At 37.9% G+C, this 62770-nt stretch overlaps 5 protein-coding genes across 5 annotated transcripts; 3 read left to right on the top strand and 2 right to left on the bottom strand.

The window, feature by feature from the left end:
* Positions 1–3598: 3598 nt before the first annotated feature.
* On the bottom strand, positions 3599–14483 carry LOC139732248 (allantoinase, mitochondrial-like). Its single transcript, XM_071643123.1, has 10 exons — positions 14445–14483; positions 11495–11657; positions 10198–10349; positions 9779–9893; positions 8674–8820; positions 7602–7756; positions 6903–7089; positions 6258–6396; positions 4754–4926; positions 3599–3799 (listed from the first exon to the last, which is right to left on the bottom strand). The coding sequence occupies exons 2-10, from the start codon at positions 11633–11635 to the stop codon at positions 3599–3601; spliced, it is 1410 nt and encodes a 469-aa protein (XP_071499224.1). The 5' UTR covers positions 11636–11657; positions 14445–14483.
* LOC139732247 (uncharacterized) lies at positions 14343–17514 on the top strand. Its single transcript, XM_071643122.1, has 3 exons — positions 14343–14347; positions 16388–16545; positions 17357–17514. Exons 1-3 carry the CDS (start codon positions 14343–14345, stop codon positions 17503–17505), a joined length of 312 nt encoding a protein of 103 aa, XP_071499223.1. The 3' UTR covers positions 17506–17514.
* A 9205-nt stretch (positions 17515–26719) lies between these two features.
* On the top strand, positions 26720–31434 carry LOC139732233 (transcription initiation factor TFIID subunit 10-like). The gene is made up of 4 exons (XM_071643109.1): positions 26720–26843; positions 29910–29974; positions 30775–30886; positions 31234–31434. Exons 1-4 carry the CDS (start codon positions 26730–26732, stop codon positions 31321–31323), a joined length of 381 nt encoding a protein of 126 aa, XP_071499210.1. The 5' UTR covers positions 26720–26729; the 3' UTR covers positions 31324–31434.
* An 8706-nt stretch (positions 31435–40140) lies between these two features.
* On the bottom strand, positions 40141–46216 carry LOC139732270 (gamma-aminobutyric acid receptor-associated protein). The gene is made up of 4 exons (XM_071643143.1): positions 46047–46216; positions 44441–44519; positions 41675–41793; positions 40141–40932 (listed from the first exon to the last, which is right to left on the bottom strand). The coding sequence occupies exons 1-4, from the start codon at positions 46134–46136 to the stop codon at positions 40867–40869; spliced, it is 354 nt and encodes a 117-aa protein (XP_071499244.1). The 5' UTR covers positions 46137–46216; the 3' UTR covers positions 40141–40866.
* A 6689-nt stretch (positions 46217–52905) lies between these two features.
* Positions 52906–60253, top strand: LOC139732245 (coagulation factor XIII B chain-like). Its single transcript, XM_071643121.1, has 8 exons — positions 52906–52975; positions 54073–54252; positions 55252–55428; positions 56904–57071; positions 57855–58034; positions 58878–59081; positions 59574–59738; positions 60237–60253. The coding sequence occupies exons 1-8, from the start codon at positions 52906–52908 to the stop codon at positions 60251–60253; spliced, it is 1161 nt and encodes a 386-aa protein (XP_071499222.1).
* The last annotated feature ends 2517 nt before the right edge of the window (positions 60254–62770 follow it).

The raw sequence follows: 62770 nt of genomic DNA, 5'->3' as shown, positions 1-62770 counted from the left end.
CTGAAAGGTCTTCCAAAACTTCACCACCAATATGCTTGTAAGCCCAAATATACCCTGCACATAAATATGATATGTAATAATCATTATACACATACACCATTACGTATACCCATTACATTCATGGGATGTGTGCATTGTAGTGCATTGTAGTGCACTGAAGTTGACTGAAAGATATATAGGCATTTAAAATCACACAGCTCAAGCAAATCTGACATACACACAAAAATAAGGCACTCACTGCACTCAATAGATGCCAATCATAACAATGTTTTGACAGACCCTTCATTGCCGCAAAATTAGTGGCACATGGGGAACATATACGTAGCATGCATGTCAGTATGGATCAATCATTTTGCCAATGTTTTTTTTCGTGTGTGATTTCTAGTGCTCTGGTCACATTTCCCTCAAGAAATTCTCTAAACTTAACTTTATTATTATCATGCCACAAGGCACACAAGTACTGTGAAATGCTCAAACTTTCAGTTCATATTGTGCCACATAGCACAACACGAGTACCAGAACCTGGATCCCAGCCACATGGGTGGAATCCACCAGCTTGCAATGACACAGATTGGCATCTCAACCCTGTGTCATGCATTATCACTTTCTACCTATTCTAATGAAAAGAGCTGTAAAAAAAAAATCTCAATGTCTACCCCTCATGACTTCTGTAGAACCAGAACTTTTCGTGTGCATGATCCGATCTCTGGAATTCAAAGTGTATTCTTCACACCCAAAAGTTGTATTTTCCTGACAATTTGTATTTTCTATTAAAAAAACAATGTGAACTCATGCACAGATCAATGCTTTTTATACTCATGCAATGCCAAAAAAAGAAACATATATTGTGCATCTAGCAATATATCACCTGGCCATGTGCATGGTTAGACAAATCTGTTCTGAAGTCCATTTGCTAAAGTATCATGATGCTTTTGCAAATCTCTTAAGGAGCCAAGATTCACCAAAATAAAATGCACATGAAAGTTTTTGTCTACACAGTGCCATGAACGACAAGTGCCGATTTGCAAATGTTTCATGCCACAAACAAGCTGTCAGCTCAAATTTGCAAGTTTCATGATACAAATATTTCTGGTCCTTAAAGCATGGCTCGACACTAACTTTTTTGTTCGGTGGCCCGATGGGGCCACCAAAATCCTAAATTTCAAATTTTTGGTGGCCCGAGAGAAAAATTTGGTGGCCCGAAAAAAACACAATAAAAAACATTAAAAGTCCTTTTTTTAATGAGTCAAATATTTAAGTTTTATGATAGTAAGAATTAGAAGTTGGACATATCTACTCAACAAACTTGCAACACTCACTCTCAGGCACGCACTCATTCAGTCCTTTTCATCCATCCTTTAAACAAATTTAACTGCTAATTTCCGGCGCAAAAAGTTACGAATTTATTGACATACTTTTCAAAAAATTTTGGTGGCCCGACTTTCATTTTTGGTGGCCCCGGGCCACCGGGCCACCGTTAGTGTCGAGCCCTGCTTAAAGTATTACTTTGCCAGAGGATACGAAATAGACAATAAGTTTTCTGCAGAGTCAGTGTATTATGACAATGCAATATTCTCATGTGTAGTTCACTTTCCTTGGTTCACTTGCATTGTAATGCATATCAAACAGCTGTAAATACTCAAGAACTTGACGATAGATAATGGCACAAAATTAAATGAATATGAGGTATATCGACACATACATGTATGCAAATTCATATTCACGTCACGTCACAAGTGAACATGTATGTACACAGTAGGTCGGCCTTTGGTAGAAGTGTAACGGAAATATTCCAATTTTGTCTGACAGAACCAGAGGATCTGCACATGATCGTGACTAGGGCTCTGATTTGTGTCTGTGGCAAAATTCTTGTCAAGGTATTGCAATTACGATTCAAGCATGAATACTGACCTTAAAAAGTCTTCATGGAATGGCGTAAATTCCACTATTGATATGTTCGAAATTTGATTGCACATTAAATTCCATAATCAAGAATTCTTTAACTGTATTCTAACTGGCAAAATGTAAATGCTGAAACAACTGAAACAACTTGTCTATTAAATAGCGATCTCTGTCTGACCCCACCCTGGTGCATCTCTTGCATACCAGCATGTTAGTTAGGCATACATTCACACACAAACACGCACACACATGCATGCACAATACAGGACATTCTTGTTGATATTATGTAACCACTTACTGTAAAACCAGAAATTTTTAAGTACATTTCAATTTCACGAATTTTGCAAGAGCCAAATTTTGTGAAATTAAAATAGAAGCAAAAATTCTTGTCTAAATTAAAATGCATTACATGCAAGTAGCAATTCACAAACATTTCATGCTGCGAAAAAAGCTGTCGGATCCAATTCACGAAAATTTCACACTACCAATACTTCTTGCTTTACAGTACGACAAATTTTCAATATGAGGTAGTTTGAAATGATAAATTCACAAAATTTAGAGAGTAATTCACAAAACTTACAAGCTATGCTTCTTTTGTGAATTCCTCTTTTCCATATACTGTCAAAAATAAAATTGTATTTATTCACTTGTTTATCTATCCAAATACAAATTTGTTATTACTGTAATTGTTTACAAATGCAATAGTTAAAGCTTGTGGGGTTCAAAATTTAACATATTCTGTACTCATGTATTTAAAGCATTATGTACAATACAATGTATTACTTTATATGGCAATAAAACTATTTGAGTTAAATTGAATGATCAATAGTGAAAAATTCCTTTATAATCATCCCAGTTACCCTTATGCTCCCATTATATCAAAGGCATCTACGTAAGCCTCATCAATAAATAAAAGACTATAATTCTAGTCCACCACCGCGAAATGAAGAATACAAAATTTCATTATACAATCAACTTTTTGCATGGTTCATTCCTACTTGTTAGGAAGTTGGCATGAATTACAAGGGTTGGGTTATGTGGCTCAACAACCCATACAACATACCACAAACAACTGAAAGCTGGCACTTTACACTAAGCTATGTCATAACTCACTGCCTAGGTGCATATTGTGGGCCCCATGCAATTCATCAGAACAGGTTTTTTTTCCTTCCATGCCCTTCACACTGTACATTTCGCATAGTGTATCATCATATCATAAATGATACAGTGTGTATTTCGATGACTTAGAGAGTATTTATCTTTTATATTATTCATTTTTTATATTAGCAGCTTAGCTATCTTGTTTTAACAGACCTTTTACGCAACTTTATAATGCACATTTAGTTTACTCTGTGTTTTCTATTTCTTGTACTCTCCGAACTGCTAATGTTAATGCCCCTTTTAAGCTTTATTTTGCCTGACAATGCCTGCGACTCTAAGTCAGAAATGTATCATATTCATTAAGTCCTCTTTCGAAATCTTCCATTATGCTCATCAGTGTCACCACCGTCTTCATCATCACCTTCATTATGATAACCACCTTTGTGTATATCATCGTCATGACCATGGCCATCTTGCTTTTCTCTATTAGGCTAAAATTACCATTGTGTCTGCACAGCATCAAAGCTTTGCTGACATGATGATTGCGGTGGGTGTAAATGTAAGTTGAATGGGCTGGACTGTTAATGGGCAGGGCTCAGAGGTGGGAGTCGGCCCTGGGCGGGCCCCTCCTTTGGTCTGCGTCACAGAGGAGCAGCGAACCCTTGGGCTGCTCACTGAAGGACCCTGCCTGATACACAACCTGTCCTCGTACGATGGTCGTGTGGACTGCTCCCTGTAGGGTGAACCCACTGTATGGAGTCACCTTGTGGCGGTGGTGAACATTCTCAGGCTGAATCTACCGAGAGAAAAAAAAAATTAAAAAATGATGCAACCAGATTTAGGAGCAGATGGTAAAAATGCAGCATACCAAACTTATGATATCAGATGGCTAAGATGGCTTAGATGTCTGTGTTTTAAGACTTAAGATTACCATGAATTTTGTAAACACCTCCAGCAAACCCATTGAGGACAGACTGATTTTGCTACAACACGCGTTTCCCATAGACACCTGCCCAAGTATACTCAGGACTCGTCCTACAAGGGTTAAGTACTAGCCTCCCTGAGTATGAAGGATACACAAAAATCTATTTAGCTTTCAAATTTCAACCTCTGAAAAGTCAATATTGAGGATGGCAGAAGCAAAAGCCAGGAAGCTGAAGTATATAAAAGTTTGCAAGTATGTAAGCATGGGGTATCAAAATTACCCAAAAAGATGGTAAGACTGTCCAGATGGAATGAACCTTTGATGGATTTGATAAAATATCAATTTTGGTGAAGGAGAAGTGTACCTGTACACTTCTTGTGAAAGTATATTGTTTCAGTCAGTACATAAATTATTATGAACGCAATTTTAAAGTGAGCAATCTTCAATTACTGCATTGATCGTGGACATTTATCAAGATGTGCTATTTCCAAGAAAATGAACAAAAAGAGTGTACAATTTAGCATTAATTTTAGTAGGTTAGCAAGCATTTAACTCATCAAACATATGATCACTTTTCCATACCATTCTGGACCAGAAATCAGTCTGACAGCAGGTTGCACATACATGTAAATGTTGCCATGCAAGATTAATGATGTGCTAAGAAAAACACCAAGATCATTGTAAAATCTAACAAGATGTTTGACATAGCCAAGAGCAGAGCAACTCAATGGTGTAATCACATGCACAACAATGATAACTCAATCATTTCCCCACACCCTCCCCACCATTTCACAGCAATGAAAGGTGACAATGAGCTAGGCTTACTGTGATCGTAGACTCTGGATCCCAGATAACGATGTCGCCGTCCATGCCAACTTTGAGGGCGCCCTTCTGGTGTGACAATCCAGCCAGCAAGGCAGTACGCTCACACATCAAGCTGACCATGTCTTGTAGCCCCATGCCGTTCTTCTTGGCACCCGTCCAGAAAAGAGAAAGACCTATTCATAACAGATCAAGGCTCGTGTATAAAAATGTTTGTAATGCTCCATGGATTCACTGCAAAACTTGAAAAATGTTTGTATCTTGTTCCAAAAAATGCTTGTTGGACAATGAAGTCACCGAGGGATTTTAAATGCAGGATTTTGCTTTCAAACTTGTAACCTTCTGACACACACACAAAAATGCTATTAAACTCAAACAAGTCAGGTGCATTAACACTACTGCTATGGAGATACAAAACATCAGTTACAAACCCTATGTGAGTTTTGAGAGCCAATTGGCACAAAATACTCCACAGCATTGTACACAATGTCATAAGTCCCTCGCACAGAACGGGTTACGTACAGTCAGGTCATGGAAACAATTCTTCACTAGCGAGATATCTGACAGGCAGGCACCCTCAAACATAATAATGCATAAAGACTCCACATCACCAACCTGCTGGAGGTACAATACAAACAGCTGACATCTCATACCTTTAAGTCCGTAGAAAACAGATGTAGCCAAAAATGATGACACAAGCTGTGTCTGTGCCACACATTTGTGCTAACCCTTACTGCATTCTTTGTACAGATTTGCACATCCTCCTGATTTGCTTCTTTCAACTATCTGCTCCAACATCCAGACATTACAAGCCAGTTCACAGTTAGCACTAGTCTGCAATGACCTCTGCAAACACAGACTTTGCAAGACATGGAATAGTCTTGAAGAAGAGCAGTTGAAAACAGCCATGCAAGAAGTGGTAATTTACATGTCAGTGCTGCATAAATGACTTTTGTTAAAGTTGCTGAAAAGAATGCACATTCACCTGTAAATACCAATCTGTACCTGGTTCATTCATATCATAGTTGTCATGTATGAAGCCCTGTCTAGGTTTTGAATACCGGTACCTCAGTTGCAAATCCATTTCAAGAGTAGGTCTGCAACGACCTTTAACTGCATGTGCTCAGATTGGAACTGTGAACTGGCTTACTGGGTAACTGTCAGTGAGCAAGGATAACACAATCCTATTAATCTGGGATCTCATTAATCCCTATTCTTTCACAAAGGCTTTTCTTATGCACTACTGTACTTGAGTGGCTTTATCTATCTCATCTGATTCCAAGATTTTTATATTTGTTTGTGATCGTTTTTTTTTTTTTTTTTTTTTGTTGTTGTTGTTTTTTGGTGTGTATTTACTCATTACTGGGGGTGGGGTTGATTAATGAAAAGCAACGCAGATAGCTTGACAAGTTACAGCTAGGAGCATGGGTACATAGAGGGAAAAACTGCAGGCAAACATCTACAGCAATGAGTGAAAAGGCGGGGGGCACTGGACACAAAGCCTCACCAAACTGCAAGGACGATATGCCACCCCAGGCCTTCATAAAGTCCCCCTCCTCGAGCACCTTGAGTTCCGGGGTGCATGGCGAGTGGTCCGATACCACCATGTCGATATCTCCGTCTTTCAGCGCCTGCCACAGCACTTCCTGGATGAGGGGGAAAAAAAAATTTGAAAAAGGGAAACAACTTCCATGGCAACTGAATCATGTGCTGTTACAAGTGACGGCCATCTCTTTCCACACAGCTGGAAGTGGAATTGAACAAATGTGTTTGTTGAAGGCTGCAATCATAGTTCATACATGAGCCATGATTATGTAAAACATTCATACGGAACTACAAAAATCTGGTTTTATCTCACAAATAACGTAGCTCTAGCATTGCATAACAATTAACGCCAGGAAATTCATGTGGAATTTCTCACAATAAAATAGATATACTTTAAAACCACACTTTGCTCATGCCATGACCACCTAAAAAACAACAACAAAAAAACAAACAAATCAAGCACAATAGCCAGGGCTTTATTTCTATTTTGGGGTGAATTAGTATCATCTTTGTTTTTGTTGTTGAGGTAGCAACATTGCTATCCCTTTCATTATCATCATTATCATCATCATTATCCCTTTCCCAAATTGTGGGACTTGTCAGTTACCTGGTTGTTCTTCTGCCTAATCGGCGGGCAACATTTGAAGTGGGTTGCTCCCTGGGGTACGTCATCCGAGTTGAGGGAGAGGTAATGGTGACAGGTCTCCACCGTCAGGGGTGCGCCACGGCGACGGGCATCACGGATGATGGGGAGCGCATCAGCGGAAGACAAGTGGACGATGTGGCAGGGTACTCTGGGTGAATTACATGCAGTGCCACATTTGAATTGACGAGTGAATATACAAGATGATTATGGAGCAAGAGGACCTCATGTGATAAAAGATAACATAGATTTGTACATGCATGTACTGGTATGCAGTACACAGTACATGAACAAGGTACGTGATGATACTGTGCTCCATAGTCACGACTTTTACCACACATGAAATTGTCAAGAAGTCCCAATAAGATTTGCTGAATATACGGCTATATATTGTACAGCATGTGGGCATTCCTGTTTTTATGAAAATGTGAAACTTTAAAATCCTGTATAGTCTACAGTGTATGTCTTGACTTTACGAATGCATTTACTTTGTCCTATCAATTAAAGGCCCAAATTTTTACCATGGTGCATCATCGATTGCACTTTGACAGGCAAGCATTCTTTTCATAATGCTTGCCAAACACTGCTTTTCAGTTGCCCTGGGAAAGGGTGCAAGTGGGTTTTACATTGAAGATGAAATCAAATGCCCCTAAGGGTTCTCACCTATACTGAAGGCACATCTTGGCTACAAGTTCAATGGCATTGTTCTCCATCTCTTTCGGTCTTGACGCTAAGAAATCCTGATAATCAGACGAGGCATCCACCTGCTCAGGTCCACCACTCTGAGACTCACTGGGCAACTCCATTTCAGCATGGAACTTGGTTACCACAGAGGAGAAAGTAAATACAAAAACAAAAAACAAAAAACAACTATGAATTGACAGCTTTCTGAGAGTTTCAAATGATCAGGAGCATTACAATGAAATCCTAAAAATTAGTATCTACATGTATACATTATGCAAAATACATTACATTGCAACAAGAATATTGAATCTCCTGCACTTGAGGCTGTTCAGCTGAAAAAGAGAAATTAATGCTCTTGCAGACCAACAATTAACAAAATAAATTCTTTTAACCTACGATATCTGGCAAAACATGGCTTTAGAACAATATTGGAGTGTCGCACAATGCAAAATGCAATACATACACAGCAAAAGAACACTGTTTTAATAATGAAAATCCATTCAGACTATGACAGGTTTGATAATATATGACACAAGAACTGTATCAAAGTCTATAACATACCTCTTCCTCTCTCTCTCTCTCTCTCTCTCTCTCTCTCTATCAATGCCAGTCTTTCAATATTCATTATTGTATTACATTCAATTTAACTCCTGATCTACCTATCTATCCTTCCATTTCTATTTATTATACATCTACACTTCTATCCATTTTATATCTATTTTATTTATCTCTTCATTCATCTTAAATCTGTCTCTCCATCTACAGTTATCTATCCATCCATCCATCTATCCATATATCTACTATATAGATACTTAATATCTATCTACAAGTTTGTACTGTGAAACCAGAAATGTTCACATGCATGAAATCTTTGCGAAATCAAAATGCCATAAAAGTTATCTACACCATTTATGCAATGAACGTCAGTGGCAATTTTAAAAAAAATTTCATGGTGCAAAAAAGGCCGTTGACTCCGATTTGCGAAAATTTCATGCGGACAATATTTCTGGTTATAACACATTTACATGTCACTTTCTCTTGCATAACTCACCAGGAGAACACTGTTTGTGCCTTGCAGCTGCTGCAAGGCCTGGTGAAGATCCTGCTCAGTGACATGGGGGAACTCGTCCACACCGCTGTGAATCAGGAAGCACTTGAATCCGGCGATACCCGCCCGAATCATGGGGCGCAACTCCAACTGTGGGATGGGGGAGGGAAGAGTGGACATGAGGACACTGATGTGATACAGTTGTTAACATTGCACATCAAAAATCTCGACATCACATACTGTATAAGCTGTTATTTTCGCAAGGGTTTAATTTTCATGAATATCATGAATTACAGTTGGGTCTCAAATATAACAACTCGCGAAAATAAGGGTCACCATGCGCTATTAAATGTAAAAGTGCATTTTCAACAGCGTCAGTGTCAATTCGCTAAAACAACATCTCTCGAAAATGTCTGTGATCTCCTCATTCATGAAAATATCTGTACGTGAAAATAACAGCTTGTACACAGTTGCTTGAGAACTGTGTCACAAGCCACATGAGAATATTGCCAGAAAAATATTGACACTAGAGTGTGATTTTCGTTACTTCACAGTAAGTTTGCTATGCCATTTTGCCATGAAAGCTCTAGACTCAGGAAAACTAAAAATATTTGCTTAACTTCCATTAGATGTCTCATTCCGATCCGTCTAAAACAATCAATTTGAACATGGAGTTGAATTTCATTTTTCTTTTCCTCAGGACCATCATCTCAAAACAGCGAAAACAAAAAAAAAACCCACAAAGAAAGCCACATCAATGTTGTGTGCAAAACAGAAAGCCACTAACAAGGGCAGAGCGAAAAGGAAATAGCAGTTATACTGTTAGCATTATCGGCATCACTGGTACAGTGGAACCTCGTTACAAAGAGGTTGGATAAAACAAATTCCTCTCTTGAATAACAAGGTGCTTTTGCAGGTTCCGACTTTTTTCTATTTCTTTGTCTTTGTACCCTGATAAAGTGAGACACCCGATACATCAAGGTGATTGTCAACTTTTTAGGTCCTCATCATAACAAGGTTCCCTTGTAGCAGATGCAGTGACACCAGCAGCAGCAGTCATTTGAAATGGCAGTAATCAATACCATTATAATCATCATATGGTGTTTACCTGATTCTTTGGCACGACTCCACCCCAGAAAGCTACATCCACGTGGCAGGAAGTCTTGGCGTGCGACATCTTCAGATGAAACGCTTCCAGTGTTGTGGTCGGTGGAATGCAGTTCCTGGATGGAAATACACGATATGTTGAATTTTCAATGGATTGCATAGTGTTCTCACATAATATAGATCAGGACTGACATGCACATTCACATGCATATTCTTGCCATAGCACTAAAGCAGACTATTTCCATGTTTCCCCATTACATATTCCTAGACACATGACCTTCAGAGTTCTTCTTAGTTTAATAACAGATTCATTGCCATTAAGTTTCATTGTTGTGTGGGACAGCTAATATTCATTATGCATTTATTGTGTACATTGTCCTTTTGTTCTTTTGATTTGATCATGCCCTAAGTGACACTCACAGAGGCATGTCCACGATGGTTGTCACCCCGCCCGCTGCTGCTGCCCTGGTGGCTGTCTGGTAGCCCTCCCACTGGGTGCGGCCAGGCTCGTTGACATGGACATGGCTGTCCACCACTCCTGGCATGACCAGTTTCTCGCCAGCATCAAGGTCCTTTCAGATTAGCACCATTTTCATGACAGATGAGGAGAACAGATGATGTTAGAAATTAAACTGACCCAAGGAGGCCTATGCAATCTGATCTTTTCCCTTTGCTTTTTTTAAATCAACAAAGCAGCTCTCTAATATAAACTATAATAATAACATTTGATCCTATTAGGACAACTATCCAATGAACAATTACCCTCCGGACAATCAACCCTGGACAACTAACCCCACACCAATGTCCCTCCAGGACCACTGCCCCTCAAGACAACTACCCCAACAACTATCGGGGGGGGGGGGGGGGGGGGGGGGGGGGGGGGGGAGGGGGGGGTCTGGTTCCAGAAGTAAAAATGGGTGTGCATCATAAATTAGCGGGGGAAAAAATTATATAAATACTAGTTTTCTACAATTGAATTTTAACGCTTTTTTACCCTTCTAGTTTCTACTAATATAACATAAGTGAATACCTTAAATACAACTATAGCCTACCCATTTGATTCACCAATATTTTCAATATTGGATAGTTCAACATTTACCTGGTACCTTTATATCTGGTGTAATTCCAGGCACTTGAGTACCGGTAATTATTGCTTTGCAGTTTTAGACACTTACTCCAAAAAAACAATTTAATAACCCACACTTGTGCAACACAAGTACAGAGCAGCAGTCCAAACTCACATTTACATTACACACAGTATTTTGTCAATGGTATTACTCACATGGCATTTCTGTATGAAGATTGGGTTTATCTTGTTCAAAATGTAGAATTACTATGACAGTGACAAGAACCGACTGAGGAAACTCCACTTTCCCTACAAATACATTTGAGTTGAGTGTCTAGGCCATAATAAAACCTCTCTCAAAAGAAAATTGTTTCTTCCTTCCTTTTACTGCTAATAATATGGATTCTTTGTGGGAACAATGTCACTTTCACACTTACCGGTACCAGTACAGGGCCCCGTTGCAAGAAAGTTGCAATCAATTGCAAATAATTGCTAATTTTGAAACAACCATTCTGATTGGCTCAGGGTCTGCCCTATTAAGAAGACATGCATGCAACAATGATTTTGATTGGCCAGTGACAATCAGTTGCAAGTTGCGTTTAAACGCAAAGTTTCTAGCAACGGGGCCCAGTACTGCATTTTCAGACTCACCGTAAGTGGATCCCATGACACTTGGTCTAAATTTTGCCGATGGATAGCCGCTATTACTCCATTCTTGATCTCCACTACTGCTGGACATTCCTTCCCTCCTGGAAGCAGAACCCTACGACTCCTGACACGAATACTGGCCATCGTAGTCTAGCGTGATTGCACACTATAATATTGACATGGAAGAAAGTTAAAGGTAGATATCCGAAATGAACTCCAGAAAGTGCTCGTAATACCTTGATACTACTACATGTAGATACCTCAATGCTACCGTACTAAAGGTTCAGTTGTATTGAATATCAGGTTTGTGTTTGTGTGTGTGTTTTCTTTTCTTTCTTTCATTCTTAATCTGATCAAAATGTGATACCTGTGACATTATGGGATGTTTTAAAATGTAAGTGGTCATGGCTGCCTGATTGGGAAATGTAATGACATTACATACTTGTCTGTTTTGAACTGTGACCTCTTTGCAATTCATAGCAAGATCACATGTGTGTAGTGTTTTAACATGTATTGCTGTTACCTTTTTTCTTTTATTTTTTTTGTGATTGACTGAGCACTTCTTTTTTTTTGTCAAGGCAAAGCAAGAACATACAGAGTGTACAATGAGACAGTCTGAAATGTCATGTCTGTGATATAATGTGTATTCAAGCAAAACTCAAATGTACATTGTAGGTTACAGTGAGTGAAAGCAGCAATCTCTTACTATTTTATTATTGGTAGAACTCATCAGTGAAAGTTATGAGGAAAATTGAACAATTTATATTTAAAAGTACAGGTACTCTAAGAACTTGGTGCTGTCATCACTGGATAAGATTAAGATTTAAGAAGACTATTAAAGTAACAGTTTATGATGTCATGCATGGACAACAACAAAGGAAATATGACAACAATTCCATAAAATGTAATTTTTCATGAAAATTTCACTTTCAGTCAGTACAAGATTGTATTATTACATTTTCCCTGCTTTCTAACAGAGGCAAGTAAAGTGCTCTTTCATTACGCTAGGAAAGTGCAAATATGTGAAGTTCTCTCCGGGTCTCCCACTCCCTTTCTTTCCCTCTATCTTTGCCATGAGGAAAATTGGCCATGAGGGAAATTGGCCAGGAGGAAAATTCCTCATTTATATAATTCATATTTTGTAGTCCTCTGATTTGTTTGTTTGTGTGTGTGTGTGTGTGTGTGTGTGTGTGTGTTGTTGTCGTTTTTTTTAAATTTTGATAGTGTAGGCTAGTAAAATTTCCCCAAGAATAAACCAATATCGGTACTTTAATCATTTGGCAATTGTGCACTTTACGGTCCTATATTTATCGGTGCGACATTCATTCCACAGGGGCCAACAATATATATCTACTACCCTCTATGAAAAGAATATCGATAACGATCATAGGGCCTACTGGTAGTCTCCACAAAGCAGAGAGGCAGCAAAACATCTTTTTAATATTTGGGGGGGGGGACTAGCTGTCATCCAAATAATAAGATCTGGCGCCTGGTGGAGTGTGCAGATTGTCCACGAAAAAAACATGTGAATTTGCAAATGCAGGAAAAGGTGAAAATGAAACATGTTAAAGGGGGAGAAATTCACTCAGTTCACTCCACATGCAGTTGTCGTCACCATGCTGTAAATATATGTAGATCCACAATCCAGATCGATGATTACGGTACCTGCTATGCAACCTTGTAGTTGTAGACCTAACTGCGACCAGCAGCCCCAACGTACAACGTACAGTGTTGGGGCTGCGCCGTTTTGGCATCGATATTTTAATGTTGTACCAAACGGGTGCCGTTCCGGCGCTGTATTTCCTTAATTTTTCAACAAAAACTACTGGGAATACTTACATGGGTCGACTAAACCTAAATGATTCACATCGGCGACTGTTTGATGCATTTCATTGCTTATGATGCAGAAAATGCTGTCTTATAAGGCAAATATCTTCAGCTCACCGATGCTCACTAAAACTCACAATCACTTGCACATGCGCACACAATGCATTCAGTGCAGTGCATTGACAGCTGTATTACTCGCTACATGATGCATATTCACCGTGCGATGATGCATTATTCATATCCTTCTGCGTCCGTAACGTTGACGTCATTGTTTACGCATGCGTAGATGCGTACTGATGGATATACACGTTCAAAATAGCAGCAAAGCTCTCCACTAGGGCAGACCGCCTACTCCTAAAAAATGTGGAAAATTATGCAGTTTCCACATAAATTGGTGAGAAGGACCAAGGCAATGGGGTAGTGTATATTTCATTTTATATTGTCACTGTGTTTATGATGAACATTTAGCCATGGTTTATTTGTGAAGTTGCCGTATATGTGGCAATAGGGAGTTGTTCGTGATTCTCACTTGAACGAAACTGCGGGGTAGCCGCCAGGACCCCGCCGCGGCGGGTCTCCGGGGCTATTGTAGACCTAGTAGTAGACAGAAATAGAACTCCAATACTTTTTGTAGGGTCTACATCCAGCAGCGGTATGTTGCATTACGAGTAATTAATACAGCACTGTACAGGTACTTCTCTTCCAACCTCCCTGCTTACACTGCACAGTGCATAATCACGTGTATAAATCGGTCGAGCACGAGTGATTCTTCGAAACAAACACACTCTCCACTCTACTGCGTGCGCCTATTCACCTTCGGTTTTGTTGACACTGCTGCTGCTCTGCTGCTGCTACAAGCACGAAACGCAATGCTAACACCGCGCCGCCGGGGCGCTGTCGGCCCGCGCGACACGATGAACGTGTGGGATCATTCAGAGAACCTTGAAATAAAAACAATCACGTCGCTATGATGAATGCACACAATGTTCACTGTAGGCCGTTAAAATGACTTCCTAAAGCCACCATGAGGTGATGCGAAAGTACACTAGTACACTTTTCGGCTTTTCATTAATGAGTGAGGCGATGTCCTTGTTCAGCGAATGCTGAAATATAATCGACAACTCACCAGAAATACAAGCGTTCAGGCTGATCTGTGCTTTGAAAGTGCGGGCTGTGGAATGGATGTATTAAATTCATGCTGCATGCGGCGCATGTATGCATACAGCAGCTGCTATTTGTGCTAGCAAAGATCGTAACGTACCGAGAAGTTGAGGCCGATGATTCTCGTTGTGCGAATGTCAACACCAAAGGAAGTTCCGGTATCATGGATTTTCAGCCTTTTGAACATGGAGAGATGTTATTCAGAGATAAGAACTTCAAAGACGCGGAAGTGCAATACTCAGAATTTGTTGATTCTTCGATCCGGTATTTACAGAACGGACAATTGCCAAATGATGAAATGTGCGTAAAACTTTACCTTTTCATCCTATATCAGTCCCAAATACTTATTTTCTTGTTATCCCATCCTTTATTTTAAGGGTGCCTGGCTGGGGTGCGGTGGCGGAATATAATGACCTGCCGCCGTGCTGCTAACTCGGCCCAAGACATTTGTTTAGGTTTCTCTCTGGCAGAAAATTATCTAAAACATAGGATTCAGAATAATTAATATGTAATGTCTTATCTTCATTCTACAATACATGTGTACAGAACGGTATAGATGTATACACTACAGTAAAGGTCAGTAACAGTACGGCGGTAGGCCGCGCGATCCGAGGTTGATTATCATCGCATCGAGCCACATGCCACAATTTCACCCCGCCCTTGATTTGTGTAATATGTTAGGTAATTTATTTGGTTTGTCATGAAACCATATTATCACTGATGCTTACACTTGTCTATGTCTAATGAAAATAATTTGCAAGTAGTTTTCTTGTCAATATAATTTCATGATCCTGAGAAAATAAGTGTTGATATAAAGTTAAATTCATAAACCCATCATTGGCATCATGCATATATGCATCAAGGTTAAAAGCACTTTGTAATTCAAACCCTTTTTCGTTGAAAAACACAGTCATGACTATAAACCCCCGGGCGCTCCTTTATATACACAGTTATACTGCATAGCGTTGGGGCTGGTTGCAGTTAAGTCATGACCAGTTTTGAACAATTCATACCATGTTGGAACTAAGATCTATAAACTTGTACATTGTAGTGCACTTTGGATATTTTTCTATTTTCAGTTCGATAATGACTTTAACATCAGCAAAATAAGCTGTAGCCTGTAGTTTTTGTCTGACTTATCACTTGTACTACTAGCCTGCTTTCCAGAGTTATTATCAGTACATCATGTATTTTTTGCCCAGTCTGGAATACAGTCATAGCTTTTATCCCCCATGTTTTCTCCATAGCATGAGTAAAAAACAAAAAAACAAAAAACAAACAAACAAACATAGATGTTGTTCTTTTCAGGGATGAACTTTAATACTATAGGCCGATGCATTACTTTTGATTTCCCAGGATAGGAAAAAATAGCCATTGTCGAAGGTTTCATATAAAAAATTAATTGTTACAAACGGGAAATAAAGAATATACCGGTAACTTTCTATCTATTCTGTAGATCAAATTACTGGAATATTCTTCATTTTCTATTTACTTGGCTCTTCAAAGGTCTGAGGTATGGGAATGCTTGGTGACACATACAACATTTACTCCTGCAACAATTTAATATTTCTTATTTTCTCCAAGGACTTGGGGTTAGGGTTAGGGTTTTAGGTTTCGTTTGATGTGAGGATTAGGATGTGGGTAAGGGTTATGTTTGTTGGTAAAATTTATGTTTTTGCTTATAGTGCTCATGCATTATATTTCATGGGAGCAATTATCACAGGAGAAAATGCCATGGTACTGAGTGCTCATACCATTCATATCGACATGCAATCACAAGAATGATTCCATGTGCACCAGCTATAACAGATAAAGCAAAATGAGTTCTCTGAGATGTGTGGATTCTTTGTCTCACCAATACGTATCTTCCCTGTCCCGCCCCCCCCCCCCCCCCCACCACCTTTACAGATTCCTGAAGCTTGCCACAGCACTGAATAACCGGGGCCAGATCAAATATCAGAGGGTAGACTTTGACGAAGCTGTAGATGACTACACCCTTGCCTTACACTACAAAGCAGACTTTGCAGTGGCACTATACAACCGTGGACAAATTCACTACAGACTAGGTGAGCAGACAGTTAATGTGGTGTTTTATGGTCACCTTAGTTACTGTTGTATGTGGTAATCTTCGTTTTGTGAGTGTCATGGCCAGTTTCAAAGAGAAAAGAGCTTGTTCTTCCACAGATTTTATACTGACTTGACTGTTAGAGATTTCAGAACAAACAATTTATGATCAATTTATAAAACAAGTAGGCCCTACATGTATTGAATCACCATACATTAAAGCAACAAGGTCACTCAGCTCTAAGGATTCCCCAAAGGAATTGTCTGTTTAAATTCCAAATTTAGAAGAATTGGTGCCACAGTGTGACACACACATATACACACGCACACACACTTGTATGCACGCACTCATTTTTTTGGGATCAAAATATGGAGAACAGAGAGCTGCTATTTCTTGACCATTTCTTGGATATGCTGCACAAATTGGGAATGGGGGAGGGGGGTTGCAGTTCTAAGCTTTTCGGTTGTTAGAGTGGAAAAACTGGAGAAGGTTATGACATATGGCTGCTATTATACAAATGTCTGAGAAATGATGAAGGGAATTTCCTCCCAGCATTGTTGAAATCCAGTTTTATGAATCCTTTTTAGGAGTAAAGAATTCAAAATATTGATTTTCTTTTATGTTATGAATAAAGTTGTTTCTGTGTCTATCCCACCAGCATTTATGATTGTCCATGGAATGATATACAGGTTGTATGCCCTCTGTCATTGGTTTTAAGATGCTGTTTTGCAGATACATTTGTATAGGTATTAAAGAGCCCTGTATGTATATTCTCTGTGTTGTTGTTGTTTTTTTTTTTCTGTTATAAACAGGTCGTTTTCAGCTTGGCATGGCAGACTTCCAGGCAGCTCTGTCCATACAGCCAGACTTCCCTGACTGCCAGCTAGCCCTCCAGAGCACTCTCACAGACCTCACGGCCCAGGCAATAGGGGACAGAAACCCTGAGGCAACTCCTTCATGACACCAACTCACCAGCTGAATTTCCTCTTATGCATGTATTTCACTTGAACATCATAACTAGTACTTGGTCTAACATGCGCTGTACTAGATTATGCACAAGTATCTCAAAAAGTGGACCAAGTCAGAGCTACCAAGTCTCACGCAGAATGCGTGAGACTCAAGCATTTAGGGTCTGTCTCACGATCTCATGCATGGCACCCATTTTTCTCACGCATTGGGCGGAGTCTGCAACTTGAGCCTATGATAGGGAGCTTAGCTCAAAAGATTAAAGTGATAGTTGCATTTGAAGGTATACTTCCCTTACGTCTTTCAAAATAAGTAAAAAATGATCACTTAAGTATGCACCTGATCACACCATTAAGGGCTAAAAATTGAAAAAGCTCCCTACCGTGGGAGGCCACAGGGGGAAAAACCCCTCCTACATCCTCGCTTGCGCGTTCATTCGCGCGCCGAGATGCCGAGCGATGCCGAGTCATGCAAATCTCACTCATAACATTTTTTTTAACTTGGCATCCCTGCCAAGTGGAGTTACATTTCACATTAGTCGACATCCAAGACTCTTTTTATGACGTCTTTACTTGCCTAACCATTGCTAAACCTCACTGTTTGCATCAGGTAAAGTGATTTTCCGCTCCTGAGAACCTGTTGACCTGAAGAAAGACGGTCTGGACAGATTTCTCCCCACTAGCTACAGAAAGTTGCAATTCATGAATGCAAAGTTCTGAAGAGGGAAAATGATCAGCTGAGAGCAAATTCTCCAGGCTGACAGGTACTCATGATCGCTACATCACGAGACTTGATGCGAGTATTTTAGGTCTCGCATCTGCTTTGGTGATTAAGAGTAGCATTAAAAGAGTCCTTTACCTAGAACAATTCTACCTTGGCTAATGGCATCAGTGAAATATAATTGCACAGAGGAGTATTATGCCTGTAGAGAGCAGATAGTCTACAATAGTGTATGACAAAGAAGACAACATTTACACCTGCTGTTACATTACAGCAAAGAAAAGGTATTTACAGCATTGATGGACCCACTTGTGCAAGGATTCTTGGTAAAGTCATGAGATGTCAATGCGACCTTTGATGGGAGGTGATTTGGCTCAGTAGCGCATCTGCCTCCAGATCCAAAGGACCCAGGTCTGATTCCCAAGTTTCACTGTGCAATGTTGTGTGTATTAAGCATTTCATCCCCTCCAGTAAGGGGCAAAGCTGTCCCTTGGATAGGACATTAAATGGAGTTCCCGTGTGTGAGTTAACCATGACTCACGCCCGTAAATGATCCTACTTTATTCATTCATTGCAAAGAGCAGGGGGTGCTAACCCGGTGAAGTGGTCCTCCTACCAACCCACACAAGAAAAAGGCGAATGATGCCAACCTCTCGTGGCTCGCCCCGCCCAGGTGACTAGTAATAGTCAGCAAGCAGTATCAACCAAGTGTATTGCACATATTGTGCCATACAATTATTGTTGAACAATCAAATGCAACCTATCTCATAATGTTATGAATATTCTGTTTCTTGTACAGTGCACTCCCGTAATAATGGAATTTTGTCACAATGAAGTGAAAATTTAGGTCCCAAAATTTGAATTCATATATTGTATTTTTATATGCTCCTGTTTGTTTGTCTGTAGTAAATAAAATTTCGATGTATCAAAAGAAAACTGCCGGTCCCGTGGACTTCGTCATTTGGATAACTGAAGTTGCCTGTAGTGTATTACATCATGTTCTGACGTAAACGCAGTTCTGTGAAAATTTCATAAAACAAATTCATTAATAAAAAGTTACTTCTCCTAACGATTTGGAAATTTTATTGAGCAGTGCTTGATAAACAATGAAATGCTAAGAAAAGTGTAAACTGGAGAATAAAAATATTTTGTTATACTAAAGCTTTACAAAGTGTGCTTTTAAAAAAAAGGATTTCACTGTATTTGATCAAAGTCAACAGATAATTCCAGTGATCATACAGTATCTGTAGAATTTCTGTGGTCATGACATCAAGAGTAAAGAAAATTGAAATTGCTAGTATGCCATATACACTAACACATAAATGTGTGTATATATATATATATATATATATATATATATATACACATATACATGTGTATTATGTTATAAGTTATACATTATGTACATTATGTATAACATATTTATACCTAGTTTATAATACAGTATACTAGACACACCCAAATGTATATATGCATCATCTGTGTCTGTGTATGTATTGTTCATTTTATTCTATAAAATCAAACCTGTTGACAAAAACCCCAAGCGGGAGACAGAAACATGCTTTTTGTGGCAAGAGAGAAATTGAATGTATAGACAGATGGTCACATAAGGTGTGCTTGTATACCATAATGTGACCTAGCTGTCACATTTTTGTCAGTCCACGTAACATACATTCACCACTAAGTCTAGATATGGTAGAACACGGTGTTCTTGAATAGAACATGGATTGATACATTAATAATCTTGTTTAAGCAATATCAGGTCATTCAGTTGAAGAAAAAAAAATCAGTGAACATTTATTACCGATGCATTCTTGGGATATCCAACTCCTCGCTGTGTGTTGATATACTGGATGGACAGTGTTCTCTTTGTTTTGAGTCATGTATATGTACTATGAATGGGAGTAACAAATTATATACGATGTATATACATGTATAGATGTAATTATATTATGTATACATATACATAAACATATACATATATATACATATACACATACGTATTATACATATATACATATCATATACATGTGAGTGTGAGTGCATTTTTATGTGCGCGGGCAAATGACATTATACTTCGTGTATCAACATGTATGTCCAGTAGTAAAGAAGAAAAAAAAATATGTAAGCTGACCTGATATAGAGCAAACAACGAGATACATGTGCAAATAAACTGCAGTTTTAATACTCGGCACGATGAGAAAGAGAACATTTTCGAGTACAGCAGTAGAAGAACTTTGAAGGAATGTACAATAGTTTGCATTGCATGTGTTTTGTACTCGGTCAAATTCATATACGGAATTAATTCCCACTGTTGTTGGAAGTTCATTGGTTCAATTCACGTTTTACAAGTTTGTATTTTGTTTTTTTTAAGACTTTGATAGAATATGGTGAATAGTCCAAGCGATAGAACAACTAACCACTGATCTAGGGAGAAAAACTTCAAATGAATGTTTTCGCTCATTAATACCACAATATATCTATTGGGTGCTGTTCGTTATTCCGAAGGTTCGCTATTCCGAAGGTTCGTTATACCGAAGGTTCGTTAATCTGAAACTCGCAAATTCCATATACCTATGAGGTTCGTTAATCCGAAAATGAAAAAAGGGTTCGTTCATCTCAACATTTGTGGCGTTATTCCTAAGGTTCGTTGATCCGAAATGAAATAGGGTCCGTAACGAACCTTCGGAATAACGAGCTTTGTGTCATTTTCGGATTAACGAACCTTCGGAATTTCGACCCTTATTTCATTTTCGGATTAATGAACCTTCGGAATAACAAACCTTCGGACTAAAGAACTTTCAGATTAACGAACCTTCGGAATAACGAACTGTAACTCAATTTATTATGCCTCAGGCGATTGTATGAGGACCAATGAATCTAGTTTGGAATGATGGCTTCTGATTGCTTGAATCTTCGTGAAAAAAAAAGATAGCTCGCGTAATTCGAAACTATATAGATTTCAATGACCATTGCGAGAGACAGGGCACCGTGTAGAGAGTGATTTAGCAAGCTCCGTTAGCGCGAGGCCCACAAGCTAAGTACATGACAATGTATATTAATGTTTAGATTCTTAGGGTAAAGATTTTACAAACTAATTAGTATACAGATTTGAATTATAAAACATACATTGACTTTTTTATCATCTGAATATAGCGCAAATCGTTTTCCCTTGTAGCATGCAACAATGATATAAGGAGAGGTAACCAAGAAACATAATCATAATTGTTGTGTCAACGAAAAATAAAAATGTGGCCAATTCAAGATATAGTGGGGTATACGAATAATGAAAACGATTTAGAGGGCACGCCTTATCGAAATCTAATAGGCCTACCCCTCATGCAGTGATCATTGTTGTTCAGAATTTTTATGCATGATTTGGTGTTCCATTAAAATTAAGAGCCTTGTTTTTCACGCAACGATGACGGTATATAACGGCGTAACTTTACACTTGAGATATTGCTTATCATGTCACGGGCATGTTTTTAAATCACTGCGTTCCTATATCCACTGTGATTCATTGCGTAATAATACCTATTTATGGATAAGTATGCATCGTAATCAATATAGGATATTCTTAACCATGAATACTTCTAGAGTTATTCATGTTCATAACCAAATCAATTAGGTAAATAGCTAAACATACAGTATACAAATGAGAAATCACCACATACATGTAGTCTGATTTATTCAGGAAATGAACTACCGGTATGTGGATGTCAAATATGTCATCAATAACAGACACTTTCAGACGGTAATGTAAAATTGTGACGGTGATGTGAAAAACAAGAGGATCGAACACGGTCAGATTCTCTTAAATTGGTTATGTCCTTCGAGTTCTTTTTTTGTTTTGTTTTGTTTTGTTTTGTTTTTTTTTTTTTGCTTGTTTTTTAATTTGTGTGTGTATGTGTTTTGGGAATGTTATAGATTGAATGATCATCAAAGAAAACAGAAACAGAACAAACGCGAGGTGAAAGAAATGCAAAATAATGTACGGAAGCTCTTTGGAAAATTTCTTAGTTCGTATTCTTCACTTTCTGATATTTGTGAGTAACTGTCTATTATTATCTATATTATAATAAGAGCATTACAAAATTGACGCAGTTCAATAGTACAATGTTGGAACCACGTTGGAAAATCACTCCCGATAAACGGATTTAATGTGGTCACTATGCCAGGATATTTCGTTTTCCAGCCTAAAACGCAGGATAAAGAGAATGAAAATGAAATTGAATTCAATGAATGAAATTTGCAGAACCTTCCGCAAGAGAAACATTTTTTTTTTCTTTTCTTTTCTTTTGTGCTGGAGAACCACTATGTCCATCCCGCCTTCTGAAAAAAAAAAACACCCTGAAATGATTATAAAATGAAATAGGGAAATCATCTAGACTGAAAGATCTGCCTTTCTGAAAATAAAATTGATAACCTTCCATCACAAAACTTATGAAGGAGATCTATCTATTACTATTTTTGACAATATTATATCATAATGAAAATAGTCAAACCAGTAATCGTAATCTTACTGAAAGTATAGAAAATAAGGCTTGCTGTATGTATACTTTCTCATCTTGTGACTTTGCATGGTGACTGTTGGTCAATTATGGTTCAATAATAGCCATAAAACTTTACTTCCGATGCTCTGATTTCAATCGGCGATGACAAATACGACTGGTGAGATGATTAGGAGTGGGGTCGTGGATGCATTTCGTCTCGATGAATCATTTCCCCCGACGGCTTGAAGCAGGACTTCTTTGGTACTGACACGATGTCGGCTTACGCATGGATGAAGGCGTCATCGTCATCGTACTTCCTCAGCAGAGCCGGGTCGAGTTCCTGGTTGACCTCGTCTGCCGAAGGTTTGGCGGGAACGGAGACACTTCGCTGTCCGCAGCTCAAACACGGGTGCATCTGATCTCTACTCATCTCCTGCCGACGACGGGTCGAAGGCGCCTTCAGTCCGTACAGGGGTCGCCGTGCCCCTCCGGGATGCATCAGGCTGTCGTCGAGCTCCATGCTCCTCAGAAAGTCGACTCCTATCTCGATGTTGTCGACGTCAACAACGTCAGCTTCCCCATAATACACTTCGGCCAGCCTCGCCATGTCTGCCAATGATATGCCGACATCGATTTTTTCCTCATCCCGGGTCATCTGTGAATTTTTCTGCGGCGGGACAACCTTTGGTTGATACACCGGCTCGTGCATGTCGACGTCGTCATCCAAATCAATCTGTTGCACATGTTGTCCACCTAGGACTGTGTAGTAGTCCTCTTCAGCAGGCGTGATTTCGCGAGCGTCGCCCATCATGTTCTGCTGCGACACTTTTCCGGCTACCGCTGCTGGAATTGACGCAGATTCGGCCTGTCGTCGCTCATGAGGGGCTCCGTAAACGTCGGAAACCAGACACAAGACGATCACCGTCGATACAACATAGAACGAATTCATTGTTGCTGCTTTCTGCTCTGTCGACTTCTGCGGAACAGGCCTACAACTTATTTCAGAGGCTCGTTATCGATGATTGCGGAATTGTTTTTATCTACATGCAGTGCCCATCTCGAATCTGTTTGCTTACGTTGCAAACAGTAAGAGGTGGTCAAAGATTAACGCAACCGATAGCGAAGAACAAACATTAATATTAGAATATGATCATAGATAGAAAGGAAAGAACTTTGCACTCGCAAGCTCGCAAGCCTTATTGTTCGAATAAAATATAATTATTCTAACAATAACAAGTTATCACAACTTATCATTATAATTGATATATGATTACCTGTTTCATTGTTTAAGCCTCATAATCACAGCGATAGATTATCGATATGTTTGTTTATTAAAGCAAATGCTTATGCTGACTTATCCAACAGGTTTTGTAGACCTGGACGTTCGCCAAATTCACCTTCACCATCAAATTGCACATTATGCACTCGTGAGTTGATGAACTGACTTGCTGAAAATAATGCAAATTATTATAAAGGCCAAAATGTGACCTGGCCCCTCAAAAAAAAAAAAGAAAATGAAGAAAGAAGATGCCATCATAATATGATAGGTTTGTGCAACGCAACGCAAAACTGATACGTCAGTTTTTCCTTACATTTCATGTTGAAAATGGAAATATTCGAAGACTTGTGTATTAGAGATTGAGGGGTATGTCGTGCAAGACCATAACAACATCAAAGTCCTCAACCTAATTTGCATAATGTAGTCAGTCCGATTATCAGTGTTCCGTGGAAAAAAAAAAGGTGAAGATTTGACTTCCTTATTAACCGCTTCAACTAAGGTCCGTTCTCAGTGACACTGATCGTCTGGTTATCATTATGATAATAATGTATAGCCTAATGAAAGAGCACTTGACTTTCCTCTTTCGAGAAGCAGGGGAATGCCATTACCCCAATTTATGTCAGTAACAATTCGATGAAATGAAACATTAAATTTTTGTGGAATTCTCTGTATATTTTCTTTACATTATTGTCCACATAATAACGAGTGCAGTTGCCGTTTCGATTTAGGCCTATTGGCGTGTAGTTCGTGGATGAACATTTTGCCAATAATATTATCATTACATGAACAAAACAAGACATGAACAGTATACAGTACTGTCAAAAAAATACAACCGGATTTTTGCATTGATAACTTCTTATATGATTAAACTGTCTGCATGCTGTTTCAGGGTCTTGAAATAAAACATTTTAGCGTTGTTTTGCAGAAAACTCCATTTAGTTTTGTTAAGTGTTCACAGTGGTGAAATGTGGATTGTTACAATTAAAGCAGGTCCGTGAGTCTGATTCTTCCCAGTTTAGCACTTCCATGCTCTTGGAACTGCATATTCATGTGTGAACACAATGGACAGAACTTGGAGGGAACCGATTCCTGACATGCTCTACAAAAATCCTGTAATTTCTTTTCGACCGCTGAAGCAAATCGAATGGGGTTTTCTGTAAAACGTGGGTAATAAGTTTCACACCCTGAAAGTATATTTGGATTGATTATCTATTTTTAAACTTATTGGTGCGGAGGGTGCCGTTGTAATTTTTTTCTGGGACATACTGTACTATGAAGTCTTCTTATCCAGTGACGCCGGTGCCGAAACTTAAAAAAAAAAAGGGAAAAAAAGCATTTTTTAATCGATTGTCCAATTTTCCTCAAACTTTCACTGATATTGTGTTCTTCTAATGATTGCTGCTTTCACTCAAGTCACATTATTCAATTTATACTTGTATTTGGGTTCTGGTTTTCCGTAAAAACAGTTACACAATGTTAAAAATGAAATCCACCTCAAACACTAATAAACTTCAAACGAAAGAGAAAGATATTCCTTACAGAATGATGCAAAAATAATGACAAAAATCAGAAAAGAAATAAGAAAGATATACGACATTGATCTCCGCCCTTTTTTAGAACATTATTTGACCAGTCCTTCTGAATATTTTAATGAGCGAGTTGATGGTGTCGGACCCTCACAATATTTGTGTGTGTGTGTGTGTGTGTGTATGTTCTATAAGAAATTCGGCGAAATTATTATTTTTAGCTAATGCAAGTAAAAGCATGTTCCTAGTATACCGAGATATACACTGTATCTGAGTTAACATTTTTTTTTTTTTTTTTTTGGGGGGGGGGGGGTAATTTTTAAGATAGGTTTTATAATCATGCAACTGAAATTTGATATTTTTTTCATTGCTGTAAAAACTATGAAATGAAAAAGACATTTTGAGAGTATGTCATAAGGACTGGTCAAGAAAAAATGTTTTCTGAAAAAAAAAATGTGACATTTCAAAATGTCATATCTTCCTTTTTCTTGTCCGATTTTTGTCATTTTTGTAAGGTTTGGTAGGGAATATTCTTCTTTTCTGTTTAAGTTTATTTCATCTTAATCAGGGTAGATTTCCACCTTCAAAGAGGACTCTTTTGTATTATACTAGTAGTACACCAGTAAAACATTTTGGTACAAAGCAGTCCTCTATGGAGGACGTTAGACTGATATGGGCGCAAGAGGGCATCATTAGCATTTCATGTTTGATGATCGCTCGTATTGAATTCAAGAACGAAGATGAATGTCAAGGAAGGTGAGTGAAAACGAAATATTGATTAGACCCATCCCTTTGACACTAGCATACCAGTAGATCCAGTGCTACATATGTTCAGTTAAGACTGTCGATACACTTTTGGAAATCTAGCTAGAACAATCTACCAATATACTAGTACTTTGCACTGTTACTCCTCTATCTTTGTGTCTACTGTCTAGTGCGTCTATCAGTGGTAACGGTCCCACCCGTCCTGTAATATGTAGGTTCGTGTAATCAATGATCCTCTGTGAAAAATACAGCTGATTTTAGCTAGATACTTCACTTATTTTACTCAAGTTCACCCTTCTTTGCCCATATATATATACACCGTAAATATACGCCATGATTTGTTTCACACTCCATAAGTATTCCTGTTTTGTGAAATACAGAAGCAATGGAAGGTGTGTCGTCTGAAGTGGGCAAGATTGCCAAGAATGCTCAGACGATGAACGGATCCACCGCAGAAGCTGAGAGTGATGCTCTTGCTACTGCTCCAGTCAAGCTGGCTGGAGATGCCCTCGAAGAACTGCTTGGTCAGATGGAGGAATATGCACCCACGGTGAGTTACACTTACAGATGAACATGTGAAAGACAATCTATTTTTCTTGACAACTCTGTCTGTGTCCATAGATCATGAGAAGGTAGCCCCGGAGACTGCGCCGCCAGGCGCGGTCCTGGCGGCTTCCCCGCAGTTTCGCTTATGTGAGCTCCCCTATTGCCACATGCGGCGACTTCACAAATAAACAATAACTAAATTTTGATAATGAACACAGTAACAATCAAAATTGAAGTATAGATTACTTCATTGGCTTGGTTCTTCTCACCAATTCATCTGGAAACTGCAAAATTTTCCACATTTTTTAGGAGTAAGCGACCTGCCCCAGTGAGGAGAGCCTTGCTGCCATTTTGAACGTGTATCCATTTGCACGCATCTACGCATGCGTAAATAATGACGTCATCGGTAGGGAAGCTCAAGGATATGAATAATGCATAATTACTCAGTGCATAATTACAAGGTGAAATGAATATGCATCAAACAGTTCATTTTCAATGTTTGCAATACTGTAGTACAGTACAGGTACTGTATCATTTTGTATACAATTACACGGCTGGCTTAGTTACAACTACTAACAGTCTAGTTCATATAGAATTGTGATTTGAATCACAGCATCATGGATGCCATCTTCAGTGAGATAGAGGAAGAGGTGGGGTTTCAGTTTTTCCTTGTTTTTTTTTTTTTTTCCCCTATCGGCCGCATCGTCGATGTACATAATACTAGTAACATTGTAAATGAATATTCATGACTCAGTGTGCATGATCAAGACATTATTATCATTATTATTATTCTTTTGTAAGCGATTCAAGCAGCATTACTAGAACACATTTCTTCGGCGTATTAAGGGTACGGAAAAAAAATGCCAGCAGCATGTTGTTGTTATTTTATTTTTATTTTTTTGGCGTGTATCATTCATTTATGAATATTTACGTCTGTAGCAAGTGATACGTAGCCTTTTGTCAAGGCCCTCTCGCTGTATGGTGTGGAGAGCCAGCCGAGTGGGGTACCGCTGTGCGCTCGGATGGACTAGCTTCGCTCGTCTGTTCGCTCTTCCGTTACAGCGAGAGGGCCTTGACAAAAGGCTAGCAATACAGTTCAAGTATTCTGTGCGCTTGTCCAAGTGATTGTGAATTCTGTGAACATCGGTGAGCTGCTTATAAGACATCATTTTGTGCATCACAAGCAATGAAATGCATCAAACAGTCGCCGATGATAGTCATTTAGGTTTCATCGACCCATGTAAGTATTCCTAGTAGTTTCTGTTGAAAAATTAAGGAAATATAGCGCCGCAAAGGCACCCGTTTGTTCAACATGAAGATCTTGAATAGGAGCACGGCGCAGCCGCCACACTGCGTGTGGCGGCTGTCGCAGTTAATGAAAAGGTAGCCTGACCAGACGCTGTTACAGTAGTACGCTGTCACTACCTACAGCGACTGGGCTGTGTATAGTTAATGAGAAGGTAGCATACACTACGAGTACGTCACTACAAGTTGTAGATAGTCTAGCAGTAGTGTTAGGGTAATTTGCAAAGCGTTGCTTGCACGGGCCCTCCTCCCATACTTCATGACATTTTTTTTTTTCACACTGGATATGTATTTAATGTTGTTTATTATCAACATAGACTTTTATAAAATCAATGTTCTAACCATGCTAACTGAAGTCGATTTGACGAAGGGAGAAAACTTAATGTAGAACTAAGAATATAGACTGCTTCCTAACAATTTTATAGGCTTATGTACTTGTAACTTGTTTATAGTCTAGAGAGAGCTTGGAGAAGACACAAATAGAGATGAACTGATCAGGATGAGTACGAGTTCTGGTAGTGGTAGGGCTCTGATTTTAATCTGATGCTACTTACACTCAGCAGAACTTCCAATTGAACCTCTTTTTACTAATACATTAAACAATATTTTCATATTCAGATATGAACCAATAAAAATGGAAGGAATAGAGGACTCATTTATTTATTTTATTATTTTTTTTTTTGAGCAATCTTATTCAGTCAACGAATAGGTGAAGGAGGGCATAACATGATTAGTAGGTGGGGATGATCACAAAAAAAAAAAAATAAAAAATTGGGAGATGTCTGGGTTTAACGAAAGGATCAGGTTTGACTCGTGTGAGGCAGAATGAGTGAACACACCTGAATAGAGAAAGGGTGAAAGTGACAAAACTGAACAAGATGGAAGGTATCATGAGCAGTGGTGATGGGGATGGGGGTGAAAACTAAATACCATTTACTGACAATGTATCTTTTTAATTTATGCCAAACTGCAAGGCAACGCTGAAAAGGAAATTAATGCAAATTAATGCAAGGTCTAGATAAATAATTGCAAAACTTAAAAAGGAGAGTAGATTCTTGACAAACAAGATAAACGGCAGAGTGAGTGACAGTAAAGTAAGTCTTACAAACAATATGTTATGGTTGTTATGGTATGGAATAAATGCATACAAGTCTATAAGAATTTGGAGGACTTGATTGAAAAGTGCATACTCAAACTCTACTTCCAGTAGTTGCCTATTTATCTTTTTTTTTTAAGGGGGGGGGATGGAGATACTGATATGTATATTGCAGATGATGAGAATCTCTCAACTGTGTCTAAAGTCTATTAAAAGGATCTGATCATGATATGAGAAAATGACGATAATGCCAAAGAAACCTAAGAAATATAAGAAATATTGTGTTTGTAATGCTGAATGGTATACAGTTGAGTTCCATATTTCTGACAGGTTTGCACAAGCAGTTTAACCTGAATTGGGCTACTCTGCATCAGAGACTGTGCTCAGTCACCCTAGACTTTATGTCAAGTCCATTTTCCACCCATGACTCACAAAGTGCTTCTTGTGTATTGAAGATATTGAATGATAATGTTTGCAATCATCAATAATATGATGTGGGTCGGATCATTCTTCCCTTTGTAACTGGTCATTGGCACTTCAATATTTATCTCATGTAAATACATGATGAAGCTTCTTTTCTAATTGTGGTGTGTATTCTCTTTGTGCAAAATCCTGGTTAAGTATTCCTTTCCTCTCTTTGTTTTGTTTTGGTTTTTTTTCACTCAACAGATACCAGATGCAGTTACTGGCTACTACTTGAACAGGGCAGGGTTTGAGGCTTCTGATCCAAGAGTGTAAGTGTTGAGTGGACAATCTTGTCAATCATTGGCAGTGTCTAGGTACATAAGACTACACAGTCACTGACTGCTGTCAACTAATGAAAATGAATCTTACATGTGAAAGTCAGAATTAACCCCCAAAAAAGTATACCAAATGATTCTACTGTACAAGGTACATGTCATAGCAAGTCAAACATGGATTCTGACCAAAGGATCAGCCACACTTACAGTGGAATGTTAACAAGATTTTTAACATCAAGGATTTTTGCTGGGATATGTCAATTGCAGGCATGAAAACATTTGTGCACGCTTTGCGAAGTATCTATTGATTCTTCTTTTCCTGCCAGATCTGAAGATTAGATTGCACAGCATAAAATCTTTGAGGCTCTTTTCATATAATATCTGGTACTGCCTGTAGGAGCTTATAGGATATGAAGCACAAGTCAAGAGTACAGTGTATAAAAGCCTCCAGATGGTTAATACATGCTGCTAGTGAGTTCCAAAGACTGGAAGTTATGGATGTGTGCTGGGCAAGGGCAGAATGGTTTACTGCATTACCACAGTGTACACCTTGAAGTTAGAGGAAAGATCTATGAATATGTTGATCTAGCAGAGTGGGAGATTATACCCTTAGCACTAATTCTTGTGTTTTCTAGTAGGAATGATCCCACTGTAGTGACATTTGTGAAGCTTTTGGGAGTCAATACTTCTTATCATACCTGTTATGTTTGACCAATTAGTCATATGTCTTTCAAGTAGCTATTTGTTATATTATACTTATTTTGTTTTAATTTGTTTTCTTCCCTTCTCTGCAGTGTGCGTTTGATATCTCTAGCAGCTCAAAAATTCATCTCAGATATTGCCAACGATGCCCTCCAGCACTGCAAGATGAGGGGCTCAGGTCAAAGTTCAAAAAAATCTGTCAAGGTCAGTTGATATTTGCTCTCCTTTTTGTTTTGGTATTAATTCATAGAAACAGTAGCCTAGCAAATAACAAGTTTAGAAATTGAGTGCAGTAAAGGCTCTCAAAATGTACATGGTGTTCAACTTTCAAGTGAAATGATTTTAAAGTGCATTGAAAACTGTCATAGATTATTGACTACATAAAAGTGAGAATAATTATCGGAGTGGAAAGTGGTTCTTGAAGCATCTGTTACAACCGGCAGTATTTTTTTTTTTTCAGATTTTATTTTGTTGATGTACTAGTATTTTTTTGTTTTTTGATTTGATTTTTCTTTGTTCTTTGTTCTTTGTGTTCTTTCCTTCATGCCCAGGACAAACGCTACACACTGACAATGGAGGATCTTAATCCAGCGCTGACAGATCACGGAATAAATGTGAAGAAACCATATTATTTCACATAGCAAGTTAAGCGACCACATATATATGTACCAAACTGTTGACATATGCAGGAACTCCCAAAAAAGGGAGATTTGAGTCACTGCAGTGTGGATTCTTACAAAATGGCAGAATTCTGCACCGGAATGCATGTATCTTTAATAACTGCCTGCACCTGGAATCACAAAGTGAGCTCATTAGCATAGAATGCTTCAATGTAAAAAGAGAATTGGAAGAAAAAAAAAGGAAGAAAAAACATTACAATGTACAGCATGGACCCAAAAGATCATGTTGCTGCAGGCTGTACATCATCCAAAGCGGATGCGGCATTGAGTGTGGACAGAATGACAGAGAGAGCATCTTACGTCTTCTCCTGCGTATCAGTTAGTGCCGCTTGTTGGAACTCATGTACTGCCTTTGCGGAAGGTTTTTAGATTTGTTCATCTTTGTTTTGATCAGCCTACGATAGATATGTGTTCGCCTGCAACTTGTAGGATAGACGGTGTCTCTGTATCAGCACTCTTCACTGTACAGTGCACTCCCGTTATAATGAAATGCTCGGGACCAGCAGTTTTCTTTCATTATAACGAAATTTCGTTATAACCGAACAAAAACAAAACGAAAACAAGGAACCACGTATAGATGTCTATATATCATATTATGTTTGCTGAATTCTCATCATACACTGGAAAGCTATGTGAAATGTGATGGGATAACTGTGACAGTATCACAATAACAAGTTCCCCTCAGAAACTGTGCGTGACACAAGGAGCGTACACCCATGCAGAGACGTTATAAATGCTTGTTCCGCTACGTATTTTCGAAAGCAATTTGCATTTCGTTATAACAGAGCACATTTCTTTTGTTTTTCTTTGTCTGTGGCACTCAGAAAAGACTTAGTTATACAATAACGGAAATTTCGCTATAACCGTGTTCGTTATAAGCGAATTTGTACCATAGACTTTAATGGTGATAATTTTGGGACCAGAAGATTTACTTCGTTATAATGAAATTTCGTTATAACCGTGTTCGTTGTAATGGGAGTGCACTGTATTTATTGTGCAGAGCCTCAGAGATGGACAGATGGAGTGTCACTTGATTATTTCCTGTGACTTCTCCGCCAGTTACCCTGCAGAATGCCGCATGCTGTTATCCTGCATGTCTTGCAAATAGTTCACTTTCAAACGTGGCATTGCGGTGTGGCAGTGGGGATGGTGTGGTCAATGTTTCTATATTTGTACTACCGTAAAAGTGATATTTTTCGCGCTCTGTCGAGTAAGATGAATTTTCCATGTTTTTAATCCTGCGGAATCAAGAGATCACTTGGTGGGACATATGACAAGCAACAATAATTCACACGATGAGAGTTTCCTCTTTTACAGTACATCATACATGTATTACCTAAAGTATTATGTGCAGATATGAAATGATTGTGAAATTGATGCATACCTATTCTGACTTGCACAATTATATTGATTTCTCGTCCTCATGTTTATAACTCATAAGGAAGTGTCAAAATATTGTCTCTTTTTACCCCATCATATTATAACAAATATATTAGTAAGTTTGCACTTTTTGTCCATCATGGTAATTAAAAAAAAAATGGGCGGAATGAGGATTGGATTGACCATAGAAACACAGAGTGGGACTATTGAACACTCAATGCAGTACACCATTATAAAACAGCTCTTGGGCAAAGTTATACTGATGTCACAGAAGATGAATAGTGCCATAGGGTGTGAAAATGATGAATGATAATTATGAAGATAGTTTCTTGAAGTAAAAATGAGGTTTATTTTGAGCAATGTAGTGAAAAAGAAAAAACTTGTTTCATGTTGTTACACCGTGGAGGGGCACGCAGGAGGCCTCATCACTATGATGGTAGGCAGTGCAACCTCTTTTGATCTTCTGAAGAGGGCAATTTCAGAATGTCATCGAAATTGTGTGCAAACACGTATTAAACCTGTGGTAATAACACACTTATTGGACATTTACTCCATGATCTGTGTCTGTTGGTCCACATAGACAATAAGCCAGTTCATAGTTCCAATCTGAGCATGTGCAGATGAAGGTCATTGCAGACCTTCTCTTGAAATGGATTTGAAACTGAGATATTCAAAACCTAGATAGGGCTTCATGACAAATGTGTTGTAAATGAACCAGGTGCAGATTGGTATTACATGTGAATATGCATTCTTTTCAGCAAAATTAACAAAAGCCATTCATGCAGCACTGACATGTAAATAACCACTTCCTGCATGGCTATTTTCGACTGGTCTTCTTGAAGACGATTCATGTTTTGTAAAGTGTGTTGTTGGAGAGGTCATTTTAGACTAGCGCTAACTGTGAACTTGCTTTAATTGCGCTGCCCTCCAGTGTATAGGTTAGAAAGATAAACTGGGTGGATTTGATGCCATGCTGGTGTATGATGTGGTATGCCTTCTGGGGTAATTTTTTGGTGTAGATGAGAGGTGAGAATGGGGCATCAACTAGCCAGTGGGGTACTCAGAATGTAGTGGCATGGGGCACACTGAACAAGCAGTCAACTGCTAGTCATCAGACATCAGGTAGTCATCTGGACCAACTGTGTAGGACATCCCACTGGAGAGAAGAACAAGTGTAAACTCCCTGTGTGCCACATTGTTCTGAGTCTGCAATGCAGATGTTCTTTGGGAAAACATTCTCTTTTTAATCTCTATGTAACTTCTTGTAGATGTTTGTTTGCTGGGCATGCAAAGAGCAATGTTATAGAAAAAATGCCAAGCATTGCTTTAATGTAAATCTTATGACAAATCTGTGATTTTTTTTTTTCTGTCAAATGACCAGTAGCTACATGTACATTATTGTCTTGGCATGACCTGTGCTCACAAAACAGGAAGAGAAACTTAGAAATCACTCAAAAATCCAATAGGGAACACCGCTTGATATTCAATCACCACACAGTGCAAGATATACAAGTATGTTAGATGAATAGGTTTGCGAGTGAAGCTTCATTATACATACTGTGGCATTTGGCAATTTATAGATCAGTTTGGGCGAGTTTGAGCGAAATGTGTGAACTTCGCAACCGAGTTTGGCGTGCAAACATGGCACATAGAAAGATGTAACTGAGTAAAATCAGACAAACACAGAATGGAAGAGATTTCATAAAACTAGAATCTGAGATTAGAACTTTATGGGATTTTAGAGGAAACCTCTTGATGAATTTGAGACTTTTGCATTTTAACGTCTAGAAATTGGGTATAATGGGTAGGCCTACAAAGTTTTAGGATTTATAAAGATTGGAATGAGGAATGAAAATGTTTTCAAAATTCATTATAAATCATAATGAATGGGGATGACAATATCGCAGCTTTACATACACATAAGAATGCCTGTTTTGGTGCTCAAGGAAGCAGAACAACAGAAGAACGTACAATGTATGCATAAATCATTCATAGGTGAACGTGAACTTGTTCGTGCAAGTGGTATTGTAATGAATTACATTGCGACGTTACTGGAATACAGTACGTAAGCCCCCATGTCATCATCCTTGTGCAATGTATCACTAGGTAAAAGGCAAGGGATCGCATAAGTACCATGTGATACAGTATCAGCAATCGTTATATCAGGCCTCGGTATGACAAAATTCCGCTGTACAGAGAGGTCCATGGAAGAGTGAAGTTTTTGCATATTGTAGCAATTTTGTTTTGTTTTGTTCTGTTTAAAGCAGCCACTCAAAAGTGGAGTACGTGTACATGTATTCGAGAAGTTCTACTTGGACCGAGAAAACAGGTTACATCAGTCATTTCTAATATTGTAATCAGATCTCAAGTCCCCACACTGTACTTAATGTCATATATGCATTAACATCAGTGTGATGCATGCTGTTCAGATACTCCTGCAGCTGTTGTTTTAGAGTGGCAGCATTTAATCATCGAATCAGTATAAAAATAACACTCTTGAGAAATGATGTGATTGTGTTTGTAATTGTAGATACATTGTACATGGAACAGAACTCGTATACAAGTAAATATAGATTATATACATTGTATTTATGCAATTGCCACATCTTGTGATATATTCTGCCTGCACAAATTTTGAGGGCCATCAGCCATTCTAAAAGCAAGATCTCCCATAGCCAAAATCAGATTCACACTTATTCTCCTGCAGCCCCTTTCCCTCAGACCAAGATGGTCCCAAACCCAGGTCAGTCGTACAGTGCACTCCTGTTACAATGAACATGGTTGTAACAAAATTTCGGTTACAAAGAAATAAAAAACCAGGCCCAAAATTATTTGCTCTATGTTTTTTTATTGTTTATTTGTTACAATGAACATGGTTATAACAAAATTTTGGTGACAAAGAAATAAAAACCAGGCCCAAAATTATTCGCTCTGTTTTTTATTGTTTATTTGTTACAATGAACATGGTTGTAACAAAATTTTGGTTACAAAGAAATAAGAAACCAGGCCCAAAATTAATCGCTCTATGTTTTTTATTGTTTATTTGTTCGCTTATAACGAAAGTAAACTGCTGGTCCCAAGGACTTCATTATAACGGGAGTCCTGGGGGGTTTTTTACAATGTTTGTCGGTGCCGACAAGTGTCAGCACTGACAATTTCAGCAAAATCCTCGGTTTTGATTGGATGAGATGCTCTGGTTACTGACTGTTACTATGGTGATTGTCAGCAATGACAACTTTTTGCGCTGACAAACGTTGATAAAACACCCCCCAGGAGTCCACTGTATAGGTCTTAATGTTTTAGAATAATAATCATGCATACCTGGTACCTCTGTTTCAATACTGCGTCTCACCAGAATCGAGAGTCTGTGCTGTATTCGTACATTGACACTTAATATTCCTTGGTTCTTGCTTGAAAGTACGTATACAACTTGGTGTGTGCTTCAAAAGATGCTTGAAAATAAAACAAAACAAAAAAAATCAAGACATATATAACAGGAGTCTGTGTTCCCTGGTAATGCTAGGTAGATGTGTGTGTTGCTTGAATCATGTTTTGTTTGTTTGTGTTTTTTTTTGGTTGGATATTCTACATAATGAACTGTCCAAACAAAATACCTGGTACCAGGTAACTCATTTACAAGTGAAGGTACACTGTACTATTTCTATCCTAGAGGATTGCTCAAGTTGCACCATAATGTACTGTAGATGGGTGATAAAGGTAGACTGTGATCAGCGAATATAATCTATGCATGATTGACTTTGAAAACGCATAGGCCCGAATTCACGAAGGTGGTACAAATGAAACCATGGTTTAAACCATGGACAAAAACCATGAAGCGGCAAGTGTCGCATGTAATATTTCGTTGCAAAATCAGTCATTTAGTCGATGAAATGATTATTTTGTAACGAAATGACAACATTTTGTAACTAAATGAACACTTTCATCCACGAAATGATAATTTCGTTAATGGTCGGTCATTTTGTCGACGAAATGACTGATTTCGTAACGAAATATGCCATGCGACACTTGGCGCTCCATGGTTTTTGTCCATGGTTTAAACCATGGTTTTATTTGCACCACCTTCGTGAATTCGGGCCATAAGGTCTACTACAGGTGTGTATCTCACACATGACTTGCATAGGCTGTGTTTGATCCATGCAATACATGTCTAACTCTTGTAGGTTTAATAATCTGATTGCGCCATTGCCATTGTATCCAGATAGGTTGCCACTGGAAATAAACAAGTTTGCTGCATTGTATGTCCTGTGCATGCGAGGCCTTCCTTCAATGGCAATTTGTGTTGAAATTTGCTGCTATTCATTTATTCATTCATTCGTTTTATTTCATTCTTCAGATAAAAATTGGAAAATAACAATCATTCATGTATACACAATATGTACAGGTATAAACTGTGAAAAAGTATTTCAGCAAACAAATACAATGAACAGAGTGCATTATAATATTTAAGAAAAATGAAATAGGATGTACCTTGTATCAGTAATTAAAAATTCTATGAGGGTTGACAGGTAGATACACCCATTATGTAGGACATGGAAATAAATCTACGTTTTGTTACAGCACAAAATTACTCACAGCACAAAATTACTCAATGTGTGTTTGTGTGTGAGCGTGTGTATGAGTGTATGTAGGATGTAGGATAAGACAAAAGATAAAATTTATACCCCAGTTTTAAATGTGTTCAGTTGAATATTGCGTAAAGATGGAGGCAGAGAATTCCACACATTTGGCCTAATATACCGAATTGATTTATACAGGGAATGAGAAGTTGCTCTAGATCTGTGAAAGAGTTGTCTATTTCTAGTTTAATAATTGTGTACATCCACATTCAAAGAAAACAATTGATGACTTCCTATGACTTTTTTTTAAATGCTTGCCAGAGAGAGAGAGTACTATACTGCACTACATTTCAAAATTCTAGTGATGTTTATTAACCTTTGTTCTCAAGCATTTGTGCTTGGTTTTTGTTTGTGTGTGTGTGTGTGTGTCTGTATGTGTTGGTGTTGTTGTTGTTGTTATCGTCATCGTCGTTGTCGTCATCGTTGTTGTAGCTTTGTAAGCAAATGGGAGAAGGATGGGGTGGAAGGGGAATGTGAGATTTGCATGTGTAGTATGGGTTTGCTTCCTCTATCTCATTTCTGTACAAGAGTAGTGCAAAGCAAATTAATCTTGTATTAAAAGATAACATTGTAACAGAAAGTCCCCATGTATCACACACACTCACTGAAATTCACCAGTACAGTACATAATTTGTAACCCTGCATCAAAAATATCCCAACGCACCATAGAGTACACTTGATAAACATGTTCCAAAGAACATTCAATTGCAGTATTCCAGTCAGTCACACACAGCAAACAAAAGGTCATGGCTCTTCAATTCACACACACACATTCACAGAGAAGATATTGGTGTCAATTACAGTCAACCTTGATCAAGTCGAATCTACTTGGACTGACGAAATAGCTTTGACTTTAGAGGAAATTTGACTAATATGAAGAGGGATTTAAATCAGTACCAGTTGTACATGTACAATATAAAAAGAAGAGGACTTGAAAAGACCCTTAACGGGGGCGATTATTTGACTTAATACGCGAGGTCGACTTAAGCAAGGTTGACTGTACAAGTGACTCATTTTAATACAAGTACATGTGTACTTATGTATACATTTACAACCCCTTTTTTGTACATGCATTTGTTATTGTACACACACACATACACACACACACACACACACACACACACACAATCTGTGGGGTTCTCAGCATACTGTTGACAAAGAGCTGACTCATCCTCCATTCCAAAATATCTCTTGCAAAATACTGGTACCTCTAATGACTTAAACACAAAAGAAATCATCAAAACGATACATCACGGATGGTATTGAATATTATATTTGTTTTGTTTTCGGGTTTTTTCACACAGCCTTTGACAATGATCAGAGACAATAAATCAACAACTTCAAACCTTCCAATACACTGCTGCAAACTACCAAATGGATGCAAATACCACTTTGTATGTGACGGAGTACAGCCTTGGCCTCTACAGCATACACCTACGCTTCTTCTGAATGAAGATGTTTTTGACCTGTATAGTCCACGAAGACGACATGTACGTGTACAATGCAAGTGTCTAGATACCTAATTTGCATTGTTTTTTACGACATGTACCCCAAGTGCTAGCTTTTCAAGATACGTGTACTTACCTTTGGCTTTTGCAGCGGCATGTTCAAGCATAATGGCTTATATAGACACATGATTGAGGCACAATGCCACATTTGAGAATTCTATCAGCTCTTGCAAATGCAGAATGAAAATCCCACAGCCCTCTACTTATATACAAAGTTTATGAACAGTATGCAAAATAAAATAAATAAAATAAGGATAACAATAACGGCAATAAACTTAAATAAAAAGAATTAATAAACAAATGAAACAAATAAAATCAAAATCTGTCAAGTTTTTGGCTGTATCATACACAATCCAATCACCCTCCTTATAGTAAAATTTCTTTAAATAAAGAAGATTCTACTCAGGACTAATAAAAAAGACCCAAAGACTTTCATAATCATATTGCAAACCTTGTGGGCAATGAAATACTGCTATGCAAGATTGGAAGGGGGGGGGGGGGGGGGGGAGGGATTCCAAAACCACACAACAAATAGCAAAAACACCCACAATGCAACATCAGGCTAAAGCTGTCTTCTTTTTTTTTCATATAGATGCTGAAGTAGCAATACATTGTGCAGGTATCACACCATTGTGTTCAGCTTGACCATGCATACATAATATTACATATCATTAACAGACGTATTTACTATTATAAGTTTACCAAAACAAAAAAAGTCAAGTATTAAAAATACACACAGAAACAATACAAGCTCTAAAGCTGAACCAGAACCAACATGGTAAAAATTCACTCTATGTTTCTATTCTATTAAAAAAATAATAATAATAATAAAAAAGGTGCACTTTTTGAAATCATTGTTTTGTTCAATATAAATGCAAGGACTAAAACAAGTACAGTGTATACTGTTTGCTGCTTTTGAAACAGAGGGGTCTTTGAAAAAAAAAAAAAAAAAGTTCAAAAGCCATGGTCACGTTTGATTCCCTGTAACACCAAGCTGATATGAGGGAAAGTCATGTTTCTAATGTACTTTATCCCAGGGTTAACTGTCAGTTCACTTGAATCAGTGGGGATGAGTAAATGATTCTCAACACTATAAAAAGCAGAACATGTAAAACACACACACCATAAAGTGCTTTAGGTGAAATGACTGCAGGTTTTATATGTATGTGACGCACAGAAGTGTCTTTCGTAAGTTTCATTATACACTTCTTGAAACTGTGCAATGTGTTAACTGCCAACTCCCCCCACCCCCCCCCCCCCCACAAGACCTTTCTATACATGGTATAAAAGGCAAGATCTCTGAACTTCCTCACAAGTTTTTAATTCACTTTCATTTCACAGTGACAGCGTACAGCTTACGTTAATGGTTTCACAATGCATGGCAACATATTGTACATACATGTACATGCATGTACTCAAAGGCTGCACCTAAAATTTCTTGACAGAAAAATTCACGTATCCGCTTATAATACAGTCAGTGCACCTACAAACCAGATTACACAAAATTCTACATGCATATAATAATTACAGTGTATACACACATTGCATTATTTACATTAAAATATAGTTGTTGAATAATATCAGCATGATAAGCTGATATCGCTATCTCTAGATAAATGACAAATAAGAAGAGTATTAATTAAACAAAGGAAAAGCCTTTATTACCAGCACAGAGCCAAGGCAAAAAGAAAAAAAGAAAAAAGAAAAAAAGTGCTCTTCCCATACTCTCTATGTAGAGCTCACAACGATCTTTATTTATTTAATCATTTCTTTTTCTTTTTCAGTTCATGCTTCTCACTTTCCATCTTGACTTCTTTCAATTCAAGGTTGTTTCTCGCTTTTTTTTCTTTAAAGTTTAAATATCCTTTTTGTTTTGTTTTGTTTCCTTTTTTTCTTTCCTCCAGTGTATTATTGATTATATGATTGTGTGTCGACAAAGCACGGAATAAGTGAGAGCAGCCGAGTCCGTGGATTGCACTCTATGCTCCGTATACACTCTCATCACTGTAGGCTATGTACAGGAAGAAATCCTCTTCATGGTGGTCCTGTTCAAAATGAAAGCAATGAAATAGAAGAAAATACAAGTATTGGGCTTTAAACACACACAAATGTAAAGTCAGAGGTGATAACAGCATAAGGCGGGATGAAGAACAGCAAATACTTTTTATTTCTTGTGGTGGCTACACAAAAACATGATTTTATTTTAACAGTGGAATATTTACACTTTGCTAATCTAAGGAATGACTTGAAATATCATCTTTAACAAAAATATGATAATCAAATACACAGCACGTACTGTACAGTATATTGTATGCAGGGTGACAAGACCTTGTACCTCAATAGGCATCTACATAACATGTACAGTGTGTGCTAAAAGCTCTATATTCAATCATAAACATCAAACATCAACTGGATTTAAAATAATGATTTGTGTTTTAAAATGTTAAAATCATCAATGTAATCTAAAATAATGTTATTTGATACTAACAATGATGTTATTTTTCATGTAGCAAAAAATGTTGCGAAGATTAAGAACGTTTTTTTGACTCTCCAAGGGACGATATGCTACTTGTCAAATTGTACAAATCATTCGAAGTTGTAAGAAAAGAAATGTTCTACATACAGTGTATACAGCATTTTTACTCTATAACTGTTGAAGGCAGGTTTAAGCTTCAATTTACTCTGACTGAAAAATAATATATCCATCGATCTACAAGCTTTCAGTTACTGTAAATTGAGGCAGCATCTCTGGTGAGGTGAGTTCACCATTCTCGCGCTAAAACTCACCTGGTACAACTGTCCCATTGTTGCGCTGGTTGGCGGAATGACATTGTTTACGAAGAAAAACAGGGCATCCTCTGGTCTGAGTTGAATTCTTTTTCTGATGAGGAAGTAGAACTGACCAACTGTATGGGGGAGAGATAAAATAAGAAACAAACAGAAATAGAGCAGGGTTCTAAAACCCTCTACATGCAGCACAAAACTCATAGAAAACTGCACCACGGATTTATATTCAACAGGCCTGAAAATGTGTGATTATAGAGATGTATGTACATGTACATTTTGTAGGGCCATTTTCTTCATCATGAGATGACAACCTGTCATATTTGTTTGCCAAGCAAGTCACAATTAACTCTGGAAGTAAGTGTGTACTATGCTAAGTCACTGAATTATCTGATTATCCCTTTGCATAGTTTCAGTCTTTCAGAGTATCAAATCCTTGTTTTGTCAAGCACAGGAGAGAGAATGAAAGAGAGAGAGAGAGAGAGAGATACCCAGCACAAAGGTGCATAAAGATCATGTTTCCAGGTTTTCAACTTCCAAATCCTTGTTTTGTCAAGCACAGGACAGAAACAGAGAGAGAGAGAGATAGTCAGCACAAAGGTGTACAGTACATGTATAACGATAATGTTTCCAGGTTTTCAACTTCAAAGCCCTTTTCCTACAACAGAAACTGAAGACTGGATTTCCCATTTATTTTTTTATTTTTATTTCATTTTCTTTCTTTTTTTACTGGGATAGGAACATCCAATACTGATGAGTTGAAATATTCACATCAGTCTTAATGCTGAAATTTTCTACCAATATTTGAAGCTGAAATTTTCTACCAATATTTGATTTTTAAGAAACATAATCTGTCAAATCCCTGTTGTTTTGTTTTTGTGGTGGAGTTCTCACATGTACCACGCAATTATTGACACTGCCCTGTCCAGCATTGGCTGGGTTGTACATTTACTACTGAGTGTTTGTCAATGAAACTTACTTCCAGGTTTGCTTCAATGATCACTTTTCACCTTGGGTACATTGCATTCACATAAGTGATGTACAAAGCACTTTTGAGGGTGAGGGTAGAACCCTCTGCATATACTGCTTTAATGACAATAATATGCTTGTCAAACTTTTATTACTGCATTTTTTCCAGTAATGTTTACACAAGGTCATGGGTCAAGAGGAACTACACTTGTACCTCCTTGCTGCACATTTGCTGACATTGTGTACACATTGGCACGTACTGTACAGTTTGTGATGTACAGCTGTGTGAGTACAGAGTCTGTACACCTACACTGTACATAATACGAATACTGTATGTTAATGTACTCTGTCATAATAAACATGTGCAACAAAATGGATTCTCATTCCAGTAGGCCTACGTTAATTGCTATAATCTACCTTCCCTCTGAATCCAATATTGCTAGACAAAAGATTCCTGAAGAAGGAAAATGCAAGACAGTGCTTGATGCATACCAGCAGGCAAACACCAAGAGGCATACAAAATTGTATAACCATTCATGGCAGTGACAATTTGGTAGCACATACACATTTGTACAAATCCACAGATCTAATGAAAATAAATTACTATCAATTTGTATCTTCATGTTTTTTTAAACTTCAAAAGGACTAAAAACTTATCATGCTCTTTGATATCAATGTTACAGACTAAGGACTGTCACAACCTTATCACCAACACAGCATTGTGTACGAGCTGTAGAGTACTGAAGTTACAAATCATCCACACCAAGTGGTACATAATGTTTGTATAGTGCACTATATTTCCTCTAGCAACAATTGGAAGCAGAACTTTGCATGATCCCCCCCCCCCCCCAAGTTTGACTGCAGCTGTTCTTGGTAGGATAAAAAAACAGATAACTTTTTATCCCCCCCCCCCCTTTTCCAACTAAATTAAAAGAAAGAGTAGGGAAATTAATCACCTCCCTGTATTCAAATACAAACTGTTGTTGCAGAACACATAGATCTGTTGTACCTCTTGAAAAGAATTGGGAGAACAGAAACAGGTACCCTCCCTCTTTTATCATTATCTCCGCCAAGGGAGGAGGTTATGTTTTCGTTACCACTGGTTTGTGTGTTTGTTTGTTTGAAATTAATCACCTCCCTGTATTCAAATACAAACTGTTGTTGCAGAACACATATATCTGTTGTACCTCTTGAAAAGAATTGGGAGAACAGAAACAGGTACCCTCCCTCTTTTATCATTATCTCCGCCAAGGGAGGAGGTTATGTTTTCGTTACCACTGGTTTGTGTGTTTGTTTGTTAGTTTGTCCGTATGCAAAATACAAATTGTAACTCAAAAAGTAGTTAGCGGATTTGGATGAAACTTGCAGGAAAGGTTTAGAATGATACAAGTAATAGATGATTAAATTTTGGTAGTCATCCGAGAATTTTGGGGGAATTTATGAAGGATTTTTGATATTTTGACAGGTAGGGTCAATGAACTTGGGAGTTCAAGCTGCACATTTTTGAGGTTTTCAAACGCGCACTATTAAAAGTGCGTGCTCTACGTAGTTTCTGTAATACTGTAATGTAGACAATCACTATTACATATCCCATGATGCTGCATGAAAATGGAAAGACAGTGAAAAAGTTGATGGAGCACATTTCAGCACTAAACTGGTAGATTGTGATCCTACTGATAGGACATCCAAGTGAATACATTGTATTTGGCTTGTACTAACTACTCTTTTTTCAGCATTTTCAACTGCACAAAACAGTGACTATTGGGACACAATTGCAGAATGATCACATGCAAAACATACCTGTCAGATCTGAGGGAACAAGGTACTTCTTCTTGTCGAGATCTCCAATGCGAGCTTTGGCTGCCTTTTCAACAATGACCTGACAGAATAAAGGAAGAGACATTATATGCACTGTAACACACATTTACACAAGACATTCTAGAATACATGTTACAAGTTTTTATGTGTGGGTACAAGTTGTGTAAACTGTATCTATCCCCCCCTCCCCTTCAGTTTTAGTTTTTAATACAGGGGAATCCCGTTATAACGAGAATCCGCTTAAAATGAGATAAATCGTCCGGTCGAAAATAAATTTGCGTGTTGTTAGCCTATGGAGATTTGGATTTCCGGTTATTGCGAGATAATTTTCGGGCCTAAAAACATACACATGGTTTTTATCAATAATTTGTCATAGAATGAAAGATAAATTCGGATTTTAGTCACAGCTTTCATCCATGCGAGTTACGCTAAACGCAGCGTTAATAGCGCGATTACCTTACCTTTAATTTCATAAATTTTGCTTCATCTCTCTCTCTTCTCAGATGTGCAGATTAATTAGCAAGCGGATAACAAAAGGCAGGTCTAATCTATGACATGATAAATATGCAGAGCTACCAAGTCTCACGCATTCTGCGTGAGACTCAAGCATTTATGGCCTGTCTCACGATCTCACGCAGGGCACCCATTTTTCTCACGCATCGGGTGAAGTCTGCAATTTGTGCCAAAAATAAGGAGTATAGCTCAAAGGATTCAAGTGATAGCTGCAATTGACAGTATATTTTCCTTTGTCTTTCAAACTTAGTCAAAAAAAGTCACTTAAGTATGCATCAGATCGCATCATTAAGAGCTACATGTAATAATTTAAAAAAAGCTCCCTACCGTGGGAGGGGTGACACCCTCCTCGTTTCAGCGCGCGCACGCGTGCTGAAACGCCGAGTCATGAAAATCTCACTCATAAAAGTTTTTTGAACTTGGCATCTCTGAATATGATTTGTCAAATCTGAAATATTCGATAGGCAAGCATCTAGATTCTACTGTAATTATCATGAGAATGCTCTCACATTTTCATCAATATAACGAAAGTACTGTACGGATCTAGTACTAGTCCTTAACTACACCAGGTCACTACTAGCTGTTTTACTTTTAGTTTTAAAATACCGTTACAATATAGATTTCTAGTGCTCAACTCCCCGATTCTACTCAGTTTCGTAGACACTGCACTGCCACGAGTACGAGCAAGTTTTATTCAAATCAAGAGCTAATATATGCCGTGTTTTACGCACTGTTATTTGCGAAGCAGTGCAGTGGTTTTAAGAAGTGCAGGTGGTGTTTACGTTTATAGACACGTCATGTTTTCCCATATTTTCTTGTTTTCGCGTTCGTGTGTATGTGTACCGGTACGGATTCCATGTATGACTATGACAATGTACAAATTACTGTACTGCGGTACTACTGGTGCATGGTTCGCTGCAATGCGACGTAAACGTAAACGTAGGCTACGTGATATCCCATAGACAATCTGCACACATATATGTTCCGTGTACGCGTATGCAATGTCTGATGTACTTTTTTCAACAGCACGAAGAACCTAAACAAGTCACTCTCTGTGTGCAAAATTGTACATTACCGGCACTCTGTCGGGATATTTCTTCCTGATTTTTTCTCCTTCTTGCCTCCTCTTTTCGAAGGGGTGTTCCTCTTTGTACAACCACTTCATTTTGAAGATTTATCAAATTTGTGAACTAAGAGTCAGATCACTGTGTCGGACACTTATCTGCGTGCACATCCACTTTGTTGATAAAATGGCGACCGAATTACTCCGCTTTATGTTACTGCCCTCAGTTTTTTCACACTGGTGTGAAAATGGGTTAACACTATGAATTTACTGCATTCAATATCTCTCAAAGTTTTAAAGCAGCACTTGTTATGTGCAACTGCGCTCTAGTTTAATCAGATGGGATGACATGACTTAAATTTTGACGGATATTGTTTTAGTGAGAAAGTTTATTTTCTATGTGCGACACATGCGGAAGGATATTGTTATTGCATGTGATTGCGATTCCCACGATTGCGTCATAGATGTGGACATCCCCGATGAAGTGCACTACTACTAGTACAACACAGGGTCGGTTGTCAGCTGTGGTCTGTTACTATAAATAGACCAAGCGTAATGTCAAAATACCACATCACGAGTAGGAACAAAAATTGATGTTCCTGATTACTTTTACTTCGAAGACTTAGGCACCAAAGAAATATAGCTGTAAACATGGAGGTGGGAACTGCTATGATTTTATAGCTCTCTAGTTTGACAGGTCCTTCCGATCCCTTCTCGTATTGTCCCCTTCACAAAACATACAGTACATTGCTCGCTGATTATTCTTTTCAATTTTATCATCGTTACTCCGTTACGTATTACAGAACCGCAGGTGGACGATTCTGCATGCATTTTGCCCTTTCTTCTCTCATTTTGACACGATATGCGACCACAAGGTCGAAAAATTACTGTAGTCTATTATGTAAACATAATTTTTGCCGATGATAACAATTACTAGAATACAACATGATGTGCCAGAAATATAGGCCTAACCAAGTGCGAAGTTGCAGGAATGAACGATTGATAGGCCAAGTGTATAGGCCTACGCCGACATATAGGTCCTATACTCTATAAGAAGTATTATACAAACCATCCTAAACCCCTGCAGAGTTTTAGTTTTTACCACGGTCAGTAAACGAAACTAGCAACTATACAATCACGCACTATATCTGCTTAAAACGTCACACACATACTATTTTAAATAGTCAGTGAGAGAACCGAAGGGGCACAAGTTATATTTAAAAAATGTAAGAAATAACATCATTAATTTTACCCTTCGTTTTGTATTTTTCAATGCAGAAACGACATGTTTTCTGACCTGCGCAAATGGACGTTTCGCTCACATGCACCCTAAATTGACCCTTCATATTGCACAATAAGGGAAACTATTGCAGGCGATTCAGGAGAAAACGGTGGGAGACATTGTTAGTAATAGTGTCCTACACCGCCATGACAATCATAATGTTATTACCCACAGGAACACATCTTCAATACTAGTATCACTCCTCTCCAAAGTTCCATGCGGTATATAGCAAGGCTTGACACTATAACTTTTGATGACCGGACAATGAATTTGATGTCCAGGGGGGCATTTCATGAAGCATTTTGTCCGACATAGAGAAATTTGCTCTCAGTCAATCAGATGCAAGGATTTCAGTAGCTTGTAACAGTTTGTCAGAAAAATATCCGACCAAAACGCTTCATGAATGCTTCCCAGATGTTGGCCCGACATTTATTTCTGGTAGCCCCGGGCCACCGGGCCACCGCTTTAAAGGGTGTGTACAGTTCTGGTCGAGGTGAGGATTTAGATTATAACGTTTTGCGAGATATTCAGAAACCACTATATGAGATGTCAAAGAGGATGCAATTCTAAGGGGTATCAAAAGTTTATTTAATGAAAATCGGTTTTGAAGTGGCCGAGATATCCAAAAACAAGGTGAAACAAAGAGATCCTAATAAAGTTGTGGCCTGTCGCCTTTTATTATTAAAAATCACTTTTTTTAATATCCCAGCCATTTGAAAACCAATTTTCATCAAATAAACGTTGAATCCTTCTAAAAAATACATGCTCTTTCATATTTCATAAGAGGTTTCTCATTATCTCACTTATAGGAATGTAAAAATCATGAATCCCCACCTCAACCAGTACTGTTCAGCCCCTTTAATGTCGAGCCTGCCTATAGTGTAACCCCATTGCCACTAACTCACTCACGCACCTGGGTCGAGAGGGACTTTGTTGCCAAAATAATAATATGATCGCATTGAGTAGAAAACACATCTTTACAAAAGTAATAGTAATAAATCACTCTTTTTTTTTTGGGGGGGGGGGCATTGTCATTGCGAATGATTAACGTGTAATGCAGGCAATATCAAACGGGTACTCTAAAATGAGATTAGGCCCTATATATGTCATATTTTAGATTTTAAAAATGTATTCTATTAGTGGTTGGTTGAAAGAGATTCACGGGATCAGCGCCTATAGGCATTTTCAGTTATGTCACGATGTTGGCATATTTGATTTTGACACTCCTTGGAGTACTATTTCCGAAATGACGTCACAAAGCAATTGTGACATCACAAAACAATTCTAAAATTATGCACAGGTTCGTACAATCGTACCGTCCGAAACATCGTCATATTTCTTTAAAACAACAACAACAAATGTGACGTCACAAAACAATTCAGACATTGCGCATTGTTTCATACCGTCACTCTCCATGAAATGTAACCATTTATACCAAAAAAAACAAACAATTGTGACGTCACAAAACAATTCTGACATTTGCGCACTGCTTTGTGCACGCACATCAACAAGCAGTTCTGACATCGTTCGCAGCTTTCGGTCAGTGTAGGAACATGCCTTCACAACATGGCATCCACTAAATGAATTCTCGCCTCTCATCCCCCCCCCCCCCCCCATTTTTTGCATTTTTTTTTTTTATCAAACCTATTACGAAAAAAAAGTAACCTCTTCCCATAGTTTTAACCAGAAGCTCTCAAGGCTAAGCATATTTTTTTATACTATCTATAATTAATTTTCATCGCATGGCTACGTGTGTGTGTTGGGTTAAGCCTCCCGCCAATTAGGTCCCTAAATGATATGAAGAAACATGCGATTTAAGTTATGAGTATTTGAAATCTTAATAACTAAAGATGATTTCTTAAACAGATCAAACGTGTTTCTTCCATGGGAATCAAGGGAATCGTGTTTCATTTCATAGTTCGGATATAATGATTGTGTGTGTGTGTGTGGGGGGGGGGGGGGGTCTGCAGTAATTCCGATGAGAGCTGTAATCAGGTTTTGTTTTTATTTTGGTATTGTCAATTTGCACCAATATAGGTCAAAAAGGCTTGCTGACCTATTCTGAAGAGGACGGGAAAGGAATAATAATAATAATAATAATAAGGTCTTATTTACCCAGGGTAGCCTCTTCAGTGTTGCCACTGCTCTACCAGAGGGCCCTGCTATTATCATTACCCTAGCGCTGCCAGGTTCCCATTTATACACCTGGGTCGAGAGGGACACAGTGGGTAAAAACATCTTGTCCAAGGACGTAATCACTGGGCGGGATTCGAGAGTCGGGTCCTCAGATTGGGAGTAGGGAGTCTTTTCCACTATGCCACAGTGCCCCCATACGTTCAACCTCAAGAATGATATGACAGCAATAAAAATACATGTATGCCATTTCGTAATTAGCTCATGTGCACATTTTCGGAAAATTGTCTTTCTCTTCTCTCAGCTCTCTAGGCAATTCACTTTTTTTCAAAGAGACACAATGCACAAAATTTCCTGACGTAGCAATCTCTGGAAGTCATGTTCAAACAAAAGAATGAAATTGCATCGACCAGCTGACCATTCACAAAAGCTTCTCCATCAACAATCGCGAATGCATCCTTTGTTTTATAGGCCGGCCAATGCACTGTATGCAGTAACAAACTATTTTCTGTATTATTGCCAAATAAGCTTTAAAGAACGCTTAGTTGCTGTCAGGTGGATGTGCTGGCAATAACCATGACGCACAGATTTTTATCTCAAATAAATCGATGCCTGTTGTGGCAAATAACCTTCTTTTTTTTCTGCTCATGCGCGCTCATGCGCAAAGTCGAACTACGAAATTGCTTATTCATACGAACTTCTGATTCACCCTCATCGCAGTCGAGCAGTCGAGTGTCTTTAAACGCCCTCTTGCGGTAATTGCAAGAGAAGGATCGTCACATGGGACAAAGTCGCGTCACCTGTCCACTGTGGCTGGAGGCACAGACCCATAGGCTTTCGCTTGTTTCATTGTGATCGACACTTTATTACAACAATAGATGGCGATGCCCTTTGAGAATGGCCATTATTCCTCACTGACTGCAGTTCACTATTTTCATCATGGGCTAGCATTGTTGATCTTTCTTTGTCTATTTCTTTCTTTCTCTTGATAATGCCTTTATCTCACTGATTCACTGGAAAACCTGTTTTATTTAGACTCGACCTAGTGGGATCCATAACAATTCAGTTGTACATCAAGTTATTGTTTCATTTTCATTTCATTCATTTCATTACGGAAGTTATGTTTTATTTGTTTGTTGTTGTTGTTGTTATTTTTACCGGAAAAGCAAAACTACGTTGGGGTTATTAAGATAAAAGAAAGCTTAACCTGTTTACCATTAAGGGCCTTCAATCGTATTTTGTCTCATTTGAGTACATAAATATTTGTTTGTCTGTTTGTTTGTTAACAACAACATTCATTTTGAATAGAAAAGAATAGTTTTGGCCGTATTTTCTTTTCAAGGAGGGTCAATAATATAACAACTTTCATTTCATATTATGTTATATACATCAATACTACAATATAAGAATTTTTGCTGTTTGGCTGAAGGAGGTGAAAAATAAATTTAAATCGATGTTTCGATTCCTTCCCTCAGTCACGCACACACACACACACACACACACATACACACACACACTCTCTCTCACACACACACACACAAACACAGTAACATACATTTTTACCGCTCTCATCAATATTGAGGCAGATATCCAATTCATTTTCAATATTTCATTCTATTCTATTCTTTTCAATTTAATTCAATTCATTTAATATACTTTATTTTCATGCAACGAAAGGTAATACATAATATAAAGACTTAGTATTCTCATATATTTGACATAGTAGGTGTGTAATAATCTGTAAAAAGTCATGTGTGCCATCTAATACAAAATGTAAGTATAATACAGAATTTATTTGATAAATGATGACAAAACAATGCATACTTTGCATTGTTTCTCATAACTTTTGTAGTATATGAACTTGCTCTTTCAGTTCTATAATTCTAGACTTTCATCAAAACTAGATAATAATGTGCATTAATCTCTGCTCGACCCAGGAGAAAATAGCGATGCATAACGTTTTGTAGGCCTAAATATCCAGTTTATGTGTTCATAAATATGAGGTAGGTCTACAGTGATCATGTATCGAAGAAAAATGGAAACAATAAAGGCATAATTTACCATTTGATGAAACAAAAACCCAGCACTAGTGCTTTAAAATAGTTCTAAAATGTGAGTTAGGAATAGAAACAACCATTGTAAAATTTTAAAATCCGTATAATCGACGTTAAGTATTGTTAAACGCACACAATGTGAACAATAATTATAATATAAATGTTTCCAGACTAGTTAAAACCGTCTACAGTTAAGGTTTATGGAGAAAAATACTGATATCTCCTTATACTTCAGGATTTATTGCAATATATATATATATATATATATATATATATATATAGATGGCAGAATATTTTGTGATACAACAAACCCACACATATGCAGCAAATGTGATATCTTTTTTTTTTAATCACTACTCTCAAAGGTAAATGGGACCTTTAAGATGATGCCTTCCTATCAGAGGGCAAGCTTGTTGAACTATACGTATAGACAATACAATTAGAAAATGGGATAAAGGAAATGTTTTGTAAAGTAACGTATCCACCGTAAAGCTCTGTCTTTATTGGACCACTCTTTTCCACCATTACATTCCTGCTTTATTACGTCAACTTTGCAAAGTATGCATTGTTTCTCTCATTTTGCAGTTCGTTTGTATATAATCGTTCCATGTCTTGTAATATACTTTATGATCCACCTTGTACCAGACGTATCTTTTATAAACTGTTCAAACAAAAAGATAACTATTAAGCTTTACCCTTTTGTCGGATGGACGAAAAATATGATTTAATTCTTACCTATAAACATAGCCGACTGCCATAACCTATGCCGCCCTCTTTTAATGAGTTACAGTATAACCCTCACCCACATACACCCTCTCTCATTTTTATTGTCAATTTGGACAAACTTTGAGAAGTTGAATTCTGGCATTCTCGTGCATGGCTGATATACAGCAAGTTTCCGCTGCATAAAACGTTCATGCTTCGGTATGGGACGATGACCATTTGAAGACTCAAGTCAGTTTAATCATTAACTTGCTAAACAGGCAGATTATGTCTCAAGCTTAACCTCTTACGGACTGCTTGACTATATTAAAATCCGGTGTGGTGAGGGCAAATTTGTTTACAATATTATTATTGTATGCATACTTCGATCATCAAAGACACTTAATCTGCAAGGTGTGTGTGTGTATTCTAACTCATTATCAATATACATTATTAGGTGATCCGAGTATTCTGACTTTGTGTTTGTTTTCCGATAACACTCCCGGACATTTTTACGTAGGTGTCTGCAAAGTCTTCCAATTACAAGCTGAGTGACTGGAACCAGTACTAAGTAGAAGAATAACCATAGGCGAAGTCTACATCGTGCTATATGTAACCAATGCAGTACCATGTTATACTGGCGCGTCGAATGGTCGTTTTGTGAAAAATAAAAGGGCATTGTCATCTCAGTGACGACATCATGAGAAGTGTGGCGTCTCTCATCTTACTAGCGATCCTGCTATTATCAAGAGCCCACAATACATTCCAAGGTAAGAATAGCTTTATTTTAATGACAAAACTCCTCAAAAAGTTCGTTGAATGTGCAATTTCGGGAGCGCATTCTTAGGCCACTAATCGGAACTAAGATGTTGGTTTCATTCATGCGCGGAGTAACAGCGCTCTTAGTAGTCACATTGGAAGACTACCATCGCTTATATGGTGATATACTATAGTCATTATTAAAAATAGAATTATATAATAATTTCTCACTTCGTTAAAGACAAAAGAAGGCACTCGTTAGCGCTAAACCAAGATCGTTTGACGTCTTAATGTGGACACCATCGTACATCTTGGATACAGGAGCGTTATTCCATGTTTGTGCGTAGATGTTATAATAATCATCATCACACGGAATGTATCCATCATGATCATTGCATGCACGACCCACTTGAGCAATATGGATGAAAGCATTTACTTTTTCTTTGTATTTCCGATAATTTATGTGTTAAATTGTTGTTCCGACGAATACAGAGAAATCAGCCACACACTAAGTGAAAGGTTCAGGAAGATCGGACAACCCGCTCAACAGTTATGAATATGATTATTCTTAATATTCTCGGGGTAAATCCAAAATGCAATCCTCTCTGGATTGGAACCATTCCCCCCCCCCCCCCCAAAAAAAAGCTTACTATTACAAAAAAAAAAGAAGAATGAATGACTTGTATTTGGTCTGTAATCAGATTATTTTCTCCGGGTGCTTATTGACGGGTGCTTGTTCTATGATATATAATACAGCGATTTAGAAGACCAAAAAAAAAAAAAAAAAAAAAAAAAAATCGATTTTGCAGAAGAACTATAGCATAAATAAAGTAGAACAATTACATTTTCCTGTGATACTTTACAGTGGCCAACCAAACTGATGCACAATAATTTGGAAGTTTGGTTTTCGTATTAAAATATTGTAAAATTATTATCAGTTGCGTATCTGTGATTAGTGTTTCATGTCTGTTTCATGCTTGCAGGCTAACTTTGCATTGGTTTAAACATATGAAAATTCATCCAGCACTACATTTATGTATCATAATACGCACAACATACAATGTAATCACATCATAATGTTGCAATCTATAATTATGAAAACTGGCAGCATGCTCGAGGCCCTCTGTCGGTGACAATGTTGTAATCACACCGGACAAGGACTCGTACTCGGACTGGGAGGCAGTGACCATATCGTGTGAAGATGGTAGCTCTCCCGGGCTCACGTACAGCTACTGCAGCACTATCGTAAGCGACTGGGATCCCGACCCCTCCACCGCCGAGTGTGCCGGTGAGCATGAGATTATGAGCAGTCATGTGGTAGCATTATGCGGAGATGGAAAATGGTTAATGGTTAACGGCCGTGTGTGTGCGTGGTTGTGTGTGTTTACTTGTTTGCTTGTTTAATCTTGTGGGGGCTTTTATACACATGGTATTTTTCTTTTGTAGACATAAGTTGCAACCACTTTATAAAATGGAGGAATAATAATCCTCCGAACATGAAATGATACAAGACGAAAGCATTGCCAAACAAGGCAGTTTCCATTAAACATGCATTGTCTTACTCACGCTATCACCTTTCTTGTATTGAAAGTCGAAAAAGAAGAAGAAGAAAAAGAAAAAAAAAAACAGACCAAAAACGTGTATCCTTGGCATTAGATTATTGCAATCTCATATTCCCTAAGCATTGCAACATTATAATGACATTTAGCTTGGTAGGTTACAACTGCTGAAACACGGAATAAATGTTACTATTTTGATTGTGTGTGTATGTGTGTGTGTGTGTGTGTGTGTGTGATCTTTTTGTTTCTTTTTTTTTGCATAAGGAATATAAGGGGGTGAAGGGTTATAAGTAAATTGTTAAAAGATGTGGATATCGTTTGATCAATATCAAAGTGTGCTTTATGGGATTTTAATTTACTGCAGGCTTTCATAATTATCATGCTGTCCTTTCATTTTTCTATTTTGTGCGATTAAGCAGAAGTGTATGATCATTAGTTTGATCAAGGTATTGATTTGTATTGTAAGACTTATGTCTAGTTTTGTATTGTAACATTTGAATATTTGTAGACTTTGGTATAGTCTTTTTGTTTGTTTGTATGAATCTACACGAAACCATTGTTTGTATTCGTTTCTTTGTGAAAATTGGTGATATCGAACGATATTCGAATAAAAATATAATCAAAAAGTGTGTGTGTATGTGTATGTGCGCGCGCGTGTGTATATAAAAACCCAATAACAACCACGGGTACCAATAAAATCTCATGCCTTTTCTCCAAAATGCCCACAGCTCCATGTTCTGCACCGAACGTTGGCGACTCCGTATCCGTCACACCGGAGCAATCGTCCTACAGCAAGGACGACACCGTCACGTTCTCCTGTGAGTCCGGGACGCTGACGGGGTCAAGCAGCGGTATCTGCGGCGACAACTCAACGTGGATCATTCAAACAACCCCAGGATGTTCAGGTGCTGGAGTCATTTATCTTTATAATGAAGACATGATTATACATGAACACGACAAAATTATGACCAAATAATTGAAAATAATTATGATAATCACTATTGATTAGATAATTCAATATGAATCACAATATCATAATAATATTGTGTTTAGAAACCTAATGTCATATCAAAACCTTCCATTCTGCCGGGGAAGCATTTCTTTTTCTTAAAGATTACCGCTGATTATGATTCAAGTATTAATTTTACATAACTAATTTGCATGATTAATTTACACATGTCTTCTAGATTACTTCTTTCTTCTCATATTGAAGATATGACAAACTTTATACTTTCTTTCACTCCTTGCTGGGTGAAAAATAAAACTGATCTGAACTGAACTTAACTCTCATCGTTCAAAACGATATTTAGCATTCTTCTGTTCAGATTAATCACGAAAGCCATAATCGTAATTGTTAATAACATGACATATTATGCAGGGCAAAAATGGTCTGTAGACAGAATCTATACACAACATACAAAGCCTTGAAATAATGAAGTAACGGGATATATAATTTGCTGTGGGATCACGGACTGATAAGAGTATTTTTTCACTAGGGAGATTACAGGTTATAATATAAACTTTCATGGATTTTTTTTTTCCAAACGATTGATTTACTCATGTTTTTTAGATACTCTTTTTCATCTTACTTTTACCATTATCATGATTATATCTTCATCTGTTATTATTTAGGAGATTTCTATTATATCGAAAATTACCTAAACAAGACAGCATGATAATCAAAACAACATTTTGTGGATCAAAGACGCCATCTCCACATTCTTGCGACATGGGAAAAGGGTCATGAGTCTGTGGCTAAAACCTTTTGGATTAAAAAGTATATAATTGTCTTGTTTATATGGAATTTTGATATACTTTTTCAAATAACATTGTGGCGACTGGAACTAACAGATTATACTAACGGATTTAATGAGCAAAATGAGTCTACAGAGGAAAACGATGAGGGGGGGGGGGGAGGGGGTATTAGATGATTTCTGCTGACAAATAGGTATGTGTAGATGATCTAATCGTTATTGATTGTCCCTTTATATAAGAAAGACACGGTTGTCACCAGGGTATAAAAACTAAAATTATCTATCAAATAAACAAAGGTAAAAACATACCCCATGATCAGCAAGTAACTGTACTGTACTTATACTAAAATAATAATAATAATAATAATAATAAGAAGAAGAAGAAGAAGAAGAAGAAGAAGAAAAAGAAGCGGAAGAAGAAGAAAAAAATAAAGAAGAAAAGACCCTCCTCAGCGCACATACTTTTCATACACATCTAGCTCAAACTAACGGGAAGCCTTGCTTTTAGATGTGAAATCAAAATCACTGTAGCACTCTGATATAGGCCTAAATGAATGGCATGAAACTAATGTCAGTATCAGTATAATAAAATTATCATAATGTGTATCGCACACACACATGCACAGCTGGCTGTGAGGCGCCATCGAACACGAATGGGACGGGAGAATACGACCATGGTGGTACGGCCGTCTTCTCGTGTATCGACGGATATCAGCTTACCACCAACGAGGACACGATCCAAACGTCGTGTGACGACGGGTCGTGGAGCCCCGACGTCGTCTGCGAGTTCAGCGGTTAGTATGTGGCTTTTTTTTCTTTTACATGGTTATTTGATTGAAGTCTATGCCCATGTGCTCGGGACTACACCGAACGTAGTGGTTTAGAGGATGGCATTGTTGGGTTTGGAGGACGTCGAGGCATGCGCTACAGTAGCAGCTGGTGTCTGGGCGCCTTGTTGGTGAAGCCACGCCCTCGTGCGTTGCTCTTGACAATATTCCCCGATTAGTCTCGTTTCATTTCACTTCGTTTCATTTAGTGGTTCTTATAGTAGCATCCTTTTTTATTTCTTGTACAACTTTGATATGAGAATTGCAAAACAGTAGAAATACTGTAAGTTCAAACATATTGGTTGGCACACTGGGGTGAAAATGAGATTTTTTCTAAAAAGTTATTTTAGTCTGACACATAAGCAAAGCTTGAGGATGGAGAAACGCGTGATGAATAAGACGAAACTGGATTATATTTGTTCTCTTCATCAGAAGGGGTATGTGTGGGGCTACACAGGGAGAGGTTGCTGAGGAGGGAGTGCTTGCAAATTTCACACAACGAATGATAATGACAAGGTCGAGATTAACGCAGACCTTGGATCAAATTTGATTCAATATGATTATACTGAGTTATAATAGCCAAATAAATAGAGCCTACTTAATTCATGGCCCATATCCCGATTGAAAAAAAAAGTATGATAAACATGTATCTGTTAATCATGTTATGCGTAATAAATGCTTCTGTTTGTCACAGAATAATCTCTGCATGATGACTGGCATAACTATGCTTCTTTTAAACACTCATCATAGGCTGCTCTGCTCCGGAAGTGAACGCAAACGTGACCATTGATGGGGACGATGCCACCTACGGTGTGAATTCCAGGGTGACACTCTCATGTGCCGACACCATGTCCCCCATCGGACCGCTGTACTCCTACTGCAACTTGACAGGTGGTTGGGAGCCCGATCCTCTCCTCTTAACCTGCTATAGTGAGTGAACCCGACTATACAATTATTGTACTTCCTTATCACAAAGAACTTTTACTTTGCTTTTCGAGTATTTGACTATAATTGTCATGATTGTATCTATCTATCTATATGTATTTGTACGCAGCTATCTCTCTCTCTCCCTCTCTCTCTTTATATAATTATATATATATATATATATATATATATATATATATATATATATATGTGTGTGTGTGTGTGTGTGTGTGTGTGTGTGTGTATTCATTCATGTATATCACAGATGTGATTATAAACAGAAAGAAAGAAATATGTATAATAAGTATATTATAGGACATAAGATACGCAGTAACGAATAGACCAATGAAAAATTGTTACCAGAAATGTTCGGGTGCGAACGTCAGTCGAATTTCTCGGTGTACATAGCGGATTTGATATTATTAAAGGTGACATAAATATAACTTAAAGGGATGGCTAGTAACTGATCAGTGGGAATCAGTGGGAATGCTGGAGGGTGATTGTTCCAATCCTTGTGGGATTAATTAAAGAGTACACTATATATCTATTCTTGTGTGAAAATTATTTGCTTCAGAATGGTCTCATATTCAAGTAATGTGCAGTTTAATGTTTCCAGGTAAGCGTCCCTGGTCAGTGACGGGGCATTAATCTGCACATTACTTGAATATGAGACCGTTCTGAAGCAAATAATTTTCACACAACAGTAGATATATAATGTACTCTTAAATAAATCCCACAAGGATTGGAACAATCATCCCTCAGCATTCCCACTGATTCCCACTGATCGGTTACTAGCCATCCCCTTTAATATCCATAAAGCAACACATCTTCTTCGTTGCTGTCCTCTAGATCAATGTGAAGCTCCGTCTTTCAGCGATTCTCGGCTGGTCCACACCTCGCTGAGCACGGGCGAGTCCGGCCTGACCTACTACGACCACACCGACACAATGGTGTTCTCGTGTGGCGGTCTATACGTGGAGGGTCCCTGGAGGGCAACCTGCAAAGATGGGGCGTGGTCAGCTGATATAAGCGGGGGTTCCCCCGTCTGCAAAAGTGAGTTTATCGAGAGAAGGTATATCTCACGTGACATTGTATGCTACAAGTTCGTGCACTGTTTGCGGTATAATGACTAATGGTGATGTCTCTCTCCCAAGGAACCTTTTCTGTACAAGCTAGTCAGCTTCTTAATATTCCCCTCCAGCTAAAATCAAGATTTGCCTGATTTTGCATAAAATGCTGCAATATTTCAACGTTTTTATCACGCTATACCTTCAGATTACATTCATTACGATGCATATTTTCTTACTCTAATACAGGCAATCAGTAGGACCTATTTACCAGAAAAAAAAAAAAGTATTTTCCTTCTACATTTCACTCTTTGGTCTGTTGGTAAACATACGGATATTATCGTATGCTACTTAGTACCAGTGACATTTGAAAATGCGATGCGTTCTTCTTGTGTCCGGGGAAATAGAAATAAATGTGTAATCAAAATATCTGCCAATGACATGCGACAAGTAAGAACTCCGATTGATTGAATTTCAGATAACTGCACGGCGCCGTCGAACACGTTAATCGAAGGCAGTGTTTTCGTCCACGGTCACGTCGAAGAGGTGATCGACTGCGTGGATGAAGAAGGAATAGTTCGACTCGGTGGACCGAGTGCTTTTTGTAACGACGGCACATGGAAACCAAATGTACAATGCAGATGTGAGTTGCTTTTTTCACTACAGCAAGGAGACGGAGTAATATTCCTTTTAAACTATAGATTTCTACTGAAACCAGGCAACGTTTTCTGTACGATTCTGAGATTACAGGTCAATTCCCCTTATATCGGTGTATATCGAACAAGGTTATAACAATACATTCTGGTTACAGCGAAGTAAAAATTTAGGCTTCAGAATTATTAGTTACAATCTTTGTGTACTTTTTTTTTTTAAATTATAACGACATGTCGTTATAATGAAATCAAACTGTCGGTCCCGAGGATTTCGTTATCATGGGAGTTGACTGTAAATCTGTATTGATTTATTTAAATATTAATTAGGTGTCTATTTTTTATTTAATGATTATGTTTGATGACTTCTCCATTCTGTTTTTTTCCTAGTTGCCTCCTTCCTTCTCCTTTTCTCCTACACTCACTTTTGTCTTTCAGTCGTTTCTTCCGTTCATCGTTCACTTGTATGTCTTTCATGCTTTTCCTTGCAGATAAGACTGAACTGTGAAAGGAATACAACGGTCGAATGTCGTCAGTGTTTAAACAAACAAACAAACAAACAAACAAACAAATAAACAAACACAGCAATCAGAAATTAACCCCTTCAGTGTAAAGACAACCTCCACACCAGACCAGCATGCTACTGCGTGTACCTACTTACCGCGTTTTATTAAAATCATTATCCCAGACAATACATGGTAGTTATAATGCATTCCTTAAAGTACATCGTGGAAAAGGTATTTTATTTCGAGAGTCCACTGTAGCGACCACTTAATGACATTAATTTTTCATTTTCATTGCTATTTTTTGGTTGTTTTGTTTTAAAGTTTCATTGTCCATATTTATTTCTTTTAAAGGACACTTCTTCATATTTCATGTACAAAACATGTACGGTGGCGAAACGATATCATTTAAACGAGAGTACATTAGCCTATCCCTATATAATAGAGTGGAAATCTGTTCTTGACCTTAATCAGTGGAGTATTATTCAACAAGTTACTAGTAAGTTATGGAGTCTAAAATTTCAACGTTCTGTTGGGGACAGAGATATTTTACGCGACAACGATGATACGCTTCAAATTGATTTTTGAAGCAATTGAATCGTTGTCAGTATTTTCCATTCAAAGTTATGATTGCTAGGATGGACAACGCAATAATGATTTAGGATACAACCTGTGCTTTTTATTTCGGTTCATATATAAAAAAGGAGAAGATTATGTGAAGTTCGTTTCATTGTCAATTAGAATTTAGAACAGTGAGATTATGCTAATGATAACATTGTCTTATCTAAAATTAAGCTCTCACCACTGTATCTCGAAAACGGATATATAGTTCGTTGCTGCGCGCAAAGACTCATTATTCCAAAGCTTCGTTATTCCAGGGTTCGTTAATCCAAAAAATGATATAAGGTATGCTATTTAGGAGTATCGTAGATCCGAGAACAAACTAACGTTTCTAATCCCGCACATTTTTATAAATCATTTTCGGATTAACAAACCTTATTCCATTTGCAGACAATTATGAAACCATTGGAATAACTAGCCTTTTTCACTTTTGGGCTAATAAAGAACCTTCGGAATATCGCACCTTGACAAACATGTTATGACTAGACGAACCTTTGGAAAACGAACACTGTGATTAACGCCTAAGATTTTACATTTGCGTGAGAAGAGATACCTTGACAATGTAACAAGTATCGTATAAGATGTTTGCAAGTTATCAACCTGTTCGTTTGCTCAGACTATATTATGCATCGGGATTGATTTAGTGCAGCACCTAACAAAACAAGGAGTCTTGATAGACGTCATCATTCTGGTCATGGAACATTCCGCACTTTCCCTGTTCTCATGTCAGAACAAACAAAAATGACTTCTTCAAGTGTTTCCAGCAAAAATGAACGATTTCTCAATATCGGTGGAAAGTCATTATATTTTCCTTTTGGAAGTCTATTTCAGAGAACTTAAAAATGTTATAATTTTCCCACAAAATTACGTAAATGGTGACGCACATATTTCTTCGTACCCTGTATCGTATAGTCAAATCAGTGTATGTCTCAGTTCTCTTCGTTTCCTCTAAATCACTAGGAAGTATTTTTGTCACGTAATAAACGCTGGAGTTAATGCAGTATTAAGTGAATATTTTCAGGTAATTGACGCTTTTGTCTATATTGATGTTAGTTATGTTTCCAAATTGGTAGCATGGCGATATATGGTGTAAGGTATTTGATGGTGAACAAGATCTTGTTGTATCAGTGATTAGATTCAGGAACCTCGATCAAAATCACCATGTATTCAGCATGAAGGTGTGCGTGAAAGCAAAGCAAAGCAAAGCAGAGCAGAGCAAAGCAAAAACAATACAAAATAAAATAAAACAAAACAAAAAAGAAACTCACACACACACCACCACCATCACCCCAAACAGTAACAACAAAACAGATACAAAACAAACAACAAACAAATACACCACAAACAGTGCCTATTTGTAGTTCACGGCCGATGGTGGTTTATTTCAACATTCAAACTACTATAGATTATAAGGTTTGCACCCACATTCCAAATTCCAAATTATGATTAGGTAGTAAAGGTATGGGAAATGAAATTTAATGAAGGTTGCTTATAATGAGTGGTTTTCAATGTATAATGCCATGTGATTGTCCCTTCATGACATACAGCTCAGGCACATGATTGTGTTACTTGTATTCAAGAAAGCATTTTCTTGATACAGCTGCATTATATCAATCAAGTCAATTCATGTGTTGCGTCAGAAATATCTTGCGATCTAACATCTTTGTGTGTGCAGTGCGCTCAATGAAAACGATTGAACTATTATTGCATGTGAACACTCTGGAATGAATCTGCATGAGACATAAAGAAGAAAACTGAGACAATGATGAATATATTCACGTCAATGATCATAATGACAGAAAAAGTAAAAGATAGAGAGCTATGATGTATACAATAATTGTTTTACTCTGCAACAGCGGTACCAAGATAAAACAATACATGGTATTCATATCTAATGTTGC

This window comes from Diadema antillarum, unplaced genomic scaffold (assembly GCF_040938485.1).
Source record: "Diadema antillarum isolate AM-2024a unplaced genomic scaffold, OU_Dant_1.0 seq00000407_RagTag, whole genome shotgun sequence".
In the NCBI taxonomy this organism is placed as follows: domain Eukaryota; kingdom Metazoa; phylum Echinodermata; class Echinoidea; order Diadematoida; family Diadematidae; genus Diadema; species Diadema antillarum.
This window is presented reverse-complemented; position numbering and strand designations above follow the sequence as displayed.

Coding starts and splice junctions, on each gene's coding strand:
- LOC139732248 (XM_071643123.1), bottom strand. CDS start 11,635: ATGGCCAGTATTCGTGTCAGGAGTCGTAGGGTTCTGCTTCCAGGAGGG. Junction 7,757..8,673: donor GCACAAACAGTGTTCTCCTG/GTGAGTTATGCA, acceptor GTGGTAACCAAG/TTCCATGCTGAAATGGAGTT. Junction 6,397..6,902: donor TTAGGCAGAAGAACAACCAG/GTAACTGACAAG, acceptor CCCCTCATCCAG/GAAGTGCTGTGGCAGGCGCT.
- LOC139732270 (XM_071643143.1), bottom strand. CDS start 46,136: ATGAAGTGGTTGTACAAAGAGGAACACCCCTTCGAAAAGAGGAGGCAA. Junction 44,520..46,046: donor AATATCCCGACAGAGTGCCG/GTAATGTACAAT, acceptor TTATTCTGTCAG/GTCATTGTTGAAAAGGCAGC. Junction 41,794..44,440: donor TGTTCCCTCAGATCTGACAG/GTATGTTTTGCA, acceptor TCCCCCATACAG/TTGGTCAGTTCTACTTCCTC.
- LOC139732245 (XM_071643121.1), top strand. CDS start 52,906: ATGAGAAGTGTGGCGTCTCTCATCTTACTAGCGATCCTGCTATTATCA. Junction 54,253..55,251: donor CTCCACCGCCGAGTGTGCCG/GTGAGCATGAGA, acceptor AAATGCCCACAG/CTCCATGTTCTGCACCGAAC. Junction 57,072..57,854: donor CGTCGTCTGCGAGTTCAGCG/GTTAGTATGTGG, acceptor CACTCATCATAG/GCTGCTCTGCTCCGGAAGTG.
- LOC139732233 (XM_071643109.1), top strand. CDS start 26,730: ATGAACGGATCCACCGCAGAAGCTGAGAGTGATGCTCTTGCTACTGCT. Junction 29,975..30,774: donor GAGGCTTCTGATCCAAGAGT/GTAAGTGTTGAG, acceptor CCTTCTCTGCAG/TGTGCGTTTGATATCTCTAG. Junction 30,887..31,233: donor GTTCAAAAAAATCTGTCAAG/GTCAGTTGATAT, acceptor CTTCATGCCCAG/GACAAACGCTACACACTGAC.
- LOC139732247 (XM_071643122.1), top strand. Junction 16,546..17,356: donor ACAAATTCACTACAGACTAG/GTGAGCAGACAG, acceptor TGTTATAAACAG/GTCGTTTTCAGCTTGGCATG.